Source organism: Sorex araneus, chromosome 6 (genome assembly GCF_027595985.1).
Source record: "Sorex araneus isolate mSorAra2 chromosome 6, mSorAra2.pri, whole genome shotgun sequence".
NCBI lineage: Eukaryota > Metazoa > Chordata > Mammalia > Eulipotyphla > Soricidae > Sorex > Sorex araneus.
Window position 1 is genome coordinate 37,601,347 of NC_073307.1, and position 63,357 is coordinate 37,664,703.

General features: G+C 40.0%; 1 protein-coding gene and 1 non-coding gene across 2 annotated transcripts; both read left to right on the forward strand.

The window, feature by feature from the left end:
• The first annotated feature begins 5,906 nt into the window (after positions 1-5,906).
• On the forward strand, positions 5,907-6,028 carry LOC129406391 (small nucleolar RNA ACA64). The gene has a single exon (XR_008630985.1). It is a non-coding gene; the product is annotated as a small nucleolar RNA ACA64 (small nucleolar RNA).
• Positions 6,029-28,589: 22,561 nt separating this feature from the next.
• Positions 28,590-37,518, forward strand: LOX (lysyl oxidase). Its single transcript, XM_004609807.2, has 6 exons — positions 28,590-29,205; positions 29,583-29,691; positions 32,049-32,186; positions 33,730-33,886; positions 36,984-37,079; positions 37,399-37,518. The coding sequence occupies exons 1-6, from the start codon at positions 28,590-28,592 to the stop codon at positions 37,516-37,518; spliced, it is 1,236 nt and encodes a 411-aa protein (XP_004609864.2).
• Positions 37,519-63,357: the final 25,839 nt, after the last annotated feature.

Sequence of the window (63,357 nt, forward strand, 5' to 3'; positions counted from 1 at the left end):
AATTCAACTCTTGTGATTTAAAAAAAAAAATTGCTTTAGCTTCCTTTTCTCAATATGAAGCCCAGCATGGGGTGCTTGATATGTTCCATAAAGTTTCATAGCAGGAAATACAAATGAGCTGAACCCTTACTCATAATGACCAGGAGAGGGCATCGGGCACAAATGAATGAAACTCTTCTGCCAGCATGGGGTTTGATTCTTTGACTGGACTGTCCAAATGTATACACATACATTTACTGTTTGCATCCATTTGCAAACTTCTTATGTAATCATAATTGTCATTATACTTTTTTTTACAATAGTGCTTTGCCTTCTGTCCAGGTGTGTGAGATATCGATGTCCCTGGAGAGGGTCCTGGCACCAGTCCAGAGAAGCCTGGATGATTTCAGAGATGAGGATTCATTTTTGTAGACAATTTCCAAAGCTGAGGATTTCAGAGAAATTATAATGTTCTCCCAGTCTTTAAGGAAAGGAACACATATTCATTACAACTTGTGAAGAGTTACTTCAAACTACTTGTCATGCCTCTGCTTCTTACACATGCTTCTTACACATGTTCTTACGCATGTGGTCTGCTTCACTTTGTGAGATACACTCCAAGGACCCACCTCTAAGCACACTAAAAGGGGCTGGAGGGGTGGAACATTATTCTGTCATAAAACAAAAGGGGACACTATAATCCCCAGAATAAAACAGAACTTGAATTCTATTTGTTTCCTTTCAGGCCTCTCAGACATAAACAATAATAAATTGGCCAACCATATTCTTCAGCCATATAATTTTCTTTTTCCCCAAAGTGGTCACTCCCCTGGAAAAGTGGACACTCCCGGGGAAAATACAAATAACTTCTAATTTCAATGCCCCTTCAACACAAAAAGTAAGCCACCAGCACCAAAACACAAACTAATCTTTTCCAAAAGGACTAAAACCAGAATCTCATGATCCAAGAAAAAAAAAAAATAGATGCCCAGATTTTTTTTTTTACAAACTTTGTTTCATTTTGAAGTCCTCTTTTATTGCCGTGGAAAAAAAAAACATATTGATGAATCCATTTTTCCAAAACAAAACCAACATGCCTTTTACTTTTAGCCCAAGAGTAACGTCCCCATCTCCAGAACTTTAGAAATAACACAGGGTTGGAGACAACGTGCTCAGAGAGTTGTTTAGAGGCACCTAAAGTCTCCGGCTTCAGAGGTGTTCATTCCACTCACCAAACATTGGTTTCATACCATAAAGTTAGCTACAAATTCCAACCTTTCACTCTTCTGAAAGAGATTTCTATAAACCCAACAAATTATGGTTTAATTTGCACCACAGCTTTAGTTCAAGAACTTAATTATTCAAAGGAAAGACATCTTGTTCTTGGCTGACAGTTTATTTTCCATTCATTAACAACAGTAACAATACTGAGTAACTGCAATGTGCCACTGGTCTCTCAAGTTTCTTCTAAGTAACCGCTATGTGTCATTAGCCTCTGGATTATCTTCCAACACCGTTCCTATTATTCCCATTTTCCAGGAGAAAAGACTCTGATTCTCAAAAGCTTTAGGTCATAGAACAATTTATGGTAGCAGCAGAATTGACCTAGTTTGGGGGCACAGGGGTTTTTGTTGTTGTTTTTTGTTTTTGATTTTGCTTTGGGGGGTCACACCCTGCAGTTCTCAGGGATTACACCTGGCTCTGTGTTCGGGGATCTCTCTTGCAAGTGCTTATGAGACTATATGCAGGGATCAAACCCAGGTCAGATACATGCAAGGCAAATACCTTAACCACTGAACACTCCAGCTCACCTAGTCTCTCTCCTAAACCCTGTTGTCTCCACTATACCCACTTCCTAACTACATAAAGTATTTTTCCAAAATGAAATACCATTTTCTGTTAACAGCAACCTTCCTTATTTCCTATTTCTCAATTTGGAGCAGATAAGGGTTGCAAAGAAAATTAATATTTTAGTATGCTTGGCAAAAATCCAGAAAGTGCTAAAAATTCTTCCTATAAATAAAAAGTCTACTTGGATGCAAAGCTGAACACATAGTACTGCCTTCATACATTTTCCTAAGAGATTTTGTTATTCAACAAATATTAAGATAATTTGTCTATTTTATTTTGAACCCAGCTAAAAATATCTTGTTGCTAGACTAATGATCTAATTATTTTTTGAAACAACATACAATTTCTGTATCAAACTACTGATTTGGGAGATTTAACTAATCCAAAACTAGGGTTGATAGAAGCTTGCTATTCCTTGGATCATTCAGTTCCTTTGTTCTCTTTAGATGAGATACTCCAGTGTCTTTTTGGGCCATACCTGGTGGTGCTCAGGGCTTACTCCTGACTCTACACTCAGGGATCACTCCTGGGGAAGAGGGGGTGGAGTGTGGACCAGGGACCATAGGTGATCCTGATATTAAACCTGGGTGACCCTAATATTAAACCTGGGTCAACTGAGTGCAAGATAAGCGTCTTTTCCTCTGTATTATCTCTCCAGCCTGCTACCCCAAAGTCTTAAAAAAGGAAATCTCTCACATGCTGTCCTACTCTGCACCCACCTAAGTGATGTCCCCTTCCCTGGGCTATCCCCGTGTGAGGGCAAGAAAGAGCTGCCTGTGGAAAGAAGCATTCCAGAATAATTCAAACCCATCCTCAGGTGACCTCAGTTTTCTTAGCCCCCGTCCACTCTGCTTACCTCTGAGGTCTTTTGTTTGTTTTAGTTTATAGATCACACCTGACGGTGCTCAGGGCTTAATCTTGACTTTGAGCTCAGGGATCTCTCTTGTAAGTGCTCAGAGGACCATATGCAGCACTGAGGATCGAACCCAGGTCAGCTACATGCAAGGAAAGTGCCTTAACCAATTATTTTCTCTCCAGTCAACCAATTCTGTCTTCAAAACCTCCATTAGACTCCATTGCTTAACTGCATAAAGTATTTCTCCAAATGAAAACAAATGTTATTTTCTGTTAACAGCGACTGGAAATCACTACTTCTTTGAGGCTGATTTGCCCTTTAATGCAGTGTGTATATTGGTGTGAAAGACCCCGTGCCAAGCTTAAGAGGCAGTTTTCAAGCATGTAGCAAATTAACATGCAGCACATCTTCAATTTTCAGTGTTATGTGTCAATTACATCTCAATAGAAACCAACAGCTATGACAAAATGAAAGTAACTTTTAAGAGTCTGAGAGATATAGAAAAATTAGGGAACCCAAGAGGTAGTACAATGGGTATGGTGTTTGCCTTGCATGCAGCCAAGTAGGGTTCTATCTCAGCCACCCCATATAGACCAACAAGCCCACCTGGAGTAGTCCCTGAATGCAGTGCTCTAAATACAGTCTGATCACCATGAGTGTGGCCCACAAACAAAGAATATACATATTCTTTGTCACTGTCACTGTCATCCCGTTGCTCATCGAATTGCTCGAGTGGGCACCAGTAATGTCTCCATGTGAGACTTGTTGTTACTGCTTTTGGCATATCAAATGGGGTGAGATACTCTCGGTAGCTTGCCAGGCTCTCTGAAAGGGGTGGAGGAATTGAATCCGGGTCGGCCATATATATATATATATATATATATATATATATATATGTATATATACATATATATAATATATATACACACATATATATGTGTGTGTATGTGTGTGTGGTCAACAAAACTACTAAGATGATATATTTGAGAGAGTTTCAAGAAGACAAAATTGCATAGTTGGTTGAAATGGCAGGGGGTGTTGCTGTCATCTAGAAAGAAAACCAAGTTTGTAGGCGCTTACCTTGCACGTGGCTGACTGGGGCTTGATTTCCATCCCATACGGTCCTCCAAGCACTGCCAGGAATAATTGCCGGATGTGAGCACAAAAGTTATGGAAAAAAGATAAAAATGTTTGTAACCTCCTAAGTTGGGAGGGTTGCCTTTATACACTGTTGGTATGAGTAACTAAAATGGTTCTTTGGAGAATAATTTATGACCAATAATTTTGTAAAAAGACATTTACATTCTATTCATAGGAATATATAAATACCAGAAATGCATTCAAATGTTATTAAAATTTGTGTATAAAAGGATATTCACTGCAGTATTTTTTTAGAGTAAGGAAAGAGTGAGAAGAACTTGAACTTCAAGTTACATTTTCTACACAATAAAGATCTACAGGAACAGTTTCAATGTTACTGAATTCAACAAGGTCACCATGCTTGGACATGGTGACAAAGACACACATTTTTTTTTTGCTTTTTAGGTCACACCTGGCGATGCACAGGGGTTACTCCTGGCTCTGCACTCAGGAATTACCCTTGGTGGTGCTCAGGGGAACATATGGGATGCCGGGTCGGCAGCATGCAAGGCAAACACCCTACTCACTATGCTATCGCTCCAGCACCCCCCCCAGATATTTTTTTTTAAATCATAAGGTGTTAACACTGTCTTTTGTGCGTTTAGGAAAAATATTGACATGTACTAGTATAAGCTTATACATCAACATCATCATCACCATCATCATCATCATCATCATCATCATCATCATCATCATCATCATCATCATCATCATCCCATTGATTGATTTTCTCAAGCAGTCTCAATACCGTCTCCATTCGTCCTAGCCCTGAGATTTAGAAGCCTCTTTTTACTCGTCCTTCCCAACGGAAAGGCCGCATGGAGGCTCTGTCAGGGTCAGGGAATGAGACCCATCATTGTTACTGGTTTTGCCATATGAATACGCCAGGGGAGCTTGCCAGGCTCTCCCATGTGGGCAGGTTCATCTGAACATTTGGAGAGTGGCCTTGAGCATGGCTGTGGCTGGGTTCCGGAGGTCCTTGGCTGAGAGGCTCTGCTCGGGGCAGGGAGGGAAACTCAACCCACCCCCTCCGAGGGACCTGGTGAAGACAGCCAGGCACGGGGGCAAGAGACTCTGCCAAGCTTATACATAAATACCTAAAACACAAGAAATTATGCCCGACTGTGTCATGGCCTTTATGACTTAATTATCAAAGTTGTTTTCTCTAGGCACTCATGCAAGGCCATCACCACCAGGCTACAAAGATGATCATTATCCTTTCTGTTAATGGTTAGTATATCCTCATTTTCTTCTAGCCCAAAGAAGTTAAATAACCTAATTCACTGTTCCAAATACTGTCACCAACATGGACTCAGGCACAGATAAGTCTATTTTAAGAAAAAAGTAATTCAAATTGGAACTAGGCTTTTATTAAACCACTGAAAGAGATGAAGACTAGGACTTAAGCTCTGGTCTCCAAAATTTTAGAGCAAAATACTAACACTGGCCTATGTGAGCTACTCTGACCACTCTAGGGAAGCTGGGAAGCTGGAAACTGTGCCTGAAATGAATGTTCCAGGAATACTGCTCAGCTGAATCCCAGGGAAGTAAGGGGAATACTTCTAATTCTAGCTTCTGCACCAGCCCCCATTTCCTAGGCTCTGCATGGACTGCACCCTCATTCCACAAAGATACTGATGAGACTATTGGCACTGTGCAACAAGGACCCTCAATTCTGTACCAGCAACATTACAGGAAGAGAGCCTCTGCTTATATCAGTTTCAAATTTTGTACATCCAACCTGATTGCAGATCCAAACAACCCAAGTTTTAGGGGACATGAAGGCTTCAGCTTTGAAGTTTCAGAAGGTGAATGAGAGAAGCCACAGTTTCCCAGCCAATTCCAAAGTCAACGTCCAGCAAGCTTGAGAGGAATGACCCCCCACTTATTCTTGGATCTGTACTAAATGTAGTTCTTGGATGATACATATTTAGAAAACATAAATCAGCTACATTCAGAATCTAAAATGAGTGTGAGCACAATGTCTCCCCCAACCCACCTCAAATCACTTCCAAAGGGGAGAGACAGACCTGATTACGTACAGTAACTTAACAAAATAAGAGTATAAAAATGCTCTGGCATTAACTAAAAAACACTTGCAGCTTTGCCCATGATCATGGGTACGACTCAGCACCCAGAGTGGGGCCTCAGCTCACGGCCTACTAGCTGATGTAAGGAGGTGAAACCCAGGTCTGGACATAGGATAATTTAGCACTGAGTAAGGCTCCCCTGATCTTAACTCTGCCCTCTCCTACCTGCAGGATGCTCAGGGAGTGAGAGAGGAAGGGGTCGGCTTCTTCCTTTTCAGTAAAGTTGCTAATGATGGGAGGTGGGAATAAAACTATACCGACACACACACACACACACACACACACACACACACACACACATATATACATATAAATCTCATAGATAGATATCACACATATATATGTTTCTACTTGCAAGGGAAAAACTGAACTGATGAGAGCTCTGGGGAGTAGATGGTACTATACAGAGGCAGATCCATTTGTAAATACAGCAGCAACATCTTAACAAATTCTCAGATACCTCTCACCATGGCACTTACTGATTTTCAAGTATGGACTAATCATAAAGAAAAAGAAACTTTGTACTTAAATTTTTCAGATTGTTTGAGTTCTAAAAATAACAATGAATTAAGCACAAATATATTCAATTAATCAAAATCAAAAGGAGAAAGATACTAGGAATTGTCATAATGTTCTGGATCAAATGAATGTGATGCAATTAAAAACTGCTTAATATTTTAAATTGACCTTTAACTGTTCTCTGAATTTAGGCACAACCTGAGTAATACTTTGAAGATGAATCAGCCCGTACAAATGAATGTTTTCGATTACATTTTGTAGGGTCTACCATTTGCAATTTATTTGCTGACTCTTATATTCTGAGTTTCTACTAATTCATTCTCTACTTTGCCAACTGGGAAAACATAACAAGGAGTCTCTGTGTCAACTCAAATTCAGCGAGAGAAAATTGTCAAAATCCAGGTCTAGACATTGTTGGCTATAAATTATGCATTCGTGTTGTTTGAATGAGCAGTGATAGTGTCACCCTCTAGTTCTTATCTTCCTGTGTTGCAATAGCTTTATGGCTGTGTCCAGATTGTGAGTTACATAAGTATGTTCTTAAATAACTGATCACCCTCTACTTAACATGACCGAAGGGTAGTCTTGGTACTTCCCTGTATCACTGTTATCGCTGTCATCCCATTGATCATTGATTTTCTCAAGTGGGCGCCAGTAATGTCTCCATTCGTCCTAGCCCTGAGATTTTAGCAGCCTCTCTTTACTTATATACCTAAAATTCAAAATCATATACATGATTTTTACTGTGGTATAAAAAACACAAAAGCAAGAAGAAGAGGGAAAAAGGCATACCACAGTTAAGGTAAGGCAAAACCATTCAATAGTTTGTTAGTGAAATCAATGTTCCCTTTGAACACACATGCTGTTTCCTGGATTTGCTAAGTGAAACTGTCGATGAATCTCTTAAGGCACATGGTCTTAAAATAATGCTACAACTTTTTAACAGCTGACTGTCTCCTGCTTCCCATTCCAGAGTTAAAGTTATTGAATAAAATGCCTGACATTCTAGGAAAAAATTCCACTAGTACCAATTACTTTACTTGGCAGGAAAGCTGGTAATACCCAGCTAGAACTTTATGTTTTAGTTGATTTAAAAATACATTTCTAAAATATTTTCATATTTATTGCTACATAAGAAAATGTATTATCAATGCATATTAGAAGAAAGAGCTAAAATAAATAATTTATGTTAATAATTATGTTATAAACCAATGTACTATTTAGTTGTAGTCTAAATATAATTGAGTCCCTGTCCCCAGATGACCTGGTCTCAAATAGTAAACACAAGCAAATGGAATCTCTATTGTTTCTTTGTGGGGAAAAATGCCTAAAAATTATTAGTGCATTCTTTAAACAATTCTTTTTCAAAAATTCCGACATATTTTTTGTGGTGTCAGGGAATGAACTCAGGTCTGTATACATCTAAGTCATGCTCTGACCCACTCCATGCACTACCCACTGAGCTACCTGTCCAGTGCCTAATCAGATATTGTATACAAGTTGCATGACTTAACAGTACTTTTTTCTCATCCGTCTACAATATCCAACCCAGCCCCTTACTACAAACCATCCACTGACACACTTTCACCCATTTGCCTCTCCAGAGGGACCCTCCTACTACCCTGCCAAACAGCACTACCTTTGCATGCTTTTCTCATAAAAATGGTCCCACCACTTAAATTCTTCATAGAAAAATGAGATCCAAGCAATAAGAATTGTTTTACACCTGAAAGAAAAGTCACAGATGTAAGGGGTTATAAATATCTGCAAAGAAATTCTAATCTTTCTGTGACCATTTCTCTTGTTAGGGCTGTATCCCACTTCCGTCAGGAGGAGAATGCCACGTATGCTGTGTATGCTTGTGTGGCTTCCACTCATCACACTCCACCATGTTCCCCTCCTCTACTGTGTCATAGAGGCTTCTAGTCAAGAACAATGCAAAGTATTCCTGCAATTTTTTTATAATTATTTTTTCTAAATAATTTTTCATGTAAAATTACATGCCCGTGTTCTTGTAAATTCCATCTCTAAACTCAGAAAGGAAAGGTCTCAGCTTTAAGATTTTAACATTACCTACCCACCCTGTGTCCTTCTATTTCATTAAATGAGGATGAAGATAATTTTACAGGATTCTTTTCATTGCCTGAACAGTTGACTCCTAGGCAACTTGCACCAACAGGACCAAATTTTGGAAAATACCAAAAATGGCCTGCAAAATTTCCCCTCCCACCCTAGGTACTATAATCTATTTACAGCTGAGTAGTTGAAAATCTTACCAGAGTTAAACAAGGGGCCATTCCCTTACTTGGCAAGACAGGGATCCTCTCATAAGTTTCTTTTTTTTTCTTTTTTCACTTCCCTTCATGAGGTTATATTAATTTATAGGAGAGTATTTATTTTTGGTTTGGGGCCACACCTGACTGTGCTCAGGAATCACTCTTGGAGGTGTGCAAGGAATACATGATGTGGAATCAACCTGTGTTGGCTATATGCAAGTTAAGTAACTTAAACCTTGTACTATCTCTCTGACCCTGAACATTTAGGGATATAATGTTACCATATCAGGCCCACCACCAAAGTGGTAACTTCCCTTTGCCATAGTTCTTAGGGCATTTCCTGTTCACCTACTCTCTCTACCCTCAGATCTGTCATCAGAGCCTAAGTTTTTGTTTCCATTGGACACTTTCTATGTTCTTGCTCTGTTTATTTATGTACCACATACAAGTGACTTCATGCAGTATTTTCCTTTTTTCTTCTGAGCTAATTCATTTAATATGACAGTACAAGCTCCATTCATGTTGAAGCAAAACACAAGATTGTATCTTCCCAGATAACTGAGTAGTATCTCACTTGTGTATATACATCACATCTTTATCTACTCATTTATCATTGGTATTTAAATTATTGTCAGATCTTGCCTATTGCAAATAGTGCTGCAATAAACACAGGTGTGTGTGTCTCTTTCTTGAAATTGTGTTTTTGTGTACTTGGGTTAGATCAAATGATTTCTATTCTTTAATATTTAGATCAGTATCCCTACGGGTTTCCATAGAGGATGGATCAGTGTATAGTCCCACCAAGAGTGACTGAGTATTCTTCAATAAAATTTAATCTTATTAAATGTTATTAAATTAAATTTTACTAAAACACCATGATGTACAAAGTTATTCACATTTGGGTTTTAGACATATAATATCCCCTCACAGATCCCACCTTCAGTGTCAACTTCCTTATACCAGTGTTCCCAGGTTCCCTTTCTAGCCCCTTCCCAGTCTGCCATCTCAACAGGCACCTTTTAAAGATTGGTTATTAAAGTTTGGGTCTCATGGTTTCAGTGTCATTGACTCTGTGGTTTGGATATTTAGTTCTGTTATTCCCTAACACCACCAATGTACTTTGACCCTTGCACCTACTTTAGATCTTTTAGTGATCTAAATGAGTAGATCACTCCTATCTCTTCTCTCCCACCCTCTCATTTCTATATTTCTATAGTTTGTCACTTTGTTATTTCTGTCCTTTTTGATATGTATCCTTCTCACTGAGGAATGACATTCTCATTGATCATTTTGATTTTCTGTTCCCTTATAATCAATGATGAGCATTTTTCATATGCCTGTTTCTTATGTATTCTGTGGAGAAACAGACACCTCACTTTAGAGCAAACTACTTCAAGAGGCTGAGTCAGCCTTTACTCAAACCCTCAACCCTTCCTCAAGTCTTTCCCGGGCCTGGGAGGTGGGTGAGGACTCATTTATCTGTTACGTTCCTGCAGGGCAGCACTTTCTCCTTGGCCTACCTCAGCTCTATAAAGTTTTACTAACCATAACAATTTGGGGTGATTGTAGGGGCACTATAATAAAATTTAAGTCTACATTATTTTTTCTCAAGTCTAAGATGGTTTAATAATGCTTCATGATCACTCTTCTCAAGAACTTGCATTTCTGAGTCTGAAATAGTCTCATACTCTATTGCCCCCTAGAGGATGACTCATTTTAGTGGTTTTCTGTAAGAATGCGAAAGATTGTGAAAAAGAATGCAAAACAGGGGGGAAAGCCACAATTTTTACCCACTCACACTTGTAAACTTGACATAAGAATTCCAGCACCTCTCTATGCTCCCACACTCATCCTAGAACAATGAGGACATCTATTATGGAAGAGGAAGAATTGTATGTCTTTAAGCTCAATGAACCTATAGGAAATGCTTTTCTGTTTCTAGAAAGTCAACTAAAACCATTTCAAATCATTCATGGACCGTACCTAAAATTCCCTTTCTTGGGTTCCCGATAAGACACCTCTCACGAATTTCTCAAATTCGCAGTAGCAAGTAGTCTGTATCAGAATACCCAAAAAACAGTTTGACGCTAAGACTCGCAGTGGAAGTTCTGTCCTGAAGACATGAGTTTTTTGCTTTCGTTTTTGGTTTTTTGATGTGTTATTTGGTTTTTGGGCTATACCTGGTGGTGCTCAGAGTTTATTCCTGGTTCTGCATCCAGGGATCAATCTTGGTGGGGCTCAGAGGACCATATGTGATGCCAGGGTTGAAAGTGAGTTGGCCACATGCAAGGGACTTACCTGCTATTATAAGACATATAATCTTGCATGAAACCCTATCATCTTACTGTGTCAGAACAATAGATCAAAGCATTCTCTAAATCAAGGTTCGATCTCTAGCACCTCATAATACTGAAAGAAATGACCCCTGACCACTGAGCCAGGAGTAGCTCCTGAGCATTCCCAGGTGTGTTGCACCAGATCAAAACAAACCCCAACAGGTTCTTAGTCATCTTTTCTCTTAGGAAATATTATTAGAATCTGAGAAAAATTACAAGAAATTGCATGTTTGGTAGAAATGGATTGAAAACCAAGTTCATGGGCACCATCGCTACAATAAAGTTTATGACTAGTTCTACATTTAGAACATTATGATCCCCAATTGACAATTTCTCTTGTACGTCTGAGAAGATTTCATTGGCTTTTAATATTTTTCTAAAACCACTGGAATGGCACTTGTTCTAGGTCAATTTCCTTCCTAACTACCCTCACCCCACCCATTTCCTCTTTTTTAATTCTTCTGTAAAAGTCTGGCAGGTTTGGACTAAGTGTTTAGTTCTAGCAATTATTATATACTAGGCCTAAAATTCCAAAAATAATTTAATTTAAATGAACCAGGGCCTCAAACCAACTCTGCAGGATGTCAATTTAATAAATTCAATAACTCAATCATTCTATTAACAATTAGGAACTTTAGCCCAGTTTCAAAGGCAAATGGTGAATCCATAAATTAAGATAGTGATTTTTCTTTAAAAATACTTTTAGACATCACATTCAGCCTCAAATACATAGCCAATGTGAAATAAATATTGAATTTTAAACACATATCTCCATTATTGCATGAAATTACAGTACAGCACTGACAAATTATGTTGGATTACCATGAAAAAGACATCTTTCTATTAGTACCATAAAGTTACAGTATAGTACTAAGAAATTATGATGGGGTACCATTAAAAAGACATCTCTATTAAAAATGATTAGGTACAATTCAGTACATTAAACAAGTTATTTAGTGATCTGCTAGTGTCATCAGAAACAAATGTACAATTAACTTAGAACAATGATCTTCACAAATTCATTTACTGACAAGAAAACGATCCCAAAATGTTCTCGTTCTCAAGAATCAATTGCTGATTGATTATATATAACTGATTATTAATAGAAGATATATGACTGATAATTAATAGAAGATTAGTGGATTTTGGTATATAAAATGTACTGATAAATACAATGACAATCTGTGTTTATGTTGATTCTTTTCACTGATAGAAGAGGATTCTTTTTTTTTCTTTTATAAAATCAAACCCTTAGTGGAAGGTCTAACCAAAAGAGAATCCCATTTGATTGTATTCATGTGTCAATATAAAACCTCTGTGGTAATTTGTGGACTGGCCATTTGACTTGCTGAAAAGATTACTAAATGATCACTTAGCATTTCACATATGAAAATATCAGAGCACACGTTTTACACGCAGGACCTCTGGGTTCAATTCCTGGTGCTTGTGGTACGCTGAGCCTCACTGGGAGTGCCCTCTTACTCCTTATGCCAGGAGTAAGCTCTGAGGACCAGTGGGTAATTCCCAAACAAACAGATTAATAACCCCAAAAGAAAATATCAGCATTTGACAAGCAACAGGAATTTCTCTTATCTTGTTATCTTCCACCATAGATCAGAGCATTTTTTAAGAGGCCTGTCTCAGTACTCACACAAGCAAACCTGTAACGTAAGCTTGAAATTCAGTTCTAGATCATCTTTTAACTATTACTTCTCATCTGATTCACAACCCACCAGTCAACACGGAGGTGCCCAGACACCGTCCTCATCAAAGGATGAGGAATCCTCATCAAAGCTCACTGAATACCGGGCACCAGGAAGATGGCACTGCCAGGGTAAAAGAATCAAGCAGTTTAGAAAAAAATTTTGATAGAATAATTCTAAAACTATTTACCATACCAGAGTTTTTTTGGTTACTGATTCTACCCTCACCCTTTTAAAACAAAGAAACATGTAGATCTGGAGTTCATGTAAATGTGAGGACCTGCAGTATGCCAGTTTGGCACATTACAAGCTTTGGGCCAGATTCCCCATTTACCTCTTCCAAGACCCTGTCATTTCGGTGAGATTAAGGTTCAAATTGCTTCAGCCCAAGACCTCTTTGGAGCAGACACACAACTGTTCTGGTTTAACTATGCCCATTTTTCTCTCAAGTGAGTAAATACCTAAGTTCCCATGCTGAGATAGCTGAAGTGACTTTTCATTTGGCACATTTATTCTGGGAGTGTTTCACATGTTTGTTGAAACCATGCTGGGTGGGACAAAGTATTTTTATGATTACCACTTATTAACATGTATTGGGAACAGATATTGTACTTGGTCCACACAGAGTACATAAAGGAAGTCATCATCCTGCAGATGGAAATGAACAGCTTGGATGCATGTGGTGTTGGCGAACTTTAAATCTTAATGGAAACTACAGTTCGGTTGGGAAGACAGACATTTAATCCATAATTCCAGCTGAAACAACTTTTCAAATAAGTGTGAAGGGAATATATATGCAAAAGAGACACTTACCTTGTCATAGGATTAAGGAAGTTTCTAATAAAGAAAAGACATATAAACCAAGACTTGAAGAGACAAAGTTAGTGAGAAAAGAGTAAAAGGTGGTTTACACACACACACACACACACAAATGGCTTAAAGAGGACAGGACAAGACAACTCCACCTAGAAACTGCAATGCATAGTAGCAGTGTAAAGGAGATGGACTGAGGGGAGATAGGGACACTCAATGTGCAGAAATCAGCAAATGTACTTTGAGGATAGTGGGATTCTCAATTACATGGATCTCAATTAAGTGACATGAATGGAAAGGTTGAGGAGACGTGTTTATAAAAATGTCCCACAAGCAACAATACTCAGTGGTGGCCATGGTAACAAGGTAGAAAATGTTTTGAAGACTATTGTCTAAGAGAGAGTTGGGACTTAGACACCGGTGGTTTGGGGGTTTTATTTGGGGGCACACACAGCAGTGTTCAGGGGCTATTCCTGGCACTGTGCTCTGGGATAGCTCCCAGTGGTACTCAGAGGATTGTGTGGTGCTGGGGATTGAACACAGGCCTCTTTCATGCAAAATCCTGGAAGCTCCCAGTACTACCAGGGTGACCCAGGAAGCTCCTAGGTTCTAGGAGTGTGAAGATTTTATCCTGAGTCCTTTACATTGAACTGCCAACCCTGTTGGTCAATGGTTGCCACTAACTGCACAATCCTGGGACCCCAAGACCTCCTTAACACTGCTTGGGACCCTTCCATATGCCACAAACAAACAACAAGAAATTACTTCACTTTTTATATGATCAAAGGTAAAAATATTTTCATATACACAAATACTAAGTCTGCTTTTTCTTAAATTTTGTGACAAAAACAATTTAATAAATAAAATACTTCACACTTTCTTTTTAATCTGATATTTTAATGAATTACTGCATGAATGTTTTCAATTAAATAGTATGTGACTATTTTTGGAAATCTCCAGTTATTTCCAATACTCGGAGCATGTGAAGTACATTATTCATGTTCTTACAATAGATGTCGGATGGTTGTGATCAAAGTTATTGTCCCCAATAAATGGATTCATTCCTAAATAGAACCAAATATGTATAATACTTATCTGTAGTGAGTTTAGGTAAAAATAATAGAACCAACCATCTAACCCACAAGGCTGTGAAATATTAATGTGTATTATCTTAAGGGTTGTTTTGAGATGGTTTGATACATAGCAATAATTAACTGATACGGTACATTTTTGTAGGGGAGGAGGGTTGGACCACACCGAATGCTCAGCAGCTCTGTTCCTGGCTCAAAGCTCATGTGTGACTCTGGTGGTGCTCTGGAGACTGTATGCAGTACCAGAGATTGAACTGGGATTTGCTACCTGCCATGTAAGAGCACTTCCCTCTGTTTTATCGCTGTCCCTAGCATGGTATTTCCCTTTTATATCTTCTTCCTAAAATTGCTCATAGAATAATTCTTTGTGTTTTTTGATCCTTTCATTCTCTTATTTATAGCTACTAAGTCTCTGTGGCACCTTATTATTCTCCTACTAGAACAGTTCTAAGAGGAAGTAAAAATATATAAAATCAATTATCTTTATAAACTAGTGAACAAACAAAATTTAATTTAAATTTTTTCATTTATCACTGTATCACTGTCATCCTGTTGTTCATCTATTTACTCGAGTGGGCGCCAGTAACATCTTCATTCTTCCCAGCCCTGAGATTTTAGCAGCCTCTCCTTACTCGTTTTTCCCAATGATTGGGGTTCTTTTCAGGGTCAGGGGAATGAGACCTTTTATTGTTACTGTTTTTGGCACATCAAATACACCACAGGGAGCTTGCCAGTCTCTTCTGTGTGGGTGGGATACTCTCAGAAGCTTGCCGGGCTTTCCAAGAGGCATATATATATATTTATAATATGTATATATATATATATTTCCCTTTATGATGATGTCCAGAAATATGTTCACTCATGCACGAGGCTCTGCCCAAGCGTATGGAAAGTGGCCTGGAGCATGGTGGCGGTTGGGTAGTGGAGGTCGGCTGCAGGGGCTGGGTCCCTTGGGGCAGGGAGTGCTCTCACCCACTCCCTTCTGAGGCACCCCTGGTTTGGAGTCCAGGTTATTTTCATTTACAATAACCTCAAAATACACAAAAATCTCAGGATTTAAGTTAATAAAAGAAATGCAAAGTTTTTACACTGAATATTACAAAAAATCCTGAAAGAAATTAAGAGGGTCAGAGTAAGTGGATCAACACACCATGTATATAGAGTGGATGATTCACATTGTTAACATGTAAATTGTGTCTAAATTTATCACTGCATCACTGTACACCACTTATAAATATAAGTTTTCTAAATAAAAATTGACAGCCTGTTTCTAAACTGTACATGGAAATGCAAAAACCCAATGGAACACTTTTAGAAAAAAATTATAAAACTCTTAAGATTTTTGCAAACTAATTTCAAGATTTACGATAAAACTATAATAATCATGTGTATTGTATTCAACCCTGGTTCTAGCCCCAGCAATGAATAGACCCCCAAGCACCATGGGTGAGAACACAACCTGCAACTCTAATCCTCCTGCAATAGAGCAATTACAGCAATTAAAAAAAAAAGAATATGATGTTTGCATAAGGTCAGGAAAGCAAATTAGTGAAAAAAAAGCAGAAAGTTTGTAAGTAGATGCTTACAAGGTAGACTGATTTTTTTGTTTGTTTTAGAGCCACACCTGGTGGTGCTCAGGATTTATTCCTGGCTCTGCTCTCAGGCATCACTCCTGGTCCTGGTGGAGAACAGGGACTTTAGGGGGTGCAGGGATTGAACCTGGATTGGCCAAATGCAAGGCAAGTGCCATGTCTGTTGTACTATCTCTCCCACCCAGTAAACTGATTTTTGATAAAATTCACAAGGGGCTGTTTGGAGAAAGAACAGTGCTTTTAACACCTAATTGCTGGATCAATTGGCTATCAATGTAAAAAAACATACCTCAACTTTTTCCTTATATATACCTAAAAGTATTTTTAACTGGATCATTACTCTAAAAACAAATGTAAAAATGTAAAGTTTATAGAAAAAAAGAGAAAAAATCTTTGTGATATAGGAGTAGAGAAAGATTTCTTGAACAAAAAACTAAAAGAACAAACCGTGTTTTTAAAATGATGAACTTGGATTTTTGTCAAAATCAAATTTCTTCTCTTCAAAATGCATCAAGAGAATGTAAATGTAAGCCCATGAACTGGGAGAAAATCTTTGTAAAATATGAACTTCCCATGTCTTTTATCCAAAGTGTATAAAATTATAACATAAAAAGCAAAATTAAATATGGTTTGAATATTCGAGAAAAGTATAGCATAATTAAAACCAGCACACAAAATCAATTCAAGAAACAATTACCTCCTATCTCACACCTAAATTTTGAAATGAGAGAAAATCTAAATATCCCTCAAGCAACATGAAAGGAAATAAAAACATATATCCATAGCATAATTTTGGATGAGTGTTCATAGAAATTTTATTCATGATAACACCACTTAGGAAAACAAGTGAAAGAAAAAGGCAAATTATGGTTTATTCAGAGATTAGAAATACTACTCAAGAACAAATGAATCAGTTATTGAGCAACACACGATGACTCTCAAAGACATCTTGAGCAGCAGAACAGACATAAAAGTGTTATTTGTTCTTACATGAAATTCTAGAGCAAGTAAAACTAATGTAGTAGTCTGGAGATCAACTCTATGGCTTCTAGGAAAGGGGGTGGAGTGGGCTTTTAGGGACTTTAGAATGAGAGAAATAGAAATATCTTGACAGTGATGCCAAAATACATATCATTTGTTAAAATTCATTACATTGTACACTTGAAAGGCATTCATCCTATTTTATGTAAATGATATATCGATAAAATTGATTTATTTTAAAAAGCATTATGCTTCAAAATAACGAAGTAGACTCTTTAGAAAGGGAAGGTAAGCTAACGCCTTATGTCTGAAGAGATAGTGAGTATAGCAAGAAAGGTGCTTCCTCATATTAACGCCAACTCAGGTTTGGTCTCTGGCAACACGTAGTCTTCTGAGCACCACCAGGAATGATCCTTGAGCACTGACCAAGAGGTAAGCATGAGCACAGCAAATGTGGCCCAATGTCCTCTTACCCAAAGTTAAAAAGAAATAAAGTAAGATGATTATATAGAAAAATGCTTTCCTAGATGTTATCTATCTATATATAAATAATTTCGGTTGATTTAAATGTAATATTCAAACAGATTTTCACAAACACGTATTCAGGGCCTAATAGAGACTATATTCTCTGCCATACACTTGCAAACATTTCATTCTTATGATGAATGAGCTAGATAATAAGAGATCCTATTATCCTTATTTCTGGTTAAGAAACCCAAATCTCAGAATAGTTACATAATTCATCCAATAGCTTGCTGTTGATAAATAGTGGAGACAACAGTTATCCAAGAACTATCTATCTCTATTACCCAGGTTTTTTTGCACTACTTGCCATATTTCAGCTTATATATCCCCTTTCAAAGCCATTTACCATGATTTAAATAGTCACTACAGTCTACTCTTTAGCTGAAGTGGCCACAGTCATGGAACCTTTAATGAGGCACTCAGCTTAATTTTTCCCAATAATCTGAACCAAAGTAGAAAATGAGACACATGTGTATCTTGTGGCAGAAGTTGCATGGTGTTTACATCAGGACAGAACTATGTTTGAGATCTAACTCTGTCAAAATTTAACTGAGCACATTATTTCATCTCTCTCAGCTTAAGTTTCTTATCCATAAAAACGAAAGAATTAACAACCATCCAAACATAGTGATTGTGAGGATAATATGATGCAATACATTTAAGTACTTTTTATTATGTTAGGAGTACAGAAAATCAGAAAGAATTGCTGGTTGTTAATGAATGGACAGATACCACTCTGATAGAGGTTTTTTTTTTTTTTATTTTTCCATTACATTTCATCACTGTGGCTTTATTATAGCACTTCAAGTTCATCATTGTTTCTTTTCTTTTCTTCTCTCTTTTCTTTTCTTTTCTTTTCTTTTGTTTTCTTTTCTCTTCTTTTCTTTTCTTTCTTTTTTATTGAATCACCGTGAGATAGTTACAAGCTTTCATGTTTGAGTTACAATATGGAAGCTCAATTTCTAGTTTTTGAAGGACTGCCCATATTGTTTTCCAGAGAGACTTTTCCAGTCGGCATTTCCACCAACAGTGAAAGAGTGTTCCTTTTTCCCCAAATCCACACAAGCACTGGTTGCTTTTGTTCTTTTGAATGTGTGCCAGTTTCTGTGGTGTGAAATGATATCTAATTGTTGTTTTCATTTGCATCTCCCTGATGTCTAGTGCTGTGGAGCATTTTTTCAGGTGCCTTTTGGCCATTTGTATTTCATTTTTGAGGAGACTTCTGTTCATTTCTTCTCCCCATTTTTTAAGGGGGTTGGAGTTTATTTCTTGTACAATTCTACTACTGTCTTGTATATCCTGGATATTAATCCCTTATCAAATGGGCATTGGGTAAATATTCTTTCCCATTCTATGGGTTCTCTCCGTATTTTGGTCACTGTTTCTTCTGAAGTGCAGGAAAGGTTTTTCGGGTTTGCTTTTCTTTCTTTTTTTTTTTTTACTTATTCCATTGTTATAACTTCCTCTATCAGAGTCCATTTCGCAAGTTTGAAAGGGCTCAAGGTGCTCAACTCAATTATCTGGGATTTCCTTAGCCACAGATCAGGTTGAGGTTGCATAATTATTTAATATTGTTACTTAGTATTAATTCAATAATTCATTTAATGAATTCACTTCATATACTCCAATATGGTATTGTGTTATAAGCCCTTGCATCAATTACTTGAAAACTTCATATAGACTACTTAGAATAAAGTATAAAAGGGATGTATCTGGAATGACTACACTCACTTGTGGAATATAAAGTAACATAATGGGAGACTAACACCCAAGGATAGTAGATATAAGAGCCAGGAGGATTCCTCCATGACTTAGAAGCCGGCCTCACATGCTAGGGGAAAAGGCAGTTGAGGTAGAGAAGGGACCACCAAGCAAAGGATGCTTGGAGGGCTCATTTAGGATGAGCATGCTGAAAGTTGACTATAGACTGAACATGATGGCTACTTAATACCTGTATTGCAAACTGTAACACCCAAAATGAGAAGAGAGAGAGAGAGAGAGAGAGAGTAAAAGAATGTGCCTGCCACAGAGGTGGGGGAAGAGTGGATGGAGTGTAAGTAGTGGGAGGGATACTGAGAACATTGGTGGTGGAGAATGGGTACTGGTAAAGGGATAGTTACTCGACCATTGTATGACTGAAACATAATCATGAAAGTGTGTAAGCCTGTAATTGTATCTCACAGTGTTCCATTAAAAAATTAAACAAAAAAGAAATGTCTCTTGCAGAAATCCTATTATTCTTGTAAGTAGGCCAGAAGGGAGGTCAAACTGTCCAGCGCTGCTCCATGAGCTATAGAGAAACAGTTTCACAGACTTTAAGAGTGGAAGGATTTTTCCTTTTATCTGTTATCTTCTGGAAGAGAGGCCCATAATTCAGGAAATAATTGAAATGTAAGAAAATAAAATAGTAAGCTCAGTGTTAGACATGTAGCTGACTGGTAGGGCAATTTACTTGAACATGTGACAACCTGTAAAGAAAAAGGAGGAAAAGGAAGAGGAGAAGCAGGAAGAGGAGGAGGAGGGGGAGGAGGAGGACTATGAAAGAAGAGAAGGAGGAGGAGGAGAGAGAAGGTAGAGGAGAGAGAGAGAGAAGGTGGAGAAGAAAGAGGAGGAATAGGAGGAGGAAGAGGAGAAGGAAGAGGAGATAGAGAAGGATGAAAGTAGAAAGAAATAAAGAGGAGCTAGAAAGACAGCAGGTAGGATGCTTGCCTTGCAGGAGGCTGATCTGGGAACAATACCCGACATCCCATATGGTCCCCAATGTACCACCAGGGGTAATTCCTGAATGCAGAGCCAGAAGTAACCTCTGAGCAGCACTGGGTGTGCTTCCCTGTAGGATAGTATAGTCTCAGGTAGTTTAGGTTTATTGGGTTACTTCCATCACAGTGCTCCCATTCCTCTGTGTTTATTTGTAACTTCTTTCGTAGTGTTCTGTTGACTTGTAAATATCGTTTTTATCTTCTCCTTGAGTTCTTTGCATAGTTTATTCAGAGCAATATCCTTTTTGTATGGACACAGGAAGACTTAGCAAATGCTATGCTGGGAGTCATTTGACTCTACATATTTTCCTCCTGGGTATCTGTTCTCTCGACCTAAGCCTCAGCTGCCTTCCTAGCACCCCCAAAAGCAGGGTCCCAACGTGGGATGGGATGGACCCAGGGCAAAAGCAGGGTCCCATCGTGGGATGGGATGGACCCAGGGCAAGCCGTGAGTTGTGTGCTACCCTGGCATCGAGATGGGCCTGGCCAAAGTGCCTAATGCTTAACTATAAGTTAAGAGCTTGATCATGGACAAATGTTGTCATGATCCAAACAATGATAACTAGATTCGGACCCTGCTAGGGTGAGGAATGATTAATCTGGCCTGAGTGCTGTAGTTGAGTCTGGCAAGATGTTCCCAGGAGAGCTGCCCTTGCTATGTCCATACAAAAATAACTAGTATCAAAAATAACTAGTATCAAGATGTTAATGAGTGTTTGGACTGAGGAAAGGAGAAAAACACCTTAAGAGTCAGGAAGGGTTTTGGAATGCCCTGCCCTCAGGAAGGGCTTTCTTATGTTGATTTTGCTACCTGTCTGGGTGTAGCCTAGAGGGCAAGGTGGGAGAGACCAGTAAGAAGGGAGACTAGAGAAGAGAGAGAGGCTGCAGTAGATCCAGGGAGAGGCCAGAGCTGGGAGTGCGGGAGATGAGAAAGATGGAAGATTGAATAAACGGTAACTAATCAGCAACCAGCTTGGTCCTCATTCTTCCTTCGCCTGTCCTTGGCCAACGGCCTTCCCAATCCAGTCCACATACTGCGGTTCCAGAGCACCGAACGTGGGCGGTGAGACAGAGCTGCCCGGAGAACTCGCGAGTGCGCACGCCCCTGAGCGAGCTTTAGTTTTTTACATTTCCCCACCAAAATATGTATATATATTTTATATATATATATATATATAGAGAGAGAGAGAGAGGAGATAAAGAAAGAAAAGTAGCAAAACTGCACGTTTACAACACACTAACAGGGACTAACTAATTCTGATTTTAAAGACTCACAGTTTTAAAGTCACAATATAAAAAGTTTTGATTGTATGCTTAAAGTGCTATACGATTAAGAGGAGGTAAGAGTAAAACAATTTGTAAGCTAATGAAACAAAAGAGAAAGAAATGTGATCTCAATCAGGAAGCAGGTTTTCACTTCATAGCCCCCTCAGAGTCTTCCTTCCACTATGCCACAGTAATCAACAACATTCAAATGTTGTGATATCTATTCTTTGTTAGGAGAAAGAGGGGGAGGGGAACCCCTAATGTCATTGACATTTGGCCATTAGTCATTCTTGTCTTACTCCTCTTGGTCCCCACAGTAATGCCTCTTGACTAAAAGTGCGAGGTGGGGTGTGGAATGGAGAAAAGCAATCACCCCATATGTGATGAGCCTGTGAAGGATGTGGTTTAGCTAAACATAAATATCCTTCTGACTGTATCCTGTCATATCAAAGCACCACACCCTGATTTCACTAAATTAAGTAACTTTTAGGATTCCAGGGCAGGGAAGCTGAATTGGGTAGAGGACAGGCAAATAAGGCAGGATGCTGACCAGAATCTCATTCTACCAAAAACCAGGAGCCCTTAGAATATCCCAGGGCATGAAGAACAGTTACCTCTTTGTTACTGGACAGTCCATGATGCCCAATGAAATCACCTATATTCCACTTGCAGGCAGTTGGCCAGTTGGCTGACTGCTCATTTTTGTGGTCAGGATAACCACAGTTTCTTTGACTCTTGATTCACTGCATTTCAAAGATCCATTATTTCAGCTTTATTATAGTGACTCACATTACTTTCCTAATCACATCTGAAGATGCATTAAAGACACCAGAACTAAAAGCTTTCACGGTCAAGTTCCACTTTTCCATTCCCTAGGTGGCCCAAGGGGATGGGCAACCAATCGAGCTATATTTAAAATTCATTATTTCTGGAATTCTTCTACCCAGTCTGTTTACAGATTTTTTTTTTTCAGCTCAGTCTTGACACAGACAAGTGTGTACCAACTGTCTACTTTAATATTTGGGCAAGTATCTAGAAGTGGTGTGTGGCAGAAGATGAGGGTGAGGACAAGGAAATAAAAGCACACTGTTTGCTTTAAGATGAACTTACTTCTTGTCTCCATATTACAGACCCCTCCCCCCACTCCTTCCAAATCTGTTTTGAAAAACATTTTGTTCTTTTTTGGAATTACTTTATTTGCTTGTTTTTTTAGTTGGGAGGAGGTGGTAGTTATACTGGGCAAGGTGCACGGGATTACTTCTGGCCCTGTGCTCAGGAGTTACCCCTGGTGGTACTTTGAGATGAACCATATGTGCTGCTGGGATCAAACTGGGGTTCAGGTACATGCAAGGTGAGTGTCCAACCTCCTGTACTACCCGTACTATCTCACCAGAACTCCTCTTTAAAAAATGCCCCAAAAGTTTGTCCTGATGCCTCCACTCCTATACTACCTAGTATCTCTTCCTCCTAACAATAATCAAGATACAAAAAATGGCTCCATTACTCATTCATGTCTCAATCCTCACCCTTATGGGTAGCCTCACCTTTTTTTTTTTTTGCTTTTTGGGTCACACCCAGTGATGCACAGGAGTTACTCCTGGCTCATGCACTAAGGGATTACTCCTGGCAATTCACGAGGGACCATATAGGATGCTGGGAATCGAACCCAGGTGAGTCTCATGCAAGGCAAATGCCCTACATTCTGTGCTACAGTCCTGCCTCAATTACTTTTTGTCTCCATAATTTCCTTGACACGTCTCCAACTTCCCAACTTATTTTATTCTTTGCCATGTTTTCAAACCATCTGGCACCATAGTGCACAGGAACATCAATGCTTCTAATGAGTGAGCTTAATACGAACTTCCTGAGCTCCACATGCAAAAACTCATGTTGAACCCAGACCAGGACTATGCTATTAGTGTTTTGTCTTTGGTTGTTCAGTGGCACTTCTGTATGCATGGGTTTTCTGCTTAACTCTACTTTTTTCATTTATATGAATTATCCCATAAATATAGTTTACAAACACAGTTTACCATCAACATAGCCTTATGACAAAATTCACTACATGGCAAATGGGCTGGATAATTGAAAATTTACATTCTTAATATTGATAGCTTAGAAGCTTTAAAAAAATAGCCCTAGTCCATCTCCTTCTAATAGTAGAAAATATAGAAGTACACAACAAAAGAAAATCTTAGAATGAATGTGGAACTAGTTGTGAATCTTATCAAAGCTCAAGGTGCTCTTATGTTTTACAGTTATTGTGGTTGTTATTATTTTAGTGTTTGGTAATTTATTTTAGTGTTTGGTAATTTTGTTGTTTTTGTTTTGAGGCCATATCTGATGATGCTCAGGGATTCTCCTGCCTTTGAACTCAGGAATCACTCCTGGCAGTGCTCAGGGAATCACATGGGATGCCGGGAACTAAACCCGAGTTGGCTGCATATAAGACACATGCCTTGACCCACTGTGTTATCTCTCCAGCCTCAATGTTGATAATTTTATCATGTTTCGTGTAATAACTATCATAGAATGAAGAGCACAGTATGTGTTTAGAATCTTTCCTGTCCAGAGCTTGAAAAATGCAATCAGCTGTTTCCTTTGTGTTTGCCATATGTTAGTGTTTGGTTGGCTGGTTCTTATCCAGAACTGAGAGAAAGTGGAATGCCACTTTCCTGGCAAGCTACCCGTGGCGTATTTGATATGCCAAAAACAGTAACAAAGGTCTCATTCCCTTGACCCTGAAAGAGCCTCCAGTCATTGGGAAAGATGAGTAAGGAGAGGCAGCTAAAATCTCAGGGCTGAGAGGAATAGAGACGTTACTAGTGCCCGCTTGAGTTAATCAACGAACAATGCGATGACAGTGACAGTGATACAGTGAAGTAACTTTTAGGATTCCAGGACAGGGAGGCTGAATTGGGAAGATGAATAGGGAAGCTGAATTGACATTCATTCCCTTCAAGCAGTATGAGTGTGCCAAAAATAATAAAAATAAATGTCAAACACCATTATCATCCTAGCTACTTTTACTTTCAGGCATTTTGTGATATGTTAAAGGAAACATGAAAAATTTCATGAATCATATTCAGCAGTACATCTTGAGAGTTAACATTTATTGAGTGTTTCTCTATGTAAATCACAGGACAGTATTCTGAGTTTTAGAGTTTATTCAAAACATGCTTGTAGACCAAACAAATACACTTTTTGGTCTATGAGCAAATACTGATATGGGAAGCAAAGGAGAAAATGGCAGTTGGCCTACTCTAACTCATACATCAACTACATGGAACATTTTAACTCCAACTAACAGACTTACATAATTATATAGTAATAGTTATAAAGAAATATTATAGTGATTGAGATGAAAGTAGCACTGTAGCACTGTTGTCCCGTTGCTCATTGATTTGCTCAAGCGGGCACTAGTAATGTGTCTATTGTGAGACTGTTTATTACTGTTTTTGGCATATCAAATACACCACGGTAGCTTGCCGGGTTCTCCGAGAGGGACGGAGAAATCAAAACCGGGTTGGCCGCGTGCAAGGCAAATGTGTTGGCTGCGTGCAAGGCAAAAAGCTATAGGCTGCTGTGCTATTGCTATAGTTCGCTAAAGTTATTTGGCAAGTCAAAAAATCAGAGGTTTTAAAACTAGGAAAATACTTCAGGAAAGATTTTTCTCAATCTTATTTGATTATGATTTTTAAATTTTGGAGGTGTCACATCTTGTAGCATTCAGGGGCTATTTTTGGTTTTGTGAAAGAGTGAACCATAGCAGTGCTTTGGTCAACCATGTGTGCTGGGGGTCTAACAAGGCTGCCACATGCAAGGCAAGCAACCTTATTCCCCTGTACTCTCTCTCTGCCCCTTATTTATTTGTTTGGCTGGTTGTTTGGCTGCCTGGTTGTTGGATGGTGTTCAGAGGGTACTTCAGCTCAGAGCAGGAAATAGGGTTTTAGATTGGAGGGATGGGGTGGAGGCTTTGCTCCCAGAAGTGCTTTGTGAACCATGCCATGCCAGGAATAGAACCTCAGCCTTTGACATGCAAAGCATGCAACTCTGGCCCTTTGCATTATCTCCTGGTCCTGGGCTAATCTTCAATTTCTACAGAGACGCTCTAAGGTTCTGGGAGAAAGTAAACCCACTGTCCAAATCCACAGCTTCCTTAAGCACCTTCCAGGATTGAAATAAGGGCATCTAATGTGAAACCCAGTGTTAGCTCCCTGCCCTCCCCACAAGGGACTACTCTGGCCTGCCACTCTGGCAGCTCGCCTCCGCAGAGATCTCCCCTGGGACATGTGGTCAAGCTCTCACGGGGCAGTCGCAGGCTTCTCTCAGCTGGGAAGAGGCAGTTCAGGGGCACATGCAGAGCCATTCTCAGCTGAGAGATAATTACACTCTCTCCCTTCCTGCTTCTCCTATAATTTGGGCCGTCATTCAAATTACATACACCTACTTCTTTTTATTCCATCTTCTTTTAGTGGGTTTGAAGCAATGGAAGAGTTTAATTTTAAGTATGGCAGCAGGTCTACCAAATGACAGCTGGAGATGTCGCTGACCTCCATATGGACACTGCTGTATGCCAGCGGCGGGCTTTGCACTTGGATCTTTTTTTACTTTCTGTTTCTTGTGGTGTCTGGGATGGAACCCAACGCCTCATACACTCAAGGTCAGTGCTCTACTGTTAAACTCCATCCTTGCCTGCCTGTCAACTTTTATTGTATAGGCAAGAGCTGACCAGTCCATTGACAAGCTTCTATGGGATGTTTCTTTTGGGCCCCTGAAAGCTGTGTGCTCCACAAACAGAACAAATCTAACTGAACTCGCACCAACTTGGACTCCAAGCAGTGGGATCTGATTAACTGAAAGAAGCAGCCACAACCACCTTCGTGTCAAGAATTCTCCGATTGTGAGCGACAGAAAGGAACTCTCACCATGCATGATAAACCACACAGGGGTGAATATGGCCAGAAAGAGGATGGAATAGCTGAAGTACCTGGTTCTGGAAGACACTACTGAATTAAAACATCTCAACGTAATGGGTGCAGCAAGACTTTTGAGATACTGAGGTTAGCCTCCTTGTCAGAGTCTGGACTTTGAGATATCTCACCTTTGTGGCAAGTTCAAGATTTGAATCCCAAGGAGAGGACTTGCTTAGCCAGCCTTGAACTGCATGACCTCTCCCACCATGAGATTGAAGGAGGCAGATGGCCCAAAGGAAAATACAGAAGGTCTTACAGAAGCAGGGGTGTGGGATAAGAGAGTAGGCAGGCAAATCATAGGTGTCCATCCATGCCACAAAAATGTGGAGAGGCAGAGACTAAAAAGATAGAAACACGAGCAATAAATAGCCCATTGACCTGATCAGCAAAAATTGTATTCAAGCCTGGAGCCTGGTTTCAAGTCTCAATTTTATATCATGCCATTTAGTAGCAGTTTGTCTAAGATGCTCTACCCAGACCCAAAGGCATATGAATAATGTGAATAATTAAGCATCTCTTTGCAATCCTCCTTGGGCATCAGTTCTGGCCACTCCTCATTTGAACCAAAATCAGATCTCCAGGCTGTTTCTTAGCATCTTCTTTTTTGAGATAACAAGATCAGTCACATTCCTTGGGGGTCCTTGGCTGACTTTTAGCATTTAACAAATAGTGATATAAGTTCTTAAAAATCCAAAGTCAAACAAGAGAAAGTCGATTTGAAGCTGCGTGGGAGTGCACTGAGGGCTGACAGGCTGCAGCCCTGCCCCTCCAGCCAGACCCTCCACACCGCAGCTTCCTGGGAGACACTGAAGCTGAAAGGTGGGGTTTCTCTTAAAGGCGCAGTCCAGACCAACACATAGAAAAACCCAGGTCTGTGCCTCTGCTCTGAGTTAGCAGGCTTTATTCCCGGTAAAATCCACTTTCAGTCATTAAAACAGACACCGTAGGAAACAAATTTGTAACCCATTTCTCATATTACCTACCCCCAGAAAAACAAAATTCGATACCCTGGGGTTTATGGACTGAGGGCACTTCCCATAACTACTAGGGAGTGTGCGCTGGGAAATTGGTTGACTCCTGATGGACAAACCTTAGTCACAATAATCTTGCCTCCGCCTCTTCCCCCACGCTCGCCCCCAGCGCCCACCCCACCTCCCGACTTCCCGCCTCTCCAGGACGGGTGACCTAATAGCATTTTTCTTCGTGCATATTTTGGCTTCGCCCCATGGCCTGGCTGCCTTCGCCTGTCTGAGTCTTTTGAAATTCCTGCATGTTCGCCCCAGATTAAGCCGTGTGTGTGTCTCAGGATGTGAGTTCCGTTCTGTTCTTTCCCCTTAACGCTCCCCGTGCAACGTGTCTGGGGGTAGTGGGGGGAGGGAGGAGGAGAGGCCAGCGAGGGGAGGGAGGGGCAGAGGCGAGGAGCTGTCCTCCCCGCACGTTTCCAATCGCATTACGTGAACAAATAGCCGAGGGGCCGGCCGAGCCAGAACGGCTTGTGTAACTTTGCAAACGTGCCAGAAAGTTTAAAATCTCTCCTCCTTCCTTCACTCCAGACACTGCCGGCTCGCCCGAGCCGCCGCGCCGCTCCCTGTGGCTTTTCCACAAGGACCGCGAGAGGGGAGCTAAGGAGGGTGCCACGTTCCAGCAGCCGCCCTTCCCGGAGAGGGTCCGCAGCCCCCCACCTCCGTGCTGCCAGGTCTGGGCTCTGAGACCCGCGCCCCGTCCGCCTCTCCGATTATCCCCCCGGGCTCCCTCTTCCCTCCCACGACTCGAGCCGGGCTTTGCATCTTCTCTGGCAAGTCCTCGCGGGCCGGGGACAGCGGGGCCGAGGGAACGATGCGCGTCTCCTGGACCGCGCTCCTGCTGGGGCCGCTGCAGCTGTGCGCGCTGGTGCGCGGCGCCCCGCCCGCCGCCGGCCAGCAGCAGCCCCCGCGCGAGGCGCCCGCCGCGCCGGGCCCCTGGCGCCAGCGGATCCAATGGGAGAACAACGGACAGGTGTTCAGCTTGCTGAGCCTGGGCTCCCAGTACCAGCCACAGCGCCGCCGGGAGCAGGGCACCGCCGCCCCGCAGTCCCGCAACCCGATCCTGCTGCTCCGCGATAACCGCACGGCGGCGGCGGCGGCGGCGCGGGCGCGAGCGGCCGGAGCCTCGGGAGCCGCGGCCGGCCGCCCCCGGCCCGCCGCGCGCCACTGGTTCCAGGCCGGCTACTCGGCCAGCGGGGCCCGCGACGCCGGCGACTCACGCGCCGAGAACCGCACGGCGCCCGGGGAGCGCCCGGCGCTCAGTAACCTGCGGCCGCCCAGCCGCGTGGACGGCATGGTGGGCGACGATCCCTACAACCCTTACAAGTACTCGGACGACAACCCCTATTACAACTACTACGACACGTACGAAAGACCCCGGCCCGGGAGCCGGAACCGGCCGGGATACGGCACCGGCTACTTCCAGTACGGTAAGCAGCCGCGAGACGCTTCCCCGAACTCGGTGTGGTTCCCCGACGTGGCCGCCTGGGCGCGGCAGGCGCTAACCCCTGCAGCTCCGGTCCCCCGCCCCTGTGCCTGCAGAGGCAGCTGCGGAATCCGGTGCAAACCGCGTGCGCTCCGCGCCCGGCCCCTCCAGACTCTTTCCCTCTTTGCTCTGCAGCTCCAGGCTCACCCGCTCCTCAGGCTAACCAGCAGCCCTACACCGACAAGGCGGTGGCGTTGGGGTTCGGGTGGAGGGGTTGGGGGTGGGAGGACAAGGCCAAAGGGTAAAGAACTAAGAGGGACAGGAGTGGGGGAGACTCTGGGGTGTCTTTGGCTATATGCATCACCACCTGCTGCCCTGTAGGTCTTCCGGACCTGGTACCCGACCCCTACTACATCCAGGCGTCCACGTACGTGCAGAGGATGTCCATGTACAACCTGAGATGCGCCGCGGAGGAGAACTGTTTGGCCAGGTACGGAGGGAGGAGCTGGGATACGCGCGGCCACCTTCCCCCGCCTGGGCTCCCAGGCTGCTTGCTGCTCAGGTGCTGGGTTCCGTGCAGACAGGAGTCGGAGAGATCTTCGTGGCATGCCGACCTGGATGAAGACTGACATAGTTGAAGATTTCTGTGGGTCAAGCCTTTTAAACTACGGCACAAACCAAGGATCCAGGGCAAACCCTTGTTCTGGTGGGCGTTGGGGGCTGTGGGACGAGAATTGTTCTCGGCGCTTGCCTCGCACGCGGCGGACCAGAGTTAGATCTCTAGCACCCCGTGTGGTCCCCTGAGCATGATCAGGAATGATCACGGAGCGCGGAGCCAGGAGTAAGCCCTGAGTACCGACCACGTGTGCCCCCAAAACAGAACAAAGATTCTTAAATTTTGGAGCCCACCGTTTCCAATAATTTTGTTAGAGATCTCTGCAATAGCGGCAGGGGGGAGGGGAGAAACGCGTAGTAATTGCTCCTTAGAAGATTGGGCGATAATTTGGCAGTGTGGCAGAACAAACTGGCAAAGGTTAAGTGTTCTTTTGTCTGACGCTACAGTGAACTTAAGTTGTTTTCTGTTACTTCAGCCAGAATAAGAGCTTTGTTTTTCCATCAGTCCCAAAATAAAAGCAGCACTTTGGGGAATGGAGCTCTTAGTTGGGAAACCAGCAGAGGGAGCAAAAGACATTTTGGTAGGTCTCAGAAGATTTCAAAGTGTGAAATAAGGTCAGCATAAGGCTTTTAACTGTAAGCCCACACACAAAATACTAGAGAGAACATACTGTTTGTGTATTTCTTCTGTGTTGACCCTTTACAACAGACAAGCTACAGAGACTCCAAGTTAATAATTTTCATTTAAAAAATTTTTATTGAACCACTGTGAGATAGTTCAAGCTTTCATGTTTGGGTTATAATCTCACAATGATCAAACACCCATCCCTTCACCAGTGCACATTCTCCACCACCAGTATCCCAGGTATACCCCCGCCCTTCCCACCCTCCCCATGCCTCCATGGCAAACAATATTCCCCATGCTCTCTCTCTACTTTTGGGCATTATAGCTTGCAACACAGAGGTCATCATGTTTGGTCCATTATCTACTTTCAGCATGCATCTCCCATACTGACTGATTCCTCCAGCCATCATTTTCTTAGTGATCCCTTCTCTATTCCATCTGCCTTCTCCCCTATGCTCATGAAGCAGTCTTCCATCTATGGGGCAATCCTCCTGGCCCTTGTATCTACTGTCCTTGGGTGTCAGCCTCATGTGATGTTATTTTATGCTCCACAAATGAGTGCAGTCCTTCTATGTCTGTCCCTCTCTTTCTGACTCATTTCACTTAGCATGATACTCTCATGTCTATCCATTTATAAGCAAATTTCATGATGTCATCTCTCTTAACAGCTGCATAGTATTCCATTGTGTAGATGTACCAAAGTTTCTTTAACCAGTCATCTGTTCTAGGGCACTTGGGTTGTTTCCAGATTTTGGCTATTGTGAACAGTGCTCCAATGAATATATAGGTGCAGATGTCATTCCTACTGTGCTTTTTTGCACCCTTGAGATATATTCCCAGAAGTGGTATTGCGGGTCATATGGAAGCACAATTTCTAGTTTTTGAAGGACTGTCCATAATTTTCATTTTTGAATCACTTACATACCCTTGTCACCCTTGATTCCGTGATAATATGTCTGTTTCAAAGACGCAGTTAACTAATCTGGAGGACTCTCATTTCCCCCACTTTATATCATAGCTATTAAAGAAGGAATGCATTGTTTTATTCAACATTCTTAAGTAAATGTGGATGATTTTTTTTAAATTGGGTAATTTACACAAGATTTACTAATTCATATGGCTAAACTTGATTTGATGCAGCTGACCTTTCCCTTTTAAATTTTTTTTTTTTTAAACTGTGTAGGGGCTAGAGCAATAGCACAGCAGGTAGGGTGTTTGCCTTGCTCACGACCAACCCGGGTTCGAATCCCAGCATCCCATATGGTCCCCTGAGCACCGCCAAGGGTAATTCCTGAGTGCAGAGCCAGGAGTAACCCTTGTGTGCATCTCCGGGTGTGACCCAAAAAGCAAAAAAAAAAAAAAAAACCTGTGTATTTTGAAATCCTCACTCACTCCCAATTGTCATTCACTCCTGAGTTCTGAACGCATTCCAGGTGCTGCGCTGGGAGCTGGAGATTCAGCAATGTAAAAGAATAATATATAAATAAGAAAACTGATGGTCTAGTTGGGGGAGGTGGGTGATCATAAATTGTATTGTGGAAAGCTTTTTCCTAGAATTTCATTTTTCTGTAAAAATAATGTTTCCTTCTTTTCAAACCAAATCATAGCTCAGCCTACCGGTCAGACGTCAGAGATTATGATCACAGGGTGCTACTAAGATTTCCCCAAAGAGTGAAAAACCAAGGGACATCAGATTTCTTACCAAGTAGGCCAAGATATTCCTGGGAATGGCATAGCTGTCACCAGTAAGTAATGGACTTTCTGCAAACTTTCAGTTGTGTTTTAAATTTTCAAGTATTTTTTGGTCTGACAGGTTGTAAGTCTTGTTTCTTTTCCCCTCTCCCTCCCCCACCTCATCCGGCCCAGGCCAAAAGCAGTTATCAAGTAGCCTTGAAACTTGGTGCCACTCACAGCAGTGCTTGACAAGTGGGCCTGATGGTTTACTGCTTAAGTGGAGATGCAGTACTCCTCAGGCTGGTGGTGCTGGGGGCCTCCAGAGCTACACTTGGTGGTATTTGGGGGTCCATATGGTTCCAGGATTCAAGCTTGAGTCTCCTGACTGCTGAGCCATCTCTGTAGCTCTGTAAGTCCTATTTCTTAACCCAAGAGAGAAAAATCCCTGTTGTTTATAGAACAGAATGTTCTGTTGTGCTTTCTAATATGATCAAAGGGAATCTATCTTTAATATATCAACTACTGATCTTTTAAAATGGAAACTGTTGATAAGATACAACACTTGGCTTCACTGGAATTTTCCTCCGCTAGTAAAGATTACCTAGCATTTAGCATAGTTTCAGACCATTTAATAAAGCCAACACGTTATTATCAAATTTGTGATTCATTCAAAGAAAGACATAGCTGACGTACTTCATGAGCTGCGAAGGCCCAGTTCCATCTTTCATTTAAAAGGTCTGTGTCTAAGCCACGGTGGTTCTCTGTTCTCTTCTAAACTTAATGATTTTCAAATAATATAGATCTATGATGTATTTTGGTAACTTACCCAGGTATGTGCTGTCAGAAATTCCTGATGTGTTCCTTTAAACTGCATTCCCCACCAGTTCTTGATCGTTGTGAGAGATGATGAATAGCCCAGTGCCTTAAAACAAAGTTTATGTTGAGTTTTAAACAATATGTTTAGACACATGCCATCATTTTACCCTTTGCATATAATATATACACATATATGTATACATATCTCTCTATGTATTTATTTATTTGGGGGGGGGTTGGGGCTAAACCTGGCAGTGCTCAGGATTTAGATTCCAATAATATGTTAGAAAATTTTTGTTCTCTGGGATAATTCCTAATGACTCCAGGGATCAAATGTGGGTTGGCTGCATGCAAGGTCAGCATTTTATTGCTGCCTTATCTTTCTGGCCCCTCCTTTGCATTTAAATAATCATTTTAAATCTTTGAAAACTCTCAGAAACCTCCCCAGAGTTGCTCTTAATTGAAATGAAGCACTGCTAGGGGCAGTGAACACAAGTGAACATCGGGCCGATTTCACTGAAAAATGCACTGATTTGTATCTATTTCCATTTAATAATAAAGGATAAAACTGGGTGTAACAGAAAAGCAAAATAAGAAAAGTTAATTTGCCCTAACTACAATTTAGACAGACTGCTGACCCTGGCTAAAGGCTGTGGTATAAATCTGTCTTTGGGAAGATAAATTCGATTTCACTGTAAATGGGATAGCAGAAGTGGGAGGTGGCAGTAAAGTCACCACATCTCCTTGTTGCTTTCTGTGTGTAACTGACCACTGTCTCTGTGTTGTGGGGTACATCAGACATTACCACAGCATGGATGAATTCAGCCACTATGACCTCCTTGATGCCAGCACCCAGAGGAGAGTGGCTGAAGGTCACAAAGCCAGTTTCTGTCTTGAGGACACATCCTGCGATTATGGCTACCACAGACGATTTGCTTGCACCGCTCACACTCAGGTGAGTTGGCACCATGAAGTCAGGACCCGCAGGCTTCAGAGTGGAGCCACAGTGGTCTCTAGGTTCTTTCTCCCCGCCCATCTTTTCTCAACTCTCTCAGGGGCCAACAAGTCAAGATGGGAAATAACCGGGCGACTGTGTGATGATCCAAATTGCTTTGGAAGAATTTCATCATCACAGAAGGTCAATGCACATACTTGTTACATTTCACAATGAAAAACAGAAATTTACTCTCTGACAAAAATAAACAAAAGGGTAGTTTCCAATCGCTGCACTCATTCTGTATTAACTGGTTTAGTCAGGAACTGTAGAAAAGATACCTCTGTTTTTCCCACTGGCAAAACCATTCCTCCCTCTACCTAGTAAGCTAAAAATAGGATGGTGGTTGAGCTTTGCCAAAACAGTGAAAACATTTCTTAAGGGGTGCTTCAAAAACTGTCGCTTTTCCTCATGCAAGAATAGGTAGACATTCCGACCCCCCGACCCCCATTGCATATATATTTTAACCTACAGTATAATTGATGTCAGATGGCCTTTGGATGGATTTTTTAAAAAATAGTGCTGAACTAAGCACTCTGTATGTCCTGTAATGGGAAAATGTGTGTCAGTTAAAATCCGTGCCAGTGTTTCCATAAGAAACCCTAATTTGTAAAAGGACGTTGTAATTTTACCCCAGCCAGATTCTTGGCACAGAGGGGTAAATGTACATAACTCAGGCACAGAGGGATCAGCAGCAGTCATCTTGGGAAGCAAATTCCTGGACTGTGGTGGGAAGCTCCTTGGTGACCTAAATGTTGCCATTAGTTCTTTCTCTGAGCTTCCAGCATCAGAGCAGTTTTAAGAGGAAAGGGTTTGATCTACATGTCCCAGGGTAGCCCTTATTCTTTATACCAGAGGAACTGCAGCTCCCAACATTACCCATATGTATATACACATTCCCTTTGATTCAGTGACACCCAACTCCCAGAGCACCCTCCAGCATAGGGGATGGGGCTGTCTGCATTAGAAAAATGCAGCACCCGGAGAAGTCACCTGCAGAAATAACTGAAGGCTGTGCTGCAGATGCTTGATTTGTTGAATTCATCAAATTCCCTTGTACCTTGGGATGACCCCACTTTGTGTTATAAAGTATCCTCTGGTTAATCCTACTTTTCTTCCCTTTACGTCCTATTTAACTGTTATTTGCCATGACTTGCATTCCTCATAATCTGTGCATTTGTTTTTGTTTTTCCATATACTGCTGTCTCTTAAACATGAGTTTCACTTGAAGGAAAAGAAATTCTCAGAAAATCCAAACTTGTTAACTCAGATTAGTTGTATAAGACTGCCTTAATGTACCCAAACATAAAACTAGATACAGTTTACTTTTATTTCTATTTTCCTATAACTTTTCAATTCTTGGGCAAGAAGTTTACACATTAAATATATACAAAACTAGAAACAGTCACCTTTATCTCATTAATTTAATGTGAAGAACTTATTGTTTGTGAAAAGCAAATTGCTAATATAGGATCTTAGCTAAGGTTCTGCTTTTAGTTTATTTTTTTAAAGTTTGACTTCAAATAATACATGAAGCACCTCTGACCTTATAGTTTCAAAAACTCCCTTTGTTTTCTGGTTCAAATAATTAAAGCTTCTCCTTAAATTCTGCCACCTGTGCTCATTTGTACCACCTTTTCTGATTGATGCTCAGTCTCAGAACAAGTTCCATTGTATTTTTAAGCTCCTTTAGTCTCTGGAGGGAAAGATAGGTGTAGTTGTCCAGCTGTCTTATGTATACCTAAATCAGTGTTGGGTTAGTGTTAGGAGAGCTGATGGCAGTAGCAGCAGCTAATAAAAGCAAATAGTATTCGTGCATGTCCATTATGTGTCAGAATCAGAATTACAAGAATTTGGACCCTCAAATGTGTGATTCGCTACTCGACATTTTGTGGATGAACAATCACAAATAGTGTGGACCAACAAAGGAATATGGTACTCACTGCTATGACATTAAGTGCTGTTTTGTCCCCCAGTCTTTCCAAATCAAGCTATAGCCAACCCTGCTATGATTGAATGTGCTTTGATAATATGTAGTATCATTGATAATCAAGGTGATATGTAAAATCAAAGCAATTTTGGGAGCCACAAATACCCCTTTTGGTGTGACCCAGTCCTCCCTTCCCAGTTCCACCAAAACAGACTCCACCCTTAGGGTGTTTATAACTTTGAGTTAGATTAATTCCCAAGAGTAGGATTATAATACAGAGCAAAAAAGGATAAGCACTATAAAATGTCTAAACATATCATTGGCAAGAATGAAAACACATTTAGTTGGCATTATTTATTTTACAGGAAGATGATTTCCCAGGGGAGAAATTGTGGTGGAGGGAGGGGTGTACTGACAGAGGGCATTTGGTGAAGGTGATTATTACATTTCTCTTCCCACATTGGTAAGATCTGAATTTTGACAGTCTATTCTGCTGTGTAAGAGTATATGTATCACAGAGGCTTTATGACATGTGAAAGAAGCTAGATATTCTGCTTCTCAAATTAGTCCAGTATTTTTTTAAACTAGAGGTTTTTTTCTTAAATAAAAGATTATTTTATCTTAATTATCAGGGAGGAGTGGTGTTCCTAAACAGTGGTCAGGAGTTTCAGGGGTCCTACTACTAGCCAGGCCTGCAGTTCAGTAAAGGTTCGATGGATAAGATGGTGCTTGTTGGTTCCTGTGGTGTTGGTCATCAGGGCTAATCTGGAAACACGGGATGCCTCCAGGCCTACACTGAGCAGTGCCCAGGGCCCTCCAGGACTGCATCCAGTGATGCTTGGGGACCAGGTGGTGCTGGACCTGAGCTAAGTGCATGTTGGGTATGTGCCCTGACCCCTGACCCCTGTATTATCTTCTGGCCCCTTACCTGAAGGTTTTATAAGGCTGAGAAATAATATACTGCTGAAGGCAGGAACAGCTTATTGTAAACCAAATATTTATGTGAAAACTATAAACAATTTCTAGGTTCATGGCAATTTCTTCTATGCACTTAAAATTTCACTTGAATGAAAGAATAGCCATTTAACATTCATCATATGCTATTTTAATTTTTTTTATTTGTTTAAGGGGTTGAGTCCTGGATGTTATGATACTTACAATGCAGACATAGATTGCCAGTGGATCGATATTACAGATCTTCAACCTGGAAACTATATTCTCAAGGTACAGACTTTTGAAAATATGCACCTCTGATTTATTTCCACTGCAGCTCAATTAGGCCTCTTTCTCTAGAGAAAAAAGTGTTAAATAATCATGGTCCTGGGGACAGCTGTCTTCTAGAACTGTTTTTAAACCAATCTTGAACTTGAAGGGGGAAAAATACAGTGTGCTGCCACTTCCCTAGAATTGGTGAACTGAAAACCCTTCCTCACTGGTCTGAGTGGAAGCATCTTGCCTAGTTGGAGCCTGTGGAAAAGGGAGACCTTAGCTAGTAAACATGGCTGATGCAATCTGAAACACAGATGATGTTTATGTTGTCTAGGTCAGTGTGAACCCCAGCTATCTGGTGCCTGAATCAGACTATTCCAACAATGTTGTACGCTGTGACATTCGCTACACAGGACATCATGCATATGCCTCCGGCTGCACCATTTCACCGTAAGTCTGACGGCCTTATTCTCTTCACAGAGCACTTTAGCATAGCAGCAGACAGTCTGCATCACATGTTTATTTCTACTCCTACCAAGCAGCATCTTTGTAAAACAGACCAAAGAAAGCAAATGGTACAGAGCAGTGCTATCAGCAGAGTTTAATTTTTTTTTATTCATTTATTGGTATGTGGACCACACCTGGAGGCATTCAGCATCTACTTACTACAGACAATGTGCTTAGGGGAGGGAGCGGGAAATGTCATTCCCAGTAGTGCTCAGGGGACCATGCAATGCTGGAAAGTGCTGGAATCAAACTGGGCTGCCAGCACACAAAGCAAACTTAACCCCTGTTCTGTCATTCCAGCCCTAAGAGCTATTTTTATGTTGATTAATGCTAGAGAAAGTAAAGGGATTGGGGAGATGTTCTCAGGTTTTTATCATCCTAACGCTTGATATTAGAGACAAAACACACACAGAGAACACACTGTTTAATCAAAAAGCCTGTGTTATGGCTAAGTATGTATGTAGGATGCTTAATAGCTGAGTCAAAGGACTGGACTTCCCCACAGACCAGGACAGAACCTAGAGAAATTCCTACAGTTCTTCAAAGTGCGTTGGAAAAATCACCCATGTATTCCACTGGTACCATCAGGCCTCCTTTTCTTTAAAGATCAATATTTCATATATTCTAGAACCACAGAAAGTAGGTAAAGTGTGGGGATATGGAAATTCCTTCATCATCTTCCTTACCTTGAAGCTCTTCTTTTAATGAAATCTTTGGAAGATCCTGGCATGGCTATGTGAACAGGAGTGGGGCTGTGATGAACGTAAAGTATATTGGGCAGGTTTGTCGAGCCCTCTGAAGCTCAGCTGGCCTAGTGTTGCTGGGCTATAGCTGCTGACTGCACAGGCCACCCAGGAGTGAGACCTGCTGGCAGTGACATCACTGCTAGGATCTTACTAAACATGCATCCTCTTTGCTTAGACATCAGACAGTGCTGGTGCCTCTGAGCCTTGTGGAATGGGACAGACAAGTTACATTAGAAACATCCCTCCAGAAGGAATTTCTCCCCGAGTCACAAACCAAAACTGAGGGTTGCTGCACAAGAACCTGTAGCTTGAGGCTCTTCCAGATTCCATGAGACCTACTGAGCAGGGTGTGCTCTGACTCCAGGCTTGCTGACCTGGGTTGTGTGAAGGGGATTGAAGCGCAATTGAAATAGCCAACACTCCATTCACAGAGCCATGTGTGCAGGCCAGGCTGCATCCACCATGGAGGGGCACCTGTCCTCATTCCCACCAAGAAGCAGAGCCCGTGCTTTATGGTCATCTCCGTAAGCGAGAGGGAGAAAAGGAACAGGTGCTAAGGAACAGAACTGAGGAGGGATAATCAGATACGTTTCTCTGCACCAAACAGAAAACTTGTCAGGCTTACGGTTCATATTGTATGCTGGTTTTAGTTTCACTGCAAATCCTCCAAAACACCAGTGTAATTTAAGCAAAAATAACCAAAATGGGTTAAAAATCTTTTCTGATTCCTTATTTACCTATGTTCACTGCCACTCCATATTTGAGATCCTAAAGTAGGTATTAGTGAGTAACATGATTCCTCATGTTGTGCTCTCTCTTGTAGCATTATTAATGCAGTAATTCCAGTTAGTTAAAATGAATCTCTACGTTTAATATTCATCTTTCTACTCTATTACAATCCCTTGTACCCAAGTACATTCAGGGCCACTTTGTAGCTTTTTTATCCAATACTTTATTGATAGATAATTTAGTGCTTCATTCAGAGATTTAGTACTTAGAATGGGGAAGATGAGAGAAATATATACAAAACTGCAATATACAATGTAAGTATCCCAAAAATAAAATGCAGAAAACTCTCTGTGGTGCCAGATGGCCTCCAGGTACAACTGCTGTCCTCCCAACCCCCATCCAATTAGGACCACTTCCAGAAATAGTTATCAAATATTATTCATTGCATAGAATATATATAATCCATTTAATTAATGATGGCTAGATACTTGAAGCAAATAAAAATTATCATATTGCTTCAGCATTGAGGTGAGGTGTTTTTTTAAAAAAACACAATTGTTACTGAATGTGACTATGGCAAGCATGGTTAGGGTAGAATTTTAATATGTCACAGATTAGATGGAAATATGAAGATATGACCCACAGGTAGTGATTTATAATAGAATGAGATTGCATGCTTATTATGAGAGAGAAGTACAGAAATTAAAAAAAAATACCCCACCTTAAATGAAAAGATGTTTGCATGCCTCTTTTTTTGGAGTTTGTTTTTTGTTTGGTTTTGGGGTCACACACCCAGTGTTGCTCAGGATTAACTCCTGGCTCTGCTCTCAGGAATTACACCTGGTGGTGCTCAGGGGCCCATATGGGTGCCAAAGCTTTCTTACCTCTTATATTTGATTTCTGACTTCCCATACTAGGATCAGAGTTCAGAGGAATGAGGTTTCTTCTGGCTGAAGTGCAAGAGTTGTCTTAGGACAGCAGTGGAACTGGGCCTTGAAGGAGGAGGACTGTGCTGGAGGAGGAGAGGGAGGGCAGTTTGGAAAGAGTCAACATCACCAGCTATTACAGGGCGGGAAGAATTGCAGGATGTTTCAAAAATACAAGTTTTGGACCAGAGAGAAAGTACAAGGGTTAAGGTACTTGGCTTGCTCGTGGCGGAATCTAGTTTGACCCCGAGTACTGCATTATGGTCCCCTGAGCACTGCCTGGAGTAAGCCCTGAACACTAGTTGTTTTTGTGGCACAAAAACAACATCAACAAACAACTCTTCTCTTTTGGCTAAAGCACAAGTTTCAAAGACTTAAAATTTTTTTAAAAAGATGGAAAAGTTATGATCAGATGAAAGAGAACATGGCAGAGCAAGCTGACAGGTTCAGAATTCATGGGTCATAGTCTAACTTGTCTCAAATCAAGTGGTCAGTTAGGTGACTGGCAGGGTGGGGGGCACAAATGTGATTCCCCTAGCAACATTACTGTGCTTCATAAATTATTGTGCTTTATGAAGACCAGTCATCTCAGTTCATGTCCTTCATGTCAACTGAATATGAGAGCTATCCAGTGGTTTGTAAAATCAATCCAGTGTGTGCCTCTGAGGTATCCTTTATCCTGAATTTTCCTCATGGCAAACAAAATGTATGGACCAGAGGACTTTGGCTCAGTCCAGGTCTGATTCTACGATTAATTTTTCCTCACGGAAATAAGTGTTTGGGAATTGATGACTTATGATTTGGACTAAATGTATTGTTATTTTTTTCTTTTGGTTTCTGGGTCATACCCAGCTGTACTCAGGGCTTACTCCTTGCTCTGCCCTCAGAAATAGGTGAAGGTGGGGGCCAGAGAGATAGTACAGTGGGTAGCGCACTTGCCCAACCTGCATTCAGTCCCATATGGTCCTCAGAGCCTGCCAGAAGAAATTTCTGAATGCAAAGCCTGGAGTAACCTCTGAGCACTGCCGAGTGTGCCCCTCCTCCCCTTACTCCCCCCCATTACCCCCCAAAAAAAGTTCAGGGCCAGAAAGATAATTCAGCAAGTAGGGCGTTGCCTTGCACTCAACTGATCCTGTTCAATCCCCAGCACACAACTGACCTTGTTCGATCTCCAGGAGTGATCCCTGAGAACAGAACTAGGAGTTAGCCTGAACACCATGAGTTATGGTCCAAAACATCAAAACAAAGAAACAGAAACCAACCAACCAAACAAAAAACCCAAAACCAAACAAAGCCTAAATGCAGTTATTTCCCTTTACATAGGGTCCTGTAGTCAGTGTAAAAACACTATTTATTGAATTGGTTTTATCCCAGTCCCTGTAGCGTAATGCCACATTCTCCATTGAAATTCATGCTGGGAGAGAACAAATGCAAGACAGTACAGGGGTCAGGACTCTGCTTTGGAATGGAGCAGTTGGCCAGGGCATGGCAGCTGAAACTCTGAATTCTGCTTTACTTTTGATTATTTGAGAGGGTATTTCTTTTAACCGCCCACATCAAGTTGGTAAGCACCAGGCATATACTTTCTGCTATCGACAAAGTCACTTTCTTCAAATCAGTATCAATGGATAAGTCACAAGGTACTTATTGGCTTTGGTGGAGGGATATTGCTACCTAATTTTTTTAATAAAAAGACTGACTTTACACTTATCTTCTGTATTCATCATATAGTACCAGGCTAATAAGTTATTTTGTTTTCTTCACCTAGGTATTAGAAGCAAGCCAACACTCCCAATGGATGAACCAGTGTCTGGTATTCTGAAATGGGGGGAAAAGTTACCTTCAGCAGGATATATGTTTTTTTGGAAGAGAACAAAAAAAAAAAGGAAATTTTGTTTGGATTTTTTTATAGCAGCACATAACTGGATTTGGAGCATTTAAATTTACACTAATGGAGAACTCTTAATATCATAATTCACTTTGCTTTGTGAATGAACACAATGTTTCAGTTCTGTAGCTGCACACTTGGCTTTCAAAGAAATTTAAATTTCTTATGCTTTGAAAATATTATGCAAAAGAGAAAATATTTCAATGAATGAGCCTAAATTAACTTTGAACCAAGAATATCCTAAAGTGCTGAAACTTTAGTAAACTGTAATAATAACCAGCATAGATATCCTAGCACAGATTAATTTAGAAATGGGGCTCTTACTGTTTTGACACAGAAACAACTTGGTGCTGAGAAAGGAACAGATATATTACCATTGACAGCGAGAAATATTATTGCATAGCAGAGAAATGGCAATATATGTATTATGATAATTATATCCCTAGATAAAAATGTATGTTTACATTTTAAATTAGTAGGTAACCCCCCTTTTTTCCCCTGGCAATTGTACAATTTCATGTGACTTAAGTAAGCTTTTGTTTTGGAACTCATTAAGTAACTGAGCTGCCTAATTCCTGATGCTCCCCTTTATTCATTTCTTCTACAGGCAGAAACTTTTTAGGTGGCATTCTTAAAACTACCAGTTTGGGGACGACTGTCCATGGGATGACTGTGTCAGTGAGAAGTCATTCTGTTGACAGATGTTACAGATCAGAAACAATATGCATTATGCATCTCCTTGTTGATATAAAAGTGATATAAACAAATCTCTTAAACTACAACTGTCTCTCAAATACTCAAGAACTAGGAGATAAATAGCTTATAATTAAACTTTTCCACATTTTTCTAATTTCAAATTAATACAGATGAATGATAAAAGTAATTAAATTTCCAAAACAGATGATATAATACATGTGAATAAAGAGAAATTATATGAGTTTAACCAGGAATCTTTTTTTATGTGCCTGAAATATCATGAGATTAACAAAAGCACATAACACAGCCTACTTGAGAGGTTGGTGAATAAAGGAAGAAAAATACTTTCTGCAAAACCAACAACTGGTCTGTATAATGAGATAGCTGTGATTTATTTTAAACTGTGAAGCCATGTATATTTGTACATGGTACAGAATTTGGAGAATTTTTTTTTCCTAGATTCAAAAGGTGCAGAAAGAAATCAGATTATACTTTTAAGTGAGTGGTGCTTAAGCAGAAGTTTTTCTACATTAATCAGTATTATTATCTCAAGCAAGGTATTTCCAGTGCCAGGACCTGTTAGGTAGAATCTTAAAAGTGACCTGGCATCCTTGAATTGGATACCATAGATTTGTAAAACCAACCGCTACACTTTGCACTGCCTGGTGCATCCCAGTGTAGGGGCTAGAGGTGATCAGTCACCAAGGGGCAGAGAGCTGATCAAATGTTTTACATCAGCCAGGGCCCAGGCTTATCAACAGAGAATGCAGACGGCTTGATAGAGACCCAGACCTTTCACTGAATTCCTATCTGAGCTAGGGAATAACCTCTTTGTTGTACTTCTTTGCTTCAAATTGCCTTTTAGTTTTAAGGTTGTAGATCGATACTTTCAAATTTTAATATTTTCTAATAGAGATATTTTAATATACTTGCTTTAAAAATGCTTTTTAAAACAAGAACTACTGTCAGTATTAATACTGAGCCAGAATGGCATCTATAGGTTTAAGAGCTATCATTTCATTATAATTTTTATCCATCTATTATAAAAAAGTCAATGCCATGGCTTTTGGATGCATAGGAGAAATATATTTATAATCATTTCTTGGGCCTCTTCCATCTGTCAGTCCATTCATTTGTTGTAGGTCTAAGATATGCCGAACACTTATATGTTAGGCACGGAACTATTAAAATAATTGTACCTATCATCAATAAGTATTTAAAATGTCATTACTGGGCTGGAGAAATTGGAACAGCAGGTAGGGTGCTTGCCTAGGATATGGCCAACCTGGGTTCAATCCCTGGCATCAGAAGTGATCCCTGAGCACAAAGCCTGAAGTAAGCCCTGACCATCTCCAGGTATGGTCCCCCAAAACAACAAAAATCATTACTATCCATTAGGCTCATCTTATTCATTATAACAACTCTAAGTACAGATATAAAATATTTCTATTTTAAGCTTTATTATATTTCAAGGCTATATTTTATTCTGAAAAATAAGTTAAAAGTTATATGCATGTATGTTACGATTAAGATATATTTTCGATTCCTAAAATGTCTGCCTTTTAAATGCAACATTTGGTTGATTTTAAAAATTCTTACATTAGGAGACTAAAGAGTTTCCTTTATTCCTTATGTAAACATTCTAAACTCCTTTAACCATAGCTATCACTAAACACTCCCAAATAACTCACAGTGTTCACTTAACAATCTATATTTTTGATCTTCAACACATCTCTTTTCTGAAAAATACCCCCAACATATAGATCATGATTAACTAGTAAAAATTATTTATTGATGAAAGAATAAACATAATCCAGTCTTGCCAAATTATAAATACACTTTTTAAGTAGAAATAAGGCAAAGAATGTTGACTCTGGAAGATTGGCTCTTAAACTAATGAAGATTGAAAAAGTGGATAAATAAGAAATCATTCAATGAGTATCCCACACTTTATCAGTTGGTCTTATAATTATTCAGACCAATCTTGAGAAAAGATATCTTGACCTCAACAGTACCATGACATACAAATCAACAACTTTCCAGGATTTACTTGTATTTCTACATAATTATTTTACTCATAATTCTGCCATCACTAGACATTTGTGGTAACTTTTTTTTCTTTTAGAAACCTGAGACTTATCAAACTAATAAACATTTACAAATGCAGACTTTAGAAGAAATGCTGTTCATTGAAATAACAATGGTACTTGGAATTCATCTTTGATAAACTGCATGAAAATACTGAATTTCTTGTCAGCGATTTTGCTTTAAAAATAACTTGTTTAATACTAACAGTATAGTAAGTAGTAAGCAAACATGACCTTTCCCCTATGTATTATGTTTAGAATTCATATAAACAATCAATATAGTCAGTTAGCAACTATATTTGATTCTCACCTACCAAAAGTCCTGGGCCACTTTCAAACATTTCAAACATTTCATTTACCCTTCAAGTCAAAATGGTGCTGAGTTATTTCAACTTGAATGTAAATTGTGTTAGCTGTTCAATCACAAGATATGAACATTTACTTTAATAATGTAACTGATTGTTATGATAAGTGACATGCCATTTGGTATTGTAGTACTGTTTTTAAGGAAGCTTTAGTTTCTCCATTTTCCAGAAATCCTATTTGTAAAAAACATTTGTAACTTTTGGGAACAGATTATTTTAAATGCCCAGACACTGGTTTTGTTTTCTTTATACTCTAACATTCTTTATTATATGCCTCTACTATGATTGCAAGATTACATAAAAATGCCTCAAATAAACCATTTCAAGTATCTGAGAGCTGTCATTCATTATTACTAACATCTTAAGGTTATTTGTAGGTTTTTTTTTCCCCCACAATTGCAATTTGTATTAAAATGTTTAGGACCAGAGAGATAGTACAGGGGTTAAATCCCATGCATGTGCACTGCCAGATGCAGCCCTGGAGGCTCCCTGAGCAACACCAGCGTGCCCGAAAAATTTCCAGAAACGTAGGTCCTTGCAGTACCCACCAATCTGGGTAAGCCGAGAATTGCCAGGAAGGGTCCCTGAGCTCCTGAGTAGCACTTGGGAGACTTCCCCTCAAAAATACTTTTATTTTATTACTTAGTAAGATTACATGACTGGATTCCTGTCAACAGTAAATTAAAAACTACCTATGTTTTTAAATTTTTTTTTGCTTTTTATGGTCACACCCGGTGATGCACAGGGGTTACTCCTGGCTCTGCACTCAGGAATTACTCCTGGTGGTGCTCAGGGAATCATATGGGATGCTGGAAATCGAACCTGAGTCTGCCACATGCCAGGCAAATGCCCTACCCATTGTGCTATCGCTCCAGCCCCACTACCTAATTTTTTAAAATAAATGATCATAAATGAAGGGTTCCTGCCTTTTGTCACCACAACCTGCCACTTGTAAGAATATAAAGCATTGTGGGAATAGTCACATTCTGCTTTGATTAGGTATTATAAAAATTATACATGGGATGGAGAAGTAGTACAGTGGGTATGTATAGTACATATAGTACAGCGCTTGCCTTTAAAGTGTTTGACCCAGGTTCAATCCCTGGCATCACATGAAGTCCCTTGAACCCCAACAGGAATGATCCCTGAGTACAGAGCCAGGAATAAATCCTGAACATTGCCTAGGTGTGGCCCCCTAAACAGTAACAAAAAATATCCACTTGCAAGTAGAGTGCAGATTATAACACTTAAGAGTTTACCAATAGTTTTCTTCATGGTTAAATAACCTACTATGTTTAAAACTTCTATATTATACAAAATAGCATCATGACAGCATATTTCAAATAAACCTTATACTTCTCACGATGGGCAAAAATGAAAGCCCACCAAGTTTGAATATGATTAACCTGAAAGGATGAGTACACGTATTTACAATTTACTGTCAATAATGTGCAGTTTAACTATATGTAATAGGTAACAGCTTTGTAGAGAGAAAAGATAAGAGTCATAAAACTACATTGAAGACACTGGTATCTTCAAAGCTGACATGCCACTGGCCAAGCAAGTGAAAACAGAGATAAATAAATGGGACTATCTCAAACTAAGAAGCTTCTGCACCTCAAGAGAAACAGTGACCAAAGTACAAAGATAATCTGCAGAATGGGAAAGGATATTTATGTAGTACCCATCCAATAAAGGGTTGATATCAAGGATATACAATGCACTGGTTGAACTCCACAAGAAGAAAACTGCCAACCTGATCACAAAATGGGGTGATGAAATGAACAGAAACTTTCCCAAAGAAGAAATCCGAATGGCTCAGAGGCACATAAGAAAATGTTCAACATCACTAATCATTAGGGAGATACAGATCAAAACAACAATGAGATATCATCTCATACCACAGAGACTGGCCCACATCCCAAAAAACAAAAACAACCAGTGTTGGCGTGGATGTGGGGAGAAAGGGACTCTTCTTCACTGTTGGTGGGAATGCCGACTGGTTCAGCCCTTTTGGAAAACAATATGCACGATTCTCAAAAAATTAGAAATTGAGCTTCCATTTGACCCAGCAATACCACTCCTGGGAATATATCCCAGAGAGGCAAAAAGGTATAGTAGAGATGGCATCTGCATTTCTATGTTCATTGCAGCACTATTTACAATAGCCAGAATCTGGAAAAAACCAGAGTGCCCCAAAAAAGATGACTGGTTAAAGAAACTCTGGTACATCTACACAATGGAATACTATGTAGCTGTCAGAAAACATGAAGTCATTAAATTTGCATATAAATGGATTAACATGGAAAGTATCATGTTGAGTGAAATGAGTCAGAAAGAAAGAGACAGACATAGAAAGATTGCACTCATATGTGGAATATAATATAACTGAGAAGTACAAGTTGTCAGTGATGCAATTTCTGGCAGATATTTCTTTGGACTTAGTTACTAAAATACTAAAATATAGAAACCCCAAACCGTGAGGCCTCTAAGTGCGGTCACTCGACCTCATACCTCTTCATTCTCAGCAATGGAAAACAAATTTTCAAATGCTTCCTTTTCAGCAGGTCCGACTTTAGGGGGGAGACACTCCAAACAATAATAGTGAGTTTTGTTGAAATACTGAATGTAATAAAAGTGAAAGTAAAGTGAAATTTATCAGTTACACAGGCAGGGGGGGCTAGGGGTGTGGAGGGGGCGGGGTGGAGCTATACTGTGATTCTTGGTGGTGGAATATGTGCACTGGTGAAGGGATGGGTGTTCGAGCATTGTATAACTGAGACTTAAACCTGAAAACTTTGTAACTTTCCACATGGTGACTCAATAAAATAATTAAGAAAAAGAGTCACAAAACCAAAACATGAACCAGGTACAGTGGGTAGGGTGTTTGCCTTGCATGTGGCTGACCCACATTCAGTCCCTGGTGTCCCAGATCCCTCTAGAAGTGATCCTTGAGTGTTTTGGATGTGTCCCCCCCCAAAAAAAAAAAACCCAAACATGAACCAAAACAATGACCAAGAAAAGGCAAATACTACTGTGGGAAATATTAGCAATATTTCTCAATTTTCCAAATTCTTTACATATTCAGGAAAATCACAATACAAAATAGTACATAACATGGGTCAAGAGTGGGGAGGGGGAAATGATAGAGCCTAATAGATAATTAATTCCTTTTCTTCAAATGAGTCAAAAATGTTTCATGTTTTTTTGCATACATCCTTACTGAACTAGTGAACAAATTTGGAGCATTACAAAACATTCATTTGCAAGAAGTGAATTTCAGCAATGCCACTCAGCAAACATTAGAGCCAACTCTTCTCAATTATTATACTTTTTAAAAGAGATGTTAAGGAGAAAATATACTATAGCAATTTACAGTAGGAATGCTGCAGGGTCTAAGATATATGCAGCTGTGATTAAGGTTTTTTGCTTTCTTTTTAGGACAGGAATATATCCCAAATATGATATGGAATTTAGTCTCATGTAATCAAAGAAAGGGTGGGTAAAGGTCGGTTTTACTTTAGGAGCAGGTCAAAGCCTCAAATCTAACACTATCCTCTACATGACTTCCATTTGTGTGTCCACTTTACACTCTAGAATCAGTTTCTCTGTAGGGAGGGTAACTCTGATGTTTGCAGATCTGGGTCTAGCATCTCCACAGCTTGTGAAACAGAGAAAATGGTATTAACCTGTAGTCTATAATCTTGGGCATATTCCAGGGCTCAGACAAGGACATGGTTTAATCTCAAGCCTGGGCATTGTAGCTTGAGTGAAGTGCTTAGCCTTGTGCAGTTATCAAAGTCAAGGAGAGAATATAGTGAGACTCGGGTGTTCCCATATCCCAGCACTACATTGGGGTTATTTTCTTTCTTTTTATTTAGGATTGTTTTCTATTTCTTTATTCAGTTATATCAGAGTTGCACAGAGGTCAATCCAAGGGGAAAAGAAAAAGAGAGTCACTCTTAAGGTTTCACTCCTTGGCTCCTTAAATTCCTACAGACAACTCCACTATTAAAGCCTTCTGCCCCTCTGACTTCATCAGCAATGAGGGTCCCCTCTGAAGGGATACTTTATGAAGGGGAACAGTTCTCTTCATTTCAACTAGCTACACTGAACATTTAAAAAATTTGGAATTCTCTTAGGAGTGAATACAGGTCAGTAGCTGGGTAAGCAGGAAGGGAAAGCCTAAAAAAAAAGTCCGAGCAAATTATCAGTGTTTCAAAACAAATACAGTGAAAAGCAGGGTGAACTCTCAAGCTGACACATGGTCAGCTATGGTGGCCAGAGAGATAGCTCAAATGGCTGGAAGCCCTGTATTTGATTCCCCAGTACTCTCTGCTCCCCTGAGCATGGATGGAAGTGGGTTCCCAGATGTTGGGGGTGAGAAAGAAGTGGTACAAAGATATAAAAAAATTCTCAGAAGTTTCTGAACTGGACTGACTGCATAAGCATCAGTAATGGTTAAATCTGCTTTGCAGATCAGAGATCCAAGAAGCTGAGGTCAGAGGGATGGGATGAAAAACACAAGCTGTGGCTTCTTCACTGATTCCGGCACCCTGTCCTCTGGAAATGACCTACCATGCTGAGATTTTCTCCAGGGTCCAGCCTCACCACAGATGCCTTTCAGCCCACAGAGAGTTATTCTGTTATTCTTTTAGAGTTTGAGAAGGCTCACTGGGAACTAGGCGTGCCAATTCCCGTAAGTCTCATACTTCAATTTTCTCAGGAGGCAACTTCTGAGTAAGAGATGTGGAAAAGGATTACATATTTGCTTTTTCTCTCTCACCACATGCAGGATCTCACAATGTGGTTATGGCAGGTCCTCCAGGATTCTCTAGGTTCCTCTTTTGATTGCATAGCATCTATATGAGCTTCAATTTCAAGCGTTTGTCTGATTTGAATCCCCTAGGGAAAATGTTCAAGAATTGGACTTTGTGCTTTCAGGATATCTTGGATCTTAACTCAAAATAAATACCTTCATCCTGGTTCTACTGAAATGAAAAATCGGTTGTTATCAATAGATAATTTAACTATTAAGGTCTATGTAATATTCAAATTTTATTTTATTTTATTTTATTTTTATTTTTTTGCTTTTTGGGTCACACCTGGCGATGCACAGGGGTTACTCCTGGCTCTGCACTCAGGAATTACCCCTGGCCGTGCTCAGGGGACCATATGGGATGCTGGGATTTGAACCCGGGTCGGCCGCGTGCAAGGCAAACGCCCTACCCGCTGTGCTATCTCTCCAGCCCCTATGTAATATTCAAATTTCACCAAATGTCTCATAGTTTTTTCAAACTGGTTTGTTTGATTGGAGATCAGATAAGGTCCACACAACTTAGCAATTACAGATTTTTAGTCTCTTTTAAAAATGTAAATTACAAGTAATTAATACATACAAATAATTTACATCCTTTTCATATTTTGTTATTAATATCTGTTAAAATAGGTATTTATAAAAGTATAATAGGCACCTATTATTTTATAGAATTTTCCCAAATTCTGGATTGGGTATATCAGTATGTTCTTCTTCCTTGCATTTACTATAATAAGTCAGATATAAAGAGCTACCATAAAAGCTTGGTTTGACTTGGGGGTGGGCTGGGCCCTTCATATTTGCATCTTATGAGGAATATGGTCATTCCTTGTTTTTGCTAAGAATAATGACTAAATTAAGTATTGTTAGTCTAATTCAAATTCCCCATCACATTTTTACCTACACACTTTAGTAGCCATTATCACTGTTTTTTAAAATTATAGCATTTTTATTTTTATTTTGGAACTATACCTGGTAATACTCAGGAATCACTTTTTAATGATGCTCAGGTGAATACTTGTGGTGCCAGGGATCAAACTGAGGCCAGTCACATGCAAATGAAGATGACATAACCCCCGAACTTTCTCTCTGGCCTTTCAAATCTTTTTTTTTAATTATGAAGAACTAATGGGATTTCATTTGAACCAAACTAATTTTTAGCCTTGTATTTAATTGAATAGAAACTTAAAACTTCATAAGTGACTTTCTTCTTTTAGTAATATGAGATGGTTTTGGAGCTTTATGAAAGTCAACCAAGGTGCTATCTTGAACAAGAAAAGCCAAAGTGTTATTTTTGGAGCTGTTTTCATCATGTGCATGTGTGTATCTTGCCTCTATTATTGTCAAAGGTAATTTAAACCTTACACAAATTGAGTTGAAATATCATGGGAAAACGTTGACCTAGAACATTTTCAAAGAGGTTAGTTACTGAAAACTCAAGAAAACTAAGGACACTTGTAAGGTGGTCAGATTACAAACTTTGATATTTAGCTCTCATCTTCAGATTTTTCAATTTTAAATTTAGCTTCTCAATTTCCTGTAAACTACATTTAAGAACTCTAGCTGACATTCAAGTCTTACCTTTATCTGGTTCCACTCAACTTTATGGATATTATGCTTTACCAACGAACTGACTAGGGCCTTTGGTCAGGGACAGTTAAAGGACACACAGCTGCTCTCTACCTTCTTCTCTCATGCTGTATCTTTTTTAAAAAAAATAAATTCACATATATGCATGCTGTCTTATTAGATCTGTAATAGATAGCTATTATTTCTTGGCAGACACCATGATTTACTACTTTAAAAAAATTTTCAATTGATTTCTTTTGGGGAGAATATCAACCCCATCCCCCAACACACACACACACACACACACACACACACACACACACATACACACACACACAGAGTTCATCATGGTTGGTGAACTACACCAAGCAAGAATTAGTTGGCTCTAGGTCCCAAATCAGATGATTTCTCCCCAAAATTTTTACTATATGCAAAGTTAATAAAAGATTGACAAGGTAAGGAACAATTGAAAGCCAGGTGTCTTCGAATTAATAGTGATAAGGGTTTTATATACATGCTCAGCATGAAGGAAACCAGTATTCAATGTCCTGTATTGCATGAACCTCTAATAACTGCAGGGAAAGACCCCAGAACACTTTACCGGGTCTAGCCCTCAAGCACTGCCAGCAGTCCAAACACAGAAAAAAAATTGTTATCTTCTCTTAAGTATGTGTTTCAGGGTTGGTTGTTACAGTTTCATCCCCTTTCGCAGTTGAGAAAACAGCATTTATCCATGTTGCCATTTGGTTTTCTGGTGATAGAGAATAAATGTTTACACAACCTATTTCACCATCAGGATGACATCAGCCCTCTGTGACATTTCTGTCTCATGTAAGATAAACAAATATTTTTTACATATACACAGTCACATATGTGTAAATGTGACAGAATAGTGTACACAAATAAACTTTAGTAAGATGCTAGACTATCCGTGAAGAATACACTTACAATTTTATAGTATTTGGTTTGGGGACTACATGCAATTGTGCCAGAGTTTATTTCTGACTATTCAGGCATCAGTCCTGGGAGCCTGAGGTGCTGGAGATGGAACCCAGGTCAGCATAGGCAAGGCAAGCACCCTGCCTGCTGAACTATCTCTCTGTCTCCTACATATAGAATTTCAGTAACCCTACTAGAATAGTAAAAAGAAGGGAAATAAAGCGCAATTTGTGGGACCTTGGAGACCCATAGCTTTTTGAATTATTTATACTAATAAAATAAAAATAAAATTAACAAAAACCAAAAATTCTACCCAAAACACTATACAAATTCAGTGCAATTCCTATAATTATTATTGAAATGAAATAATTCCAATTCATGACTTGCCTTTGAATGCACAATTTTATATACATGAAAAGTGGCAATTTTAAGTCTATGTTGGTGCCCTTTTCTCTTTCTTGAATTAATATTTTTATATATTTTTTCATAGATGCTCTTTATCAGATTGAAGATGATTGGTTCTTCCTAAATTGCTAAGTTTGCACCCTAAGGGGATACTGATTTTGCTGATGGCTCTTTTTGTATATATCATCATCATCATCATCATCATCATCCCATTGATCATCGAATTTCTCGAGCGGTCTCAGTAATGTCTCCATTCATCCTAGCCCTGAGATTTTAGAAGCCTCTCCTTACTCGTCCTTCCCAACAATGCTGCATTGGAGGCACTTTCAGGGTCAGGGGAATGAGACCCAGCATTGTTACTGGTTTTGGCATATGAATATGCCACGGGGAGTTTGCTAAGACCTCTGGAGCCTTAGCCACAGCCATGTTCAAGGCCCCTCTCCACACGTTCGGATGAACCTCACGCATGAAGCCTTCTGCTGGTTCTTCTACCAGCAGAAGAACCCAAGTGTGTGGGACTCGGGCCTGAGACCTCCAAGCCTGCTTGGATCGGGACTGGGCCTCTTCCAACCAGATTTCCCTTTTTCTAGTAGCTAGGTGGTCAACCCCAGGGACTGCCCCCAGCACCCTGCAATCCCATCAACAGCCAACATCCAGAGACTTAAAAGCAAGCTCCCGGAAGAGAGTGACACAGAGAGTCTCTGGCCTGTGCACCTGGCTGTCTTCCCCGGGGCCCCTTGGAAGGGATGGGTTCCAACTTTCCTCCCCAACCCGAGCAGAGCTCCCACGGCCAAAGACCTCCGGAGCCATATATATATATTATATATAACATATATAAAACAATATATAATTGTTTTAGCATTGATTACCTGGAATGAAACTTCACATTGCAATGATAAAACTCATATTGTTTTATTGTTTTAATTTTTATAAGGATGGGTTTGTGAGTTCAAAAGCAACATGCCATACTTTTCTTTCTAGATATTGCCATTGTGCTATCTAAACTTACTAGGCTGTATTTTTATACTGGTATCAAAAATGAGTTAAAAATGTCAAAATTTTTTTTAAAAAGTAGAAAAGAGAATTTATAGCTATTAATTACACTAGTTAGAGAATCCAATGCACTCTGTCTTGAATTCTATTTACATGCATGGCATGTCTAGATCCAACATTTACTTGTTTTCTGGATATATCCCAATCTCTTCCCTTTTCTTTTTTTTTTTTTAGGTGGGGGTAGGGGAAGGTTGGGTTCTGTGCTCAGGGATCAGTCCTGATGGAACTTGGGGGACCATACGTAGTGCAAGACAAGCTCCCTATCACTGTACTATCTCTCCCACCCTTTCTTCTTTCTTATGCACAACTGGTCATTCCTGTACAATCAGATCATTTTCAGTTAGGAACTGGGAAAAAAAAACAGAAATAAAAAAATGAGTCCTGAGTTGTAAAGTGTGAGACAAATCCTTATAGGTATGCTTATAGAGCATGAGTGTAAGAATGTGTTCTACTCTTTCATAAGGTAGAAATTGCAAGTCTGTCTGCATTTACATTCTGTCATGTCACCTTAAGTTTTGTGGGCCAGGAGACTTGTCAAAAATCACATAATGTCAAAAGATATACAAGGTACTGGTAGAACTTTACAAGAAAAAAACATTCAACCCCTTCAAAAAATGGGGAGAAGAAATGAACAGAAACTTTGTCAAATAAGAAATTCAAATAGCCAAAAGGCACATAAAAAATGCTCTACATCACTAGTCATCAGGGAAATGCAAATCAAAACAACAATAATATATCATCTCACACCACAGAGATGGGCACACATCCAAAAGGACAAAAACAACCAGTGCTGGCGTGGATGCATGGAGAAAGGAAGTCTCACTGCTGGTAGGAATGCCAACTGGTCCAGCCTTTTTGGAAAACAATATGGACATATCTCAAAAAACTTGAAAATGAGCTCCCATTTGACCCAGCAATTCCACTTCTGAGAATATTCCCTGGGGGCCCAAAACCACACAGCAGAAATACCATCTACCCTCCTATGTTCATTGCATCACTATTCACAATAGCCAGAATCTGGAAGCAACCTGAGCGCTGAGAACAGACAAAGGGATAAAGAAATTATGGACATCTACACAATGGAATACTATGCAGCAGTTAGGAAAAACGAAGTCATGAAATTTGCCTATAAATGGATGGACATTGCAAGTATCATGTTGAGTGAAATGAGTCAGAAGAGGGTCAGATAAAGCATGATTGCATTCATTTGTGGTATATATATATTTTTAAAAAATAGTAGGAGACTAATATCCAAGGCCAAGGAAAACAGGGGTCAGGAAGGCTAGTCAACAGTTGGAATTTACTACAACTATGTGGGCGGTGGAAGGTAGGTAAGACAGAGAAGGGACCGGTATGACAATAATAGTTGGAAAAAAATCACACTGGGTAAGAATTGAGTATTGAGAGTAGGTAAGGGGATATACATTATAACCTTTGAATATCTGTACTGCAAACTATAATGCCCCAAAGGAGAGAGACTGGGGTGGAGGGGCATGGGAGAGAAGGGAAGAAAGAGGGAGAGAGAGAGAAAGAGAGACAGAGAGAGAGAGAGAGAGAGAGAGAGAGAGAGAGAGAGAGAGAGAGAAGTGCGTGTCCTGTCACAGAGGCAGACTTGGGGGTGATGGGCGGGAAACTGAAGATTGATGCTAGGAAATGTACATTGGTAGAGGGACGGGTGTTGGAACACTGTATGACTAAAACGCAATTATAAACAGCTCTGTAATGAGCTATCACGGTGATTCAATTTTAAAAAAATCACACAGTAGGTAAGTGAAGATGTGAACTTAAATAATTTGTTTAAACAATCACATCATGTGTATTTTTCTGAAATTTGCACCACCGTGGCATTAAGCCTAATAAAAATTATGGTGATGAGTGAGAGGAGCTGAAAGATTTATAAATGTGTATGTGAAAACATCAAATAATACTGCAAATTTAATTTTTAAAGTTGTCTATCATGTCCATGGGTAAAACTTGATTAAATACATGATTCCAGTATGACTGATAAAAGATTGTTTATCATTCCAATAAGAAACCAAGGGATTTATTAATCAATCCATTTCTAAACAAAACACATAAATGTCTGGAAATGGATAATTTCCCAACATGAAAATCAGTATCAGACTAATAACTAATATTTAATTTAACAGGAAGATATTAGAAATGAGAAAATTTGTAATACTGCTATAAAACTCTTTCACTTAGCATTGTTTTAAAAATTAAAGCCTTTTCAATTAGAAAGCAAAGGGGTTGGGAAAGCGGTTTCAGTGATAGTGCACATGCTTGCATGTGTAAGGCCTGGGATTTGAAGGTGCACATGGATTGGACCACTGAGCCCTGCTGGGAGTGGCCTGGCTGCCCGTACAAAAAGAAAGGAATAGACAGGTAGTCCTAACTGGAAAGAAAGAAATCAAACTAAAACCACCTCTTTGTAGAGATTTTTGCATTGAGAATTGCAGTAAAGGTTTTTATCTATTTTTAGTGTCCACATATTAACACAAAGTATTCAAGTTTTCATATCCTTTTTTTTTTTTTGAGGGTGCTCTGAAATATCTGGTTGTGTGATGCCAGGGATCCAATTCCTGGCTCCCACATGTGAAATATTTGTTCTTTCGAGCCGCTTGAGCCACCCATCAGCCCTTCCTTATCCCTATTTTAAGGAAGACCTGTAAGTGCCTAAGACAAAAGGCTTTTACAAATCACTTGTGCATTGTTTAAATCTGCAAAGAATGTCACAGATGACATGGCTACTTACTTGGTTGCTTTTTTTTTTTTTGGTGGGGATGGGGCATGCTCCCAAGTGGGCTTGAGGACCACTCCCTGTAGTCCAGTTGATGCTAGGGCCCAAGGATGCAGTGCCACTTGGGCCCCTACAGAGCCTGGTATCACCAGGGCCACTGTGGCATTGTTGAAGGGTCTTCAGGGCCATACCTGGTGCTGTTCAGGGGCTTCCAGGGCTACAACCAGAGGTGCAGGGAATTGGTATGGGTATGGGGTGCTAGGATTTGAACCCTTAGATTCATTTTAAGCATGTGCCCTAAATCCTATACTATTTCCTTGTCCCTGAAGTATTACTTTTTAAGAAAAAAAATAAGTGAGCTGAAGTCAAGTGAAAATCTACTCAAATAAATTAATATGGAAAAAAAATAAGTTGTTAAAACGTACCAAGTAGACGTTTTTCTTTCAATTATTCCCAAATTCTCTTCGTGTTGTTGTTTTGGGGCCATACTTGGTGGTGCTCAGGGATTACTCCTGGCTCTGAGCTCAGGAATTACTTCTGGGCAGTACTTGATGGACCATATAGGATGTCAGGGATCTAACTGAGGTTGGCCATGTCAAAGCAAATGCCTTATCTGTGGTACTACCTCACTGGCCACTGAGATCTTTACAGGATAAAAGAAGGAGATCTGGAGAGACTAGGGATTAAGGTACTTGTATGCAGCCAACCCCCTTTAATTCCTGGCACTGCATATGCATGGAGCCAGAATGACCCCTGAACACAGAGCTAAAAGGCCCTGAACACTGCTGACTGTGGGCAAAAAATAGAAAAGCAAAACAACACCCTCAACACACACAAAGACATCAAAGAAAAAAATGGGGGCCAGGGTGATGGCTGAAAGAGCTGGAGAGTAGACTTTGCATGTGGGAGTTCTGGGTGTGACTCCCAGTACCACATGGTCTGAGCACTGACCACTAAGAACTGATTGGGAGTAGCCTGAAAACACTGCTGGGTATGACTCCAAAACACACAAACAACAAGTTGAGAAGTGAAAAAAAGTTACCTTTGTAAATGCCAATACGGCATTTAGTATCAGTTATGCTATGCTTACATATTCTTTTGGGGGTAGTATACCTGTTGGTGCTCAGGGACTACACCCAGCCCTGTGTGTAGGGGCTACTGCTGCTGTGGCTTGAGATACCTTGTGGTACTAGGGGTCAAACCCGGACCTCCTATATGCAAAGCATGTGCTCTGGTTTGGTGAGCCAGCTCTGGAGCCTAACTTTTTTTTTATTGCTTATCAACCTTGATGATAAATCTGCATTTCCAAGGGGACATTTTTTAATTTTTATTTATTTTTATTTTTTATTATTTATTTATTTATTTATTTAATTTTTTATTGAGTTACCATGTGGAAAGTTACAAAGTTTTCAGGTTTAAATCTCAGTTATACAATGCTCGAATACCCATCCCTTCACCAGTGCTCATATTCCACCACCAAGAATCCCAGTATAGTGGAGCCTAACTTTTTTTAAATTTATTTTTAAAAATAATTCTCAGAGTATATGGTGGAGAAGAACAGAGAAGGAAAGAAATTGAGGAGGGCAAGGATGATGAGAAAGAGCAGATATAAGGGGAGTGGTAGAGTTGTATATCCAAACCACAGACTCAACAACATTGAAAACATGAGATCCAGACAACAACCACCAAATTTTAATATGTGCCTGTCGAGGTGTCAGGATGGCTGGTGGGAGGAAGCACTGAAAGACTGGGAGAGGGAAGTTGACACTGGTGGTGGGATTGGTGCTAGAAATTTAACTATTAATAACTTTGTAAATCATGACTCTAATTAAGTAAAATTTTAAAAAAGACCATCTGTAGAAAAAGAATAGATTGTAATATCATAAGACATCTCTCCTTATAGTAAAAGTTAAATTTATACTTAAGTGAAAGCACTAGAATGACTCTCATTAAAATCAGAACAGTCAAAGAGGCCCATTAGACACTATTATTTTACCTGTACCAGAGATACTGTCTATTTTAATTAGATTCAAAAAGAAAAGTGAAAAAAATTGAGAAGAGCAGGTAAAATAATTATTTAAGAAGATAAAATTCTAAACCTGCAAAATGCAAGAGAAACAAGAGTAACTATTAAAATGCTATCTAAGGTATCAAGAAAACTGTCAGTACACAGGATTTCATAGCCTTCAAATATACTAAAAACCCTTTAGAAGATTTAACATCAGACATTATTTATAAGAACCAGAATCCAATATCCTGTTTGGGAAAAAAAGAGAATCAAAATAAATTGAAAAATTTTTACAAGTCATGGTAGACAAAGGGTTCATTAGGAACATATGAAGAGCAATCAACAACAAAAACATCAGTAACAAAATCATTTTAGATGAAAATAGTTTATAAATAATAAGTAATTCATTAATTCTCAGAGTTAAAGAGTGCTTGCACCCAGATCCAGGAGACCCAAAGGGTACCACTAACAAAAATCCAAATAAAAATACCCCAAGACATCCTAATCAGAATGATGAAAACCAGTGATATATACAGGATACTGAAAGCAGCAAGATCAAAGAACAAAATTACTTACAAAGGTGCATCCTTAAGATTTACGGCAGACTTATCAGATGAAGTCCTCCAAATTCTAAGCCAGTGGTGGGATAGAGTGAAAAAGTCAATGAAATGAATTCCTCACCAAGAATACTTTACCCAGCCAGACTCTTGTTCAGTTTTGGAGGAATAATACACAGCTTCACAGACAAACAACTCAGGAACTTCATAGACTCAAAACCAGTTTTACAAGAAGAACCAAATAAGATAAGCTCCCAAACACACCAAACTTCTGCAGAAAGATGGCACAAAACCCTATTACAGTAATCTCTGTCTTGCATTCTGAGGATATATTCCCAGAAGTGGTATTGCGGGATCATATGGAAGCTCAATTTCTAGTTTTTGAAGGACTGTCCATATTGTTGCCCGAAAGTAGAGAGAGATAGTATAGGGAATATTGTTTGCCATGAAGGCAGAGGGAGGGTAGGAAAGAGGGGTTATACCAGGGATATTGGTGGTGGGGAATGTGCACTGGTGAAGGGATGGATGTTTGATCATTGTGTGATTGTAACCCAAACATGAAAGCTTGTTTGGGTTACAATCACACTGTCTCACAGTGATTCAATAAAAATAAAAAATAAAAAAAACAATAATCTCTCTCAATGTCAATGGGCTAAAGGCACCCATTAAGAGACACAGAGTACAGGATGGATTAGAAAATTGAACCCAACACTCTGCTGCCTACACAAAACCCATCTGAAATGTAGAGAAAAGACAGATTCAAAGGCAAAGGCTGGGAAACAATTCTTCAAGCAAACAAACCCTTCCCCAAAAGGCCATGTGGCCATACTAGTATCTGATGACACAGACTTCAGGCTGAAGCAGGTTATAAGAGACAGTAAAGCCAATTTTTCATATTGACCAAGGGATATATACATCAGGAAGAACTCATCTCCTAAAAGTATATTCACCTAATAAGGGACCAGCAAAATAAAACAATTGCTAACAGACTTGAAGAAAGACATTGACAGCAACACAATAATAGCTGGAGATTTCAACATTGCTTCTTACCTCTTGATAGATCAACTATACTAAAGTTCAACAAGGAAATACTTTATTTTAGGGAAGAAATGGAAGAGAGGAAATTAGTAGAAATATATAGTGCTTTTCATCCCCAAATGCTGAATACACAATCTTCTCCAATACACATGGAACATTCTCCAACATAGATCAAAAGCTGGGCCATGAAACATACCACTATAAAATCACTGTATCACTGTATCACTGTCATCCCATTGCTCATCAATTTGCTCAAGTGGGTACCAGTAATGTCTCCATTGTGAGACTTGTTACTGTTTTTGGCATATTGAATACGCCACGGATAGTTTGCCAGGATCTTCCGTGCCGGCGAGATACTCTCTGTAGCTTGCTGGGCTCTCTGAGAAGGGACAGAGGAATCGAACCTGGGTTGGCTGTGTGCAAGGCAAATGCCCTACTCACTGTGCTATTGTTCCTGTCCTATAAAATCAAGATAGAAATTCTAACAACTATCTTTTTAGACCACGATGCACTGAAAAATAGAAGTTAATCACATATAGAAATGGAGACCCAAATCAAATACCTAGAAATTAAACAGCTCACTACTGAAAAACTACTATTTTAGAAAGGAAATCAAAAGATTTCTGAAAACAAATGAGAATGAGGACACGAGCTACCAGAACTTGTGGGATACAGCAAAAGTAGTGTTAAGAGGAAAGTTTATAGCTCTTCAAGGATCATCAGGAAGGAAGAAAGGGCCCACATAAATAACTTCATAGCTCAAGATCTTGGAAAATAACCAATAAAAGAAGCAGGAAGAAGAAAATAAGAAAACAGCACAGAATTTAACAAGCTGAATTCCAAAAATCAATCCAAAAGATCAGTGAGACTAAGAGCTAGTTCTTTGAGAAATCAACAAACCACTAGCAAGACTCATAACGAAACAGAGAGAACCCTAATAAACTGAATCAGAAATGAAAGGGGGGGCATCACAACAGAAACCACAGAAATTCAAAGGATCACTAGAGATTTTTTTTGAGTATCTTTATGCAACAAAACAATAGAACCTTGAAGAAATGGATAAATTTCTGGATTCCCTCTTGGCTAAACCAAGATTTGGAATACCTCAATAGACCTATGTCGAGAAAATTGAAATGGTAATCAAAAGTCTTCCCCAAAACCAAAGCCCAGAAGATGGATTCACTAGTAAATTATTTCAAACCTTGAAAGAGGACCTACCACCAATTCTTTTACAGCTTGTCCAGGAAACTGACTAGACAGAAATACTCCCAGTTTTTCTGTCAGGCAAATATCACCCTGATACCCAAAGCAGAGACACCACAAAAAGAGAATTACACGTCAGTATTCCTGGTGAACACACATGCAAAGATCCTCAACAAAATACTAGCAAAAGTAATCCAATGACTCATCAAAAAGATCATACAGGATAACTCATCCCAGTGATGCAAAGATGGTTTAACATCCACAGGTCAATCAACATAATATACCATATCAATAAAAGAAAAATAAAAACCACATGATCATATCAATAGATGACAAGAAAGCATTTGACAAGACCCAATACCCATTCATGAAAAAAAAAAAAAAGAACAAAACCCAAACCCTCGCAACAAAATGGAAGTTGAAGGAACTTCCTTACTACAGTCACAGCCATCTACCACAAGCCCACAGCAAGCAGTATCCTCAACGGGGAAAAAACTAAAAGCCTTCCCTTTAAGATCAGGCACAAGACAAGTTTGTCCACTCTCACCACTTCTATTCAATATAGAACTGGAGGAACAAATGTTTAAATATTTTGAATAGATCTGATAACCTTATCACAAACTGGGTATCTGATTAAAATAAAAATGAAATGATCTATACCTATCTCAGAGAAGCTAATTGTTCATACACGCGAAGGCTTATGTCCATGACAGACAGATCTAAGTTGAACGCTGAATATTCATACTGTTTAGTTTAAAAATAAACACAAATAACCCTCCTCCTTTCATTGACCCTCTAAAACTTGGCTGTTTTCACTGAAAAACATCCTTTTAATTTTACCCTGAAAACAACATGGAGAATGATTCTTTCAAAACAAGTTTTTCCTTGAAGAGAAACACATGTTCAAAGTACAAACAACATTCCAGTATCTGACTTAAGGCTACTTAATTTCTGCATGTTGATATCATCCTGAGGCTACTGAATATATTCCTGCAGCTATCATTTCTTCTACAATTCTGTAACACATATTATATTTCTATAAAGGTCCCTTCGGGAAGTCAGAACCATAGTTTTATGTGATTATTCAGAGAAAAAAGGACATGTTTGAAATGCAAATATTTCCCAAGTTACAAATTATTTCTGAGTAACCAAATTTAATATGCCAACAGAATTCCCCCTCCTCCTCTTCTGTTTTTGTGGCTCCCAGGGCCACTCAGTTAAGAGGATCACATGCACTTGGCTGTGACTGAGTGCTTGATTGTGGTGCTCACCCAGGTCCACGTGTGGCAGCAGCATGTTGGGGGTCACAATAGCAGTGTCAGGAGCAGAAATCAGTTTCATGCCTTCAAGACAGGAGCCATATCCCCTCCCAGCCTAAACCATTTTGGTGGGACCATCCAAAGGCTCACAGGGCCTGGTGGCCATTCCTGGTAATCCTCAGCTTGGCTGCTGTGCAGGCCTAACAGTTCAGGGTTAAAGTTGGGACTGAACTAGAACATACAAAAGCATAAGCTATATCTCAGTCCCTTAAAAATAAAATCCACAATACCCCACCCCGGAATCATTCCATCCCACCTTGGGCAATGTAATTGCATTTACTTTGTGAAGCCCTCCATCTCTCTGGAGAAGCCTGCATTTCCTCTTGAGCATGTGGAGTGGTGAGTGGAAAAGTGAACAAGAGCAGATTTTTGGGGGTGGGAGGGTGGGAGTGGGGTGGGGTGGGTGCCACAATATGCTGGTGATGCTCAGAGAGCACTCCTGGATCTTCACTCAGGAATAACTTCTGCCAGTTCTTGGGGGACCATATCGTATAGGATGCCAGGGATCAAATCTGGGTTGTAAGCCCTACTAGATGCACGATTGCTCTGGTCCCTACAATTTTCAGGATGATATGGAAAATTTCAAGGAGAGGAAAAGATGACAGGTAAAAAGGATGTAACAATTGTTAGCAGGCAAACAGTTCAAAGGGCCAAAACATATGCTTCTCATGTGTGCACTATCACTCAGTAGTGCCATCTGGC

What these genes read in the sequence shown, in the direction of transcription:
- LOX (XM_004609807.2), top strand. Translation starts at nt 28,590, where the DNA reads ATGCGCGTCTCCTGGACCGCGCTCCTGCTGGGGCCGCTGCAGCTGTGC. An exon ending in GAGGAGAACTGTTTGGCCAG is followed by an intron (nt 29,692 to 32,048) that starts GTACGGAGGGAG and finishes ACCAAATCATAG; the next exon opens with CTCAGCCTACCGGTCAGACG. An exon ending in CTGGAAACTATATTCTCAAG is followed by an intron (nt 37,080 to 37,398) that starts GTACAGACTTTT and finishes TATGTTGTCTAG; the next exon opens with GTCAGTGTGAACCCCAGCTA.